At 48.8% G+C, this 71,813-nt stretch overlaps 3 protein-coding genes and 1 long non-coding RNA gene across 4 annotated transcripts; all 4 read right to left on the bottom strand.

Annotated features, from left to right (window-relative positions):
- Positions 1-30,275: 30,275 nt before the first annotated feature.
- On the bottom strand, positions 30,276-46,570 carry LOC142908262 (mucin-5AC-like). Its single transcript, XM_076058740.1, has 6 exons — positions 45,817-46,570; positions 42,746-43,771; positions 35,314-35,439; positions 33,449-33,575; positions 31,942-31,979; positions 30,276-31,476 (listed from the first exon to the last, which is right to left on the bottom strand). Exons 3-6 carry the CDS (start codon positions 35,399-35,401, stop codon positions 30,932-30,934), a joined length of 798 nt encoding a protein of 265 aa, XP_075914855.1. The 5' UTR covers positions 35,402-35,439; positions 42,746-43,771; positions 45,817-46,570; the 3' UTR covers positions 30,276-30,931.
- Positions 46,571-49,546: 2,976 nt separating this feature from the next.
- Positions 49,547-54,415, bottom strand: LOC142908264 (mucin-6-like). The gene is made up of 6 exons (XM_076058742.1): positions 54,087-54,415; positions 52,604-52,733; positions 52,146-52,195; positions 51,991-52,020; positions 51,068-51,171; positions 49,547-50,110 (listed from the first exon to the last, which is right to left on the bottom strand). Exons 2-6 carry the CDS (start codon positions 52,705-52,707, stop codon positions 49,961-49,963), a joined length of 438 nt encoding a protein of 145 aa, XP_075914857.1. The 5' UTR covers positions 52,708-52,733; positions 54,087-54,415; the 3' UTR covers positions 49,547-49,960.
- A 429-nt stretch (positions 54,416-54,844) lies between these two features.
- Positions 54,845-62,646, bottom strand: LOC142908253 (uncharacterized). The gene is made up of 8 exons (XM_076058692.1): positions 62,573-62,646; positions 59,092-62,340; positions 58,491-58,557; positions 57,839-57,994; positions 57,394-57,552; positions 56,355-56,792; positions 55,524-55,592; positions 54,845-55,406 (listed from the first exon to the last, which is right to left on the bottom strand). The coding sequence occupies exons 2-8, from the start codon at positions 60,871-60,873 to the stop codon at positions 55,036-55,038; spliced, it is 3,042 nt and encodes a 1,013-aa protein (XP_075914807.1). The 5' UTR covers positions 60,874-62,340; positions 62,573-62,646; the 3' UTR covers positions 54,845-55,035.
- A 1,811-nt stretch (positions 62,647-64,457) lies between these two features.
- On the bottom strand, positions 64,458-69,586 carry LOC142908272 (uncharacterized). Its single transcript, XR_012931667.1, has 3 exons — positions 68,278-69,586; positions 65,439-67,785; positions 64,458-64,926 (listed from the first exon to the last, which is right to left on the bottom strand). It is a non-coding gene; the product is annotated as an uncharacterized LOC142908272 (long non-coding RNA).
- Positions 69,587-71,813: the final 2,227 nt, after the last annotated feature.

Raw genomic sequence — 71,813 nt, 5'->3', positions numbered from 1 at the left:
ACCCTGTGGGAGTCTCACTGATTAACACTGAACCCTATGGGAGTCTCACTGATTAACACTGAACCCTGTTGGAGTCTCAGATTAACACTGAACCCTATGGGAGTCTCACTGATTAACACTGAACCCTGTGGGAGTCTCACTGATTAACAATGAACCCTTTGGGAGTCTCACTGATTAACAGCGAACCCTGTGGGAGTCTCACTGATTAACACTGAACCCTGTGGGAGTCTCACTGATTAACAATGAACCCTGTGGGAGTCTCAGTGATTAACAATGAACCCTATGGGAGTCTCAATGATTAACACTGAACCCTGTGGGAGTCTCACTGATTAACACTGAACCCTGTGGGAGTCAGACTGATTAACAATGAACCCTATGGGAGTCTCACTGATTAACATTGAACCCTGTGGGAGTCTCACTGATTAACACTGAACCTTATGAGAGTCTCACTGATTAACACTGAACCCTGTGGGAGTCTCACTGATTAACACTGAACCTTATGGGAGTCTCACTGATTAACACTGAACCCTATGGGAGTCTCAATGATTAACACTGAACCCTGTGGGAGTCTCACTGATTAACACTGAACCCTGTGGGTGTCTCACTGATTAACACTGAACCCTGTGGGAGTCTCACTGATTAACACTGAACCCTATGGGAGTCTCACTGATTAACACTGAACCCTGTTGGAGTCTCAGATTAACACTGAACCCTATGGGAGTCTCACTGATTAACACTGAACCCTGTGGGAGTCTCACTGATTAACAATGAACCCTTTGGGAGTCTCACTGATTAACAGCGAACCCTGTGGGAGTCTCACTGATTAACACTGAACCCTGTGGGAGTCTCACTGATTAACAATGAACCCTGTGGGAGTCTCAGTGATTAACAATGAACCCTATGGGAGTCTCAATGATTAACACTGAACCCTGTGGGAGTCTCACTGATTAACACTGAACCCTGTGGGAGTCAGACTGATTAACAATGAACCCTATGGGAGTCTCACTGATTAACACTGAACCCTATGGGAGTCTCACTGATTAACACTGAACCCTATGGGAGTCTCACTGATTAACACTGAACCCTGTGGGAGTCTCACTGATTAACAATGAACCCTTTGGGAGTCTCACTGATTAACAGCGAACCCTGTGGGAGTCTCACTGATTAACACTGAACCCTGTGGGAGTCTCACTGATTAACAATGAACCCTGTGGGAGTCTCAGTGATTAACAATGAACCCTATGGGAGTCTCAATGATTAACACTGAACCCTGTGGGAGTCTCACTGATTAACACTGAACCCTGTGGGAGTCAGACTGATTAACAATGAACCCTATGGGAGTCTCACTGATTAACACTGAACCCTATGGGAGTCTCACTGATTAACACTGAACCCTATGGGAGTCTCACTGATTAACACTGAACCCTATGGGAGTCTCACTGATTAACACTGAACCCTGTGGGAGTCTCACTGATTAACACTGAACCCTATGGGAGTCTCACTGATTAACACTGAACCCTGTGGGAGTCTCACTGATTAACACTGAACCCTGTGGGAGTCTCACTGATTAACACTGAACCCTATGGGAGTCTCACTGATTAACAATGAACCCTGTGGGAGTCTCACTGATTACCAATGAACCCTATGGGAGTCTCACTGATTAACACTGAACCCTGTGGGAGTCTCACTGATTAACAATGAACCCTATGGGAGTCTCACTGATTAACACTGAACCCTGTGGGAGTCTCACTGATTAGCACTGAACCCTGTGGGAGTCTCACTGATTAACACTGAACCCTATGGGAGTCTCACTGATTAACACTGAACCCTGTGGGAGTCTCACTGATTAACACTGAACCCTATGGGAGTCTCACTGATTAACACTGAACCCTGTGGGAGTCTCACTGATTAACACTGAACCCTGTGGGAGTCTCACTGATTAACAATGAACCCTTTGGGAGTCTCACTGATTAACAGCGAACCCTGTGGGAGTCTCACTGATTAACAATGAACCCTGTGGGAGTCTCACTGATTAACACTGAACCCTATGGGAGTCTCAGTGATTAACACTGAACCCTATGGGAGTCTCACTGATTAACACTGAACCCTATGGGAGTCTCACTGATTAACACTGAACCCTATGGGAGTCTCACTGATTAACACTGAACCCTATGGGAGTCTCACTGATTAACACTGAACCCTGTGGGAGTCTCACTGATTAACACTGAACCCTATGGGAGTCTCACTGATTAACACTGAACCCTGTGGGAGTCTCACTGATTAACACTGAACCCTGTGGGAGTCTCACTGATTAACACTGAACCCTATGGGAGTCTCACTGATTAACAATGAACCCTGTGGGAGTCTCACTGATTACCAATGAACCCTATGGGAGTCTCACTGATTAACACTGAACCCTGTGGGAGTCTCACTGATTAACAATGAACCCTATGGGAGTCTCACTGATTAACACTGAACCCTGTGGGAGTCTCACTGATTAGCACTGAACCCTGTGGGAGTCTCACTGATTAACACTGAACCCTATGGGAGTCTCACTGATTAACACTGAACCCTGTGGGAGTCTCACTGATTAACACTGAACCCTATGGGAGTCTCACTGATTAACACTGAACCCTGTGGGAGTCTCACTGATTAACACTGAACCCTGTGGGAGTCTCACTGATTAACACTGAACCCTGTGGGAGTCTCACTGATTAACACTGAACCCTATGGGAGTCTCACTGATTAACACTGAACCCTGTGGGAGTCTAACTGATTAACACTGAACCTTGAGCGAGTCTCACTGATTAACACTGAACCCTATGGGAGTCTCACTGATTAACACTGAACCCTGTGGGAGTCTAATTGATTAACACTGAACCCTATGGGAGTCTCACTTATTAACACTGAACCCTGTGGGAGTCTCACTGATTAACACTGAACCCTGTGGGAGTCTCACTGATTAACACTGAACCCTATGGGAGTCTCACTGATTAACACTAAACCTTATAGGAGTCTCACTTATTAACACTGAACCCTGTGGGAGTCTCACTGATTAACACTGCACCCTGTGGGAGTCTCACTGATTAACACTGAACCCTGTGGGAGTCTCACTGATTAACACTGAACCCTATGGGAGTCTCACTGATTAACAATGAACCCTGTGGGAGTCTCACTGATTACCAATGAACCCTATGGGAGTCTCACTGATTAACACTGAACCCTGTGGGAGTCTCACTGATTAACAATGAACCCTATGGGAGTCTCACTGATTAACACTGAACCCTATGGGAGTCTCACTGATTAGCACTGAACCCTGTGGGAGTCTCACTGATTAACAATGAACCCTATGGGAGTCTCACTGATTAACACTGAACCCTGTGGGAGTCTCACTGATTAGCACTGAACCCTGTGGGAGTCTCACTGATTAACACTGAACCCTATGGGAGTCTCACTGATTGACACTGAACCCTGTGGGAGTCTCACTGATTAACACTGAACCCTATGGGAGTCTCACTGATTAACACTGAACCCTATGGGAGTCTCACTGATTAACACTGAACCCTGTGGGAGTCTCACTGATTAACACTGAACCCTATGGGAGTCTCACTGATTAACACTGAACCCTATGGGAGTCTCACTGATTAACACTGAACCCTGTGGAAGTCTCACTGATTAACACTGAACCCTATGGGAGTCTCACTGATTAACACTGAACCCTGTGGGAGTCTCACTGATTAGCACTGAACCCTGTGGGAGTCTCACTGATTAACACTGAACCCTATGGGAGTCTCACTGATTAACAATGAACCCTATGGGAGTCTCACTGATTAACACTGAACCCTGTGGGAGTCTCACTGATTAGCACTGAACCCTGTGGGAGTCTCACTGATTAACACTGAACCCTATGGGAGTCTCACTGATTAACACTGAACCCTGTGGGAGACTCACTGATTAACACTGAACCCTATGGGAGTCTCACTGATTAACACTGAACCCTGTGGGAGTCTCACTGATTAACACTGAACCCTGTGGGAGTCTCACTGATTAACACTGAACCCTATGGGAGTCTCACTGATTAACACTGAACCCTATGGGAGTCTCACTGATTAACACTGAACCCTGTGGGAGTCTAACTGATTAACACTGAACCTTGAGGGAGTCTCACTGATTAACACTGAACCCTATGGGAGTCTCACTGATTAACACTGAACCCTGTGGGAGTCTAATTGATTAACACTGAACCCTATGGGAGTCTCACTTATTAACACTGAACCCTGTGGGAGTCTCACTGATTAACACTGAACCCTGTGGGAGTCTCACTGATTAACACTGAACCCTATGGGAGTCTCACTGATTAACACTGAACCCTATAGGAGTCTCACTTATTAACACTGAACCCTGTGGGAGTCTCACTGATTAACACTGCACCCTGTGGGAGTCTCACTGATTAACACTGAACCCTATGGGAGTCTCACTGATTAACACTGAACCCTGTGGGAGTCTCAATTATTAACACTGAACCCTATGGGAGTCTCAATGATTAACACTGAACCCTGTGGGAGTCTCACTGATTAACAATGAACCCTATGGGAGTCTCACTGATTAACATTGAACCCTGTGGGAGTCTCACTGATTAACAATGAACCCTATGGGAGTCTCACTGATTAACACTGAACCCTGTGGGAGTCTCACTGATTAACAATGAACCCTGTGGGAGTCTCACTGATTAACACTGAACCCTATGGGAGTCTCACTGATTAACACTCAACCCTGTGGGAGTCTCACTGATTAACACTGAACCCTATGGGAGTCTCACTGATTAACACTAAACCCTGTGGGAGTTTCACTGATTAACAATGAACCCTATGGGAGTCTCACTGATTAACACTGAACCCTGTGGGAGTCTCACTGATTAACAATGAACCCTGTGGGAGTCTCACTGATTAACACTGAACCCTATGGGAGTCTCAGTGATTAACACTGAACCCTGTGGGAGTCTCACTGATTAACACTGAACCCTGTGGGAGTCTCACTGATTAACACTGAACCCTATGGGAGTCTCACTGATTAACACTGAACCCTGTGGGAATCTCACTGATTAACACTGAACCTTATGGGAGTCTCACTGATTAACACTGAACCCTGTGGGAGTCTCACTGATTAACACTGAACCCTATGGGAGTCTCACTGATTAACACTGAACCCTATGGGAGTCTCACTGATTAACACTGAACCCTATAGGAGTCTCACTTATTAACACTGAACCCTGTGGGAGTCTCACTGATTAACACTGCACCCTGTGGGAGTCTCACTGATTAACACTGAACCCTATGGGAGTCTCACTGATTAACACTGAACCCTGTGGGAGTCTCAATTATTAACACTGAACCCTATGGGAGTCTCAATGATTAACACTGAACCCTGTGGGAGTCTCACTGATTAACACTGAACCCTGTGGGAGTCAGACTGATTAACAATGAACCCTATGGGAGTCTCACTGATTAACATTGAACCCTCTGGGAGTCTCACTGATTAACAATGAACCCTATGGGAGTCTCACTGATTAACACTGAACCCTGTGGGAGTCTCACTGATTAACAATGAACCCTGTGGGAGTCTCACTGATTAACACTGAACCCTATGGGAGTCTCACTGATTAACACTGAACCCTGTGGGAGTCTCACTGATTAACACTGAACCCTATGGGAGTCTCACTGATTAACACTGAACCCTGTGGGAGTTTCACTGATTAACAATGAACCCTATGGGAGTCTCACTGATTAACACTGAACCCTGTGGGAGTCTCACTGATTAACAATGAACCCTGTGGGAGTCTCACTGATTAACACTGAACCCTATGGGAGTCTCAGTGATTAACACTGAACCCTGTGGGAGTCTCACTGATTAACACTGAACCCTGTTGGAGTCTCACTGATTAACACTGAACCCTGTGGGAGTCTCACTGATTAACACTGAACCCTATGGGAGTCTCACTGATTAACACTGAACCCTGTGGGAGTCTCACTGATTAACACTGAACCTTATGGGAGTCTCACTGATTAACACTGAACCCTGTGGGAGTCTCACTGATTAACACTGAACCTTATGGGAGTCTCACTGATTAACACTGAACCCTATGGGAGTCTCAATGATTAACACTGAACCCTGTGGGAGTCTCACTGATTAACACTGAACCCTGTGGGTGTCTCACTGATTAACACTGAACCCTGTGGGAGTCTCACTGATTAACACTGAACCCTATGGGAGTCTCACTGATTAACACTGAACCCTGTTGGAGTCTCAGATTAACACTGAACCCTATGGGAGTCTCACTGATTAACACTGAACCCTGTGGGAGTCTCACTGATTAACAATGAACCCTTTGGGAGTCTCACTGATTAACAGCGAACCCTGTGGGAGTCTCACTGATTAACACTGAACCCTGTGGGAGTCTCACTGATTAACAATGAACCCTGTGGGAGTCTCAGTGATTAACAATGAACCCTATGGGAGTCTCAATGATTAACACTGAACCCTGTGGGAGTCTCACTGATTAACACTGAACCCTGTGGGAGTCAGACTGATTAACAATGAACCCTATGGGAGTCTCACTGATTAACATTGAACCCTGTGGGAGTCTCACTGATTAACAATGAACCCTATGGGAGTCTCACTGATTAACACTGAACCCTGTGGGAGTCTCACTGATTAACAATGAACCCTGTGGGAGTCTCACTGATTAACACTGAACCCTATGGGAGTCTCACTGATTAACACTGAACCCTGTGGGAGTCTCACTGATTAACACTGAACCCTATGGGAGTCTCACTGATTAACACTAAACCCTGTGGGAGTTTCACTGATTAACAATGAACCCTATGGGAGTCTCACTGATTAACACTGAACCCTGTGGGAGTCTCACTGATTAACAATGAACCCTGTGGGAGTCTCACTGATTAACACTGAACCCTATGGGAGTCTCACTGATTAACACTGAACCCTATGGGAGTCTCACTGATTAACACTGAACCCTGTGGGAGTCTCACTGATTAACACTGAACCCTGTGGGAGTCTCACTGATTAACACTGAACCTTATGGGAGTCTCACTGATTAACACTGAACCCTGTGGGAGTCTCACTGATTAACACTGAACCCTATGGGAGTCTCACTGATTAACACTGAACCCTATGGGAGTCTCACTGATTAACACTGAACCCTGTGGGAGTCTCACTGATTAACAATGAACCCTGTGGGAGTCTCACTGATTAACACTGAACCCTATGGGAGTCTCAGTGATTAACACTGAACCCTGTGGGAGTCTCACTGATTAACACTGAACCCTGTTGGAGTCTCACTGATTAACACTGAACCCTGTGGGAGTCTCACTGATTAACACTGAACCCTATGGGAGTCTCACTGATTAACACTGAACCCTGTGGGAGTCTCACTGATTAACACTGAACCTTATGGGAGTCTCACTGATTAACACTGAACCCTGTGGGAGTCTCACTGATTAACACTGAACCCTATGGGAGTCTCACTGATTAACACTGAACCCTATGGGAGTCTCACTGATTAACACTGAACCCTGTGGGAGTCTCACTGATTAACACTGAACCCTGTGGGTGTCTCACTGATTAACACTGAACCCTGTGGGAGTCTCACTGATTAACACTGAACCCTATGGGAGTCTCACTGATTAACACTGAACCCTGTTGGAGTCTCAGATTAACACTGAACCCTATGGGAGTCTCACTGATTAACACTGAACCCTGTGGGAGTCTCACTGATTAACAATGAACCCTTTGGGAGTCTCACTGATTAACAGCGAACCCTGTGGGAGTCTCACTGATTAACACTGAACCCTGTGGGAGTCTCACTGATTAACAATGAACCCTGTGGGAGTCTCAGTGATTAACAATGAACCCTATGGGAGTCTCACTGATTAACACTGAACCCTGTGGGAGGCTCACTGATTAACACTGAACCCTATGGGAGTCTCACTGATTAACACTGAACCCTATGGGAGTCTCACTGATTAACACTGAACCCTGTGGGAGTCTCACTGATTAACACTGAACCCTATGGGAGTCTCACTGATTAACACTGAACCCTGTGGGAGTCTCACTGATTAACACTGAACCCTGTGGGAGTCTCACTGATTAACACTGAACCCTGTGGGAGTCTCACTGATTAACAATGAACCCTGTGGGAGTCTCACTGATTACCAATGAACCCTATGGGAGTCTCACTGATTAACACTGAACCCTGTGGGAGTCTCACTGATTAACAATGAACCCTATGGGAGTCTCACTGATTAACACTGAACCCTGTGGGAGTCTCACTGATTAGCACTGAACCCTGTGGGAGTCTCACTGATTAACACTGAACCCTATGGGAGTCTCACTGATTAACACTGAACCCTGTGGGAGTCTCACTGATTAACACTGAACCCTATGGGAGTCTCACTGATTAACACTGAACCCTGTGGGAGTCTCACTGATTAACACTGAACCCTGTGGGAGTCTCACTGATTAACACTGAACCCTGTGGGAGTCTCACTGATTAACACTGAACCCTATGGGAGTCTCACTGATTAACACTGAACCCTGTGGGAGTCTCACTGATTAACACTGAACCTTGAGCGAGTCTCACTGATTAACACTGAACCCTATGGGAGTCTCACTGATTAACACTGAACCCTGTGGGAGTCTAATTGATTAACACTGAACCCTATGGGAGTCTCACTTATTAACAGTGAACCCTGTGGGAGTCTCACTGATTAACACTGAACCCTGTGGGAGTCTCACTGATTAACACTGAACCCTATGGGAGTCTCACTGATTAACACTAAACCCTATAGGAGTCTCACTTATTAACACTGAACCCTGTGGGAGTCTCACTGATTAACACTGCACCCTGTGGGAGTCTCACTGATTAACACTGAACCCTGTGGGAGTCTCACTGATTAACACTGAACCCTATGGGAGTCTCACTGATTAACAATGAACCCTGTGGGAGTCTCACTGATTACCAATGAACCCTATGGGAGTCTCACTGATTAACACTGAACCCTGTGGGAGTCTCACTGATTAACAATGAACCCTATGGGAGTCTCACTGATTAACACTGAACCCTATGGGAGTCTCACTGATTAGCACTGAACCCTGTGGGAGTCTCACTGATTAACAATGAACCCTATGGGAGTCTCACTGATTAACACTGAACCCTGTGGGAGTCTCACTGATTAGCACTGAACCCTGTGGGAGTCTCACTGATTAACACTGAACCCTATGGGAGTCTCACTGATTAACACTGAACCCTGTGGGAGTCTCACTGATTAACACTGAACCCTATGCGAGTCTCACTGATTAACACTGAACCCTATGGGAGTCTCACTGATTAACACTGAACCCTGTGGGAGTCTCACTGATTAACACTGAACCCTATGGGAGTCTCACTGATTAACACTGAACCCTATGGGAGTCTCACTGATTAACACTGAACCCTGTGGGAGTCTCACTGATTAACACTGAACCCTATGGGAGTCTCACTGATTAACACTGAACCCTGTGGGAGTCTCACTGATTAGCACTGAACCCTGTGGGAGTCTCACTGATTAACACTGAACCCTATGGGAGTCTCACTGATTAACAATGAACCCTATGGGAGTCTCACTGATTAACACTGAACCCTGTGGGAGTCTCACTGATTAGCACTGAACCCTGTGGGAGTCTCACTGATTAACACTGAACCCTATGGGAGTCTCACTGATTAACACTGAACCCTGTGGGAGTCTCACTGATTAACACTGAACCCTATGGGAGTCTCACTGATTAACACTGAACCCTGTGGGAGTCTCACTGATTAACACTGAACCCTGTGGGAGTCTCACTGATTAACACTGAACCCTATGGGAGTCTCACTGATTAACACTGAACCCTATGGGAGTCTCACTGATTAACACTGAACCCTGTGGGAGTCTAACTGATTAACACTGAACCTTGAGGGAGTCTCACTGATTAACACTGAACCCTATGGGAGTCTCACTGATTAACACTGAACCCTGTGGGAGTCTCACTGATTAACAATGAACCCTGTGGGAGTCTCACTGATTAACACTGAACCCTATGGGAGTCTCACTGATTAACACTGAACCCTGTGGGAGTCTCACTGATTAACACTGAACCCTATGGGAGTCTCACTGATTAACACTGAACCCTGTGGGAGTTTCACTGATTAACAATGAACCCTATGGGAGTCTCACTGATTAACACTGAACCCTGTGGGAGTCTCACTGATTAACAATGAACCCTGTGGGAGTCTCACTGATTAACACTGAACCCTATGGGAGTCTCAGTGATTAACACTGAACCCTGTGGGAGTCTCACTGATTAACACTGAACCCTGTTGGAGTCTCACTGATTAACACTGAACCCTGTGGGAGTCTCACTGATTAACACTGAACCCTATGGGAGTCTCACTGATTAACACTGAACCCTGTGGGAGTCTCACTGATTAACACTGAACCTTGAGCGAGTCTCACTGATTAACACTGAACCCTATGGGAGTCTCACTGATTAACACTGAACCCTGTGGGAGTCTAATTGATTAACACTGAACCCTATGGGAGTCTCACTTATTAACAGTGAACCCTGTGGGAGTCTCACTGATTAACACTGAACCCTGTGGGAGTCTCACTGATTAACACTGAACCCTATGGGAGTCTCACTGATTAACACTAAACCCTATAGGAGTCTCACTTATTAACACTGAACCCTGTGGGAGTCTCACTGATTAACACTGCACCCTGTGGGAGTCTCACTGATTAACACTGAACCCTGTGGGAGTCTCACTGATTAACACTGAACCCTATGGGAGTCTCACTGATTAACAATGAACCCTGTGGGAGTCTCACTGATTACCAATGAACCCTATGGGAGTCTCACTGATTAACACTGAACCCTGTGGGAGTCTCACTGATTAACAATGAACCCTATGGGAGTCTCACTGATTAACACTGAACCCTATGGGAGTCTCACTGATTAGCACTGAACCCTGTGGGAGTCTCACTGATTAACAATGAACCCTATGGGAGTCTCACTGATTAACACTGAACCCTGTGGGAGTCTCACTGATTAGCACTGAACCCTGTGGGAGTCTCACTGATTAACACTGAACCCTATGGGAGTCTCACTGATTAACACTGAACCCTGTGGGAGTCTCACTGATTAACACTGAACCCTATGCGAGTCTCACTGATTAACACTGAACCCTATGGGAGTCTCACTGATTAACACTGAACCCTGTGGGAGTCTCACTGATTAACACTGAACCCTATGGGAGTCTCACTGATTAACACTGAACCCTATGGGAGTCTCACTGATTAACACTGAACCCTGTGGGAGTCTCACTGATTAACACTGAACCCTATGGGAGTCTCACTGATTAACACTGAACCCTGTGGGAGTCTCACTGATTAGCACTGAACCCTGTGGGAGTCTCACTGATTAACACTGAACCCTATGGGAGTCTCACTGATTAACAATGAACCCTATGGGAGTCTCACTGATTAACATTGAACCCTGTGGGAGTCTCACTGATTAGCACTGAACCCTGTGGGAGTCTCACTGATTAACACTGAACCCTATGGGAGTCTCACTGATTAACACTGAACCCTGTGGGAGTCTCACTGATTAACACTGAACCCTATGGGAGTCTCACTGATTAACACTGAACCCTGTGGGAGTCTCACTGATTAACACTGAACCCTGTGGGAGTCTCACTGATTAACACTGAACCCTATGGGAGTCTCACTGATTAACACTGAACCCTATGGGAGTCTCACTGATTAACACTGAACCCTGTGGGAGTCTAACTGATTAACACTGAACCTTGAGGGAGTCTCACTGATTAACACTGAACCCTATGGGAGTCTCACTGATTAACACTGAACCCTGTGGGAGTCTCACTGATTAACAATGAACCCTGTGGGAGTCTCACTGATTAACACTGAACCCTATGGGAGTCTCACTGATTAACACTGAACCCTGTGGGAGTCTCACTGATTAACACTGAACCCTATGGGAGTCTCACTGATTAACACTGAACCCTGTGGGAGTTTCACTGATTAACAATGAACCCTATGGGAGTCTCACTGATTAACACTGAACCCTGTGGGAGTCTCACTGATTAACAATGAACCCTGTGGGAGTCTCACTGATTAACACTGAACCCTATGGGAGTCTCAGTGATTAACACTGAACCCTGTGGGAGTCTCACTGATTAACACTGAACCCTGTTGGAGTCTCACTGATTAACACTGAACCCTGTGGGAGTCTCACTGATTAACACTGAACCCTATGGGAGTCTCACTGATTAACACTGAACCCTGTGGGAGTCTCACTGATTAACACTGAACCTTATGGGAGTCTCACTGATTAACACTGAACCCTGTGGGAGTCTCACTGATTAACACTGAACCTTATGGGAGTCTCACTGATTAACACTGAACCCTATGGGAGTCTCACTGATTAACACTGAACCCTGTGGGAGTCTCACTGATTAACACTGAACCCTGTGGGTGTCTCACTGATTAACACTGAACCCTGTGGGAGTCTCACTGATTAACACTGAACCCTATGGGAGTCTCACTGATTAACACTGAACCCTGTTGGAGTCTCAGATTAACACTGAACCCTATGGGAGTCTCACTGATTAACACTGAACCCTGTGGGAGTCTCACTGATTAACAATGAACCCTTTGGGAGTCTCACTGATTAACAGCGAACCCTGTGGGAGTCTCACTGATTAACACTGAACCCTGTGGGAGTCTCACTGATTAACAATGAACCCTGTGGGAGTCTCAGTGATTAACAATGAACCCTATGGGAGTCTCAATGATTAACACTGAACCCTGTGGGAGTCTCACTGATTAACACTGAACCCTGTGGGAGTCAGACTGATTAACAATGAACCCTATGGGAGTCTCACTGATTAACATTGAACCCTGTGGGAGTCTCACTGATTAACAATGAACCCTATGGGAGTCTCACTGATTAACACTGAACCCTGTGGGAGTCTCACTGATTAACAATGAACCCTGTGGGAGTCTCACTGATTAACACTGAACCCTATGGGAGTCTCACTGATTAACACTGAACCCTGTGGGAGTCTCACTGATTAACACTGAACCCTATGGGAGTCTCACTGATTAACACTAAACCCTGTGGGAGTTTCACTGATTAACAATGAACCCTATGGGAGTCTCACTGATTAACACTGAACCCTGTGGGAGTCTCACTGATTAACAATGAACCCTGTGGGAGTCTCACTGATTAACACTGAACCCTATGGGAGTCTCAGTGATTAACACTGAACCCTGTGGGAGTCTCACTGATTAACACTGAACCCTGTTGGAGTCTCACTGATTAACACTGAACCCTGTGGGAGTCTCACTGATTAACACTGAACCCTATGGGAGTCTCACTGATTAACACTGAACCCTGTGGGAGTCTCACTGATTAACACTGAACCTTATGGGAGTCTCACTGATTAACACTGAACCCTGTGGGAGTCTCACTGATTAACACTGAACCCTATGGGAGTCTCACTGATTAACACTGAACCCTATGGGAGTCTCACTGATTAACACTGAACCCTGTGGGAGTCTCACTGATTAACACTGAACCCTGTGGGTGTCTCACTGATTAACACTGAACCCTGTGGGAGTCTCACTGATTAACACTGAACCCTATGGGAGTCTCACTGATTAACACTGAACCCTGTTGGAGTCTCAGATTAACACTGAACCCTATGGGAGTCTCACTGATTAACACTGAACCCTGTGGGAGTCTCACTGATTAACAATGAACCCTTTGGGAGTCTCACTGATTAACAGCGAACCCTGTGGGAGTCTCACTGATTAACACTGAACCCTGTGGGAGTCTCACTGATTAACAATGAACCCTGTGGGAGTCTCAGTGATTAACAATGAACCCTATGGGAGTCTCACTGATTAACACTGAACCCTGTGGGAGGCTCACTGATTAACACTGAACCCTATGGGAGTCTCACTGATTAACACTGAACCCTATGGGAGTCTCAATGATTAACACTGAACCCTGTGGGAGTCTCACTGATTAACACTGAACCCTATGGGAGTCTCACTGATTAACACTGAACCCTGTGGGAGTCTCACTGATTAACACTGAACCCTGTGGGAGTCTCACTGATTAACACTGAACCCTGTGGGAGTCTCACTGATTAACAATGAACCCTGTGGGAGTCTCACTGATTACCAATGAACCCTATGGGAGTCTCACTGATTAACACTGAACCCTGTGGGAGTCTCACTGATTAACAATGAACCCTATGGGAGTCTCACTGATTAACACTGAACCCTGTGGGAGTCTCACTGATTAGCACTGAACCCTGTGGGAGTCTCACTGATTAACACTGAACCCTATGGGAGTCTCACTGATTAACACTGAACCCTGTGGGAGTCTCACTGATTAACACTGAACCCTATGGGAGTCTCACTGATTAACACTGAACCCTGTGGGAGTCTCACTGATTAACACTGAACCCTGTGGGAGTCTCACTGATTAACACTGAACCCTGTGGGAGTCTCACTGATTAACACTGAACCCTATGGGAGTCTCACTGATTAACACTGAACCCTGTGGGAGTCTCACTGATTAACACTGAACCTTGAGCGAGTCTCACTGATTAACACTGAACCCTATGGGAGTCTCACTGATTAACACTGAACCCTGTGGGAGTCTAATTGATTAACACTGAACCCTATGGGAGTCTCACTTATTAACAGTGAACCCTGTGGGAGTCTCACTGATTAACACTGAACCCTGTGGGAGTCTCACTGATTAACACTGAACCCTATGGGAGTCTCACTGATTAACACTAAACCCTATAGGAGTCTCACTTATTAACACTGAACCCTGTGGGAGTCTCACTGATTAACACTGCACCCTGTGGGAGTCTCACTGATTAACACTGAACCCTGTGGGAGTCTCACTGATTAACACTGAACCCTATGGGAGTCTCACTGATTAACAATGAACCCTGTGGGAGTCTCACTGATTACCAATGAACCCTATGGGAGTCTCACTGATTAACACTGAACCCTGTGGGAGTCTCACTGATTAACAATGAACCCTATGGGAGTCTCACTGATTAACACTGAACCCTATGGGAGTCTCACTGATTAGCACTGAACCCTGTGGGAGTCTCACTGATTAACAATGAACCCTATGGGAGTCTCACTGATTAACACTGAACCCTGTGGGAGTCTCACTGATTAGCACTGAACCCTGTGGGAGTCTCACTGATTAACACTGAACCCTATGGGAGTCTCACTGATTAACACTGAACCCTGTGGGAGTCTCACTGATTAACACTGAACCCTATGCGAGTCTCACTGATTAACACTGAACCCTATGGGAGTCTCACTGATTAACACTGAACCCTGTGGGAGTCTCACTGATTAACACTGAACCCTATGGGAGTCTCACTGATTAACACTGAACCCTATGGGAGTCTCACTGATTAACACTGAACCCTGTGGGAGTCTCACTGATTAACACTGAACCCTATGGGAGTCTCACTGATTAACACTGAACCCTGTGGGAGTCTCACTGATTAGCACTGAACCCTGTGGGAGTCTCACTGATTAACACTGAACCCTATGGGAGTCTCACTGATTAACAATGAACCCTATGGGAGTCTCACTGATTAACACTGAACCCTGTGGGAGTCTCACTGATTAGCACTGAACCCTGTGGGAGTCTCACTGATTAACACTGAACCCTATGGGAGTCTCACTGATTAACACTGAACCCTGTGGGAGTCTCACTGATTAACACTGAACCCTATGGGAGTCTCACTGATTAACACTGAACCCTGTGGGAGTCTCACTGATTAACACTGAACCCTGTGGGAGTCTCACTGATTAACACTGAACCCTATGGGAGTCTCACTGATTAACACTGAACCCTATGGGAGTCTCACTGATTAACACTGAACCCTGTGGGAGTCTAACTGATTAACACTGAACCTTGAGGGAGTCTCACTGATTAACACTGAACCCTATGGGAGTCTCACTGATTAACACTGAACCCTGTGGGAGTCTAATTGATTAAAACTGAACCCTATGGGAGTCTCACTTATTAACACTGAACCCTGTGGGAGTCTCACTGATTAACACTGAACCCTGTGGGAGTCTCACTGATTAACATTGAACCCTATGGGAGTCTCACTGATTAACACTGAACCCTATAGGAGTCTCACTTATTAACACTGAACCCTGTGGGAGTCTCACTGATTAACACTGCACCCTGTGGGAGTCTCACTGATTAACACTGAACCCTATGGGAGTCTCACTGATTAACACTGAACCCTGTGGGAGTCTCACTGATTAACACTGAACCCTATGGGAGTCTCAATGATTAACACTGAACCCTGTGGGAGTCTCACTGATTAACACTGAACCCTGTGGGAGTCAGACTGATTAACAATGAACCCTATGGGAGTCTCACTGATTAACACTGAACCCTATGGGAGTCTCACTGATTAACACTGAACCCTGTGGGAGTCTCACTGATTAACACTGAACCTTATGGGAGTCTCACTGATTAACACTGAACCCTGTGGGAGTCTCACTGGGAGTCTCACTGATTAACAATGAACCCTATGGGAGTCTCACTGATTAACACTGAACCCTGTGGGAGTCTCACTGATTAACAATGAACCCTGTGGGAGTCTCACTGATTAACACTGAACCCTATGGGAGTCTCACTGATTAACACTGAACCCTGTGGGAGTCTCACTGATTAACACTGAACCCTATGGGAGTCTCACTGATTAACACTGAACCCTGTGGGAGTTTCACTGATTAACAATGAACCCTGTGGGAGTCTCACTGATTAACACTGAACCCTTTGGGAGTCTCACTGATTAACAGCGAACCCTGTGGGAGTCTCACTGATTAACACTGAACCCTATGGGAGTCTCACTGATTAACACTAAACCCTGTGGGAGTTTCACTGATTAACAATGAACCCTATGGGAGTCTCACTGATTAACACTGAACCCTGTGGGAGTCTCACTGATTAACAATGAACCCTGTGGGAGTCTCACTGATTAACACTGAACCCTATGGGAGTCTCAGTGATTAACACTGAACCCTGTGGGAGTCTCACTGATTAACACTGAACCCTGTTGGAGTCTCACTGATTAACACTGAACCCTGTGGGAGTCTCACTGATTAACACTGAACCCTATGGGAGTCTCACTGATTAACACTGAACCCTGTGGGAGTCTCACTGATTAACACTGAACCTTATGGGAGTCTCACTGATTAACACTGAACCCTATGGGAGTCTCACTGATTAACACTAAACCCTATAGGAGTCTCACTTATTAACACTGAACCCTGTGGGAGTCTCACTGATTAACACTGCACCCTGTGGGAGTCTCACTGATTAACACTGAACCATGTGGGAGTCTCACTGATTAACACTGAACCCTATGGGAGTCTCACTGATTAACAATGAACCCTGTGGGAGTCTCACTGATTACCAATGAACCCTATGGGAGTCTCACTGATTAACACTGAACCCTGTGGGAGTCTCACTGATTAACAATGAACCCTATGGGAGTCTCACTGATTAACACTGAACCCTATGGGAGTCTCACTGATTAGCACTGAACCCTGTGGGAGTCTCACTGATTAACAATGAACCCTATGGGAGACTCACTGATTAACACTGAACCCTGTGGGAGTCTCACTGATTAGCACTGAACCCTGTGGGAGTCTCACTGATTAACACTGAACCCTATGGGAGTCTCACTGATTAACACTGAACCCTGTGGGAGTCTCACTGATTAACACTAAACCCTATGGGAGTCTCACTGATTAACACTGAACCCTATGGGAGTCTCACTGATTAACACTGAACCCTGTGGGAGTCTCACTGATTAACACTGAACCCTATGGGAGTCTCACTGATTAACACTGAACCCTATGGGAGTCTCACTGATTAACACTGAACCCTGTGGGAGTCTCACTGATTAACACTGAACCCTATGGGAGTCTCACTGATTAACACTGAACCCTGTGGGAGTCTCACTGATTAGCACTGAACCCTGTGGGAGTCTCACTGATTAACACTGAACCCTATGGGAGTCTCACTGATTAACAATGAACCCTATGGGAGTCTCACTGATTAACACTGAACCCTGTGGGAGTCTCACTGATTAGCACTGAACCCTGTGGGAGTCTCACTGATTAACACTGAACCCTATGGGAGTCTCACTGATTAACACTGAACCCTGTGGGAGTCTCACTGATTAACACTGAACCCTATGGGAGTCTCACTGATTAACACTGAACCCTGTGGGAGTCTCACTGATTAACACTGAACCCTGTGGGAGTCTCACTGATTAACACTGAACCCTATGGGAGTCTCACTGATTAACACTGAACCCTATGGGAGTCTCACTGATTAACACTGAACCCTGTGGGAGTCTAACTGATTAACACTGAACCTTGAGGGAGTCTCACTGATTAACACTGAACCCTATGGGAGTCTCACTGATTAACACTGAACCCTGTGGGAGTCTAATTGATTAAAACTGAACCCTATGGGAGTCTCACTTATTAACACTGAACCCTGTGGGAGTCTCACTGATTAACACTGAACCCTGTGGGAGTCTCACTGATTAACATTGAACCCTATGGGAGTCTCACTGATTAACACTGAACCCTATAGGAGTCTCACTTATTAACACTGAACCCTGTGGGAGTCTCACTGATTAACACTGCACCCTGTGGGAGTCTCACTGATTAACACTGAACCCTATGGGAGTCTCACTGATTAACACTGAACCCTGTGGGAGTCTCAATTATTAACACTGAACCCTATGGGAGTCTCAATGATTAACACTGAACCCTGTGGGAGTCTCACTGATTAACACTGAACCCTGTGGGAGTCAGACTGATTAACAATGAACCCTATGGGAGTCTCACTGATTAACATTGAACCCTGTGGGAGTCTCACTGATTAACAATGAACCCTATGGGAGTCTCACTGATTAACACTGAACCCTGTGGGAGTCTCACTGATTAACAATGAACCCTGTGGGAGTCTCACTGATTAACACTGAACCCTATGGGAGTCTCACTGATTAACACTGAACCCTGTGGGAGTCTCACTGATTAACACTGAACCCTATGGGAGTCTCACTGATTAACACTGAACCCTGTGGGAGTTTCACTGATTAACAATGAACCCTATGGGAGTCTCACTGATTAACACTGAACCCTGTGGGAGTCTCACTGATTAACAATGAACCCTGTGGGAGTCTCACTGATTAACACTGAACCCTATGGGAGCCTCAGTGATTAACACTGAACCCTGTGGGAGTCTCACTGATTAACACTGAACCCTGTTGGAGTCTCACTGATTAACACTGAACCCTGTGGGAGTCTCACTGATTAACACTGAACCCTATGGGAGTCTCACTGATTAACACTGAACCCTGTGGGAGTCTCACTGATTAACACTGAACCTTATGGGAGTCTCACTGATTAACACTGAACCCTGTGGGAGTCTCACTGATTAACACTGAACCCTATGGGAGTCTCACTGATTAACACTGAACCCTATGGGAGTCTCACTGATTAACACTGAACCCTGTGGGAGTCTCACTGATTAACACTGAACCCTGTGGGTGTCTCACTGATTAACACTGAACCCTGTGGGAGTCTCACTGATTAACACTGAACCCTATGGGAGTCTCACTGATTAACACTGAACCCTATGGGAGTCTCACTGATTAACACTGAACCCTGTGGGAGTCTCACTGATTAACACTGAACCCTGTGGGTGTCTCACTGATTAACACTGAACCCTATGGGAGTCTCACTGATTAACACTGAACCCTGTGGGAGTCTCACTGATTAACACTGAACCCTGTGGGAGTCTCACTGATTAACAATGAACCCTGTGGGAGTCTCACTGATTAACAATGAACCCTATGGGAGTCTCACTGATTAACACTGAACCCTGTGGGAGGCTCACTGATTAACAATGAACCCTGTGAAAGTCTCACTGATTAACACTGACCCTATGGGAGTCTCAGTGATTAACACTGAACCCTATGGGAGTCTCACTGATTAACACTGAACCCTGTTGGAGTCTCACTGATTAACACTGAACCCTGTGGGAGTCTCACTGATTAACACTGCACCCTGTGGGAGTCTCACTGATTAACACTGAACCCTATGGGAGTCTCACTGATTAACACTGAACCCTGTGGGAGTCTCACTGATTAACACTGAACCCTATGGGAGTGTCACTGATTAACACTGAACCCTATGGGAGTCTCACTGATTAACACTGAACCCTGTGGGAGTCTCACTGATTAACACTGAACCCTGTGGGTGTCTCACTGATTAACACTGAACCCTGTGGGAGTCTCACTGATTAACACTGAACCCTATGGGAGTCTCACTGATTAACACTGAACCCTATGGGAGTCTCACTGATTAACACTGAACCCTGTGGGAGTCTCACTGATTAACACTGAACCCTGTGGGAGTCTCACTGATTAACACTGAACCCTTTGGGAGTCTCACTGATTAACACTGATCCCTGTGGGAGTCTCACTGATTAACAATGAACCCTGTGGGAGTCTCACTGATTAACACTGAACCCTATGGGAGTCTCAGTGATTAACACTGAACCCTATGGGAGTCTCACTGATTAACACTGAACCCTATGGGAGTCTCACTGATTAACACTGAACCCTGTGGGAGTCTCACTGATTAACACTGAACCCTGTGGGAGTCTCTTTGTCTGGCTCTGTGAGCCATCTCACCGCTCAGTGCTGAGGTAGGCTGTGACGTCATGGGGCGGGGCACGTGACACCAGGCAGGGAGGCGTCTGATTGGTCACCTGGCGGCTCACGCTGGGACCCAGGCGCGTGGTGAAGCCGTCGAAATACCTGGGGGGGGGGGGGGTAGAGTCACGCCCATCGTGAACCCAAACCACTAACTCACTAACTCACTCACCAACTCACTCACCTACTCACTCACTCACCTACTCTCTCAGCCACTCACTCACTCATCTACTCACCCACCCACCCACTCACCCACCCACTCACTCACCAACTCACTCACTCACTCACCCACTCACTCACCCATCCACTCACTCACTCATTCACCCACTCACTTACCCACCCACCTACCTACCCACTCACCCACTCACCCACCCGCTCACTCACTCACCCACTCACTCACTCACCCACCCACTCACCCACTCACTCACCCACTCACCCACCCACTCACCCACTGACTCACCCACTAACTCACCCACCTACCCACCCACTCACCCACTCACCCACTCACTCACTCACCCACTAACCCACCCACCCACTCACTCACCCACCCAATCACCATCGTTTCAGGCCGGTCCCGAGAGAGAGTTTCACGGCAGAACAATAGACCAAGCTCCCCTCCCTTTCTTCCCGGTTCAGTTTATTATCCCCATATTATTTTTCCTTTACTCACGGGGCGTCCGAGCAAGATTACGCCTCGAGCAAGCCGTGAGTTCACGCCGGGTAACAACGACGTCGGCAGCAGCAGGAGTGCCGACGGGAACAACGAAACCACGCGCGCAGGTGTGTTGTAGCCGGCTACCATCATGGCTACACACACGAAACTGGAGAACCTCACACGGCAGCACGCGATCGTCGCGTTCCCTCCATTGGAGGTGTCCGTGGAGGCCGTCGCAACCGCAGTGGCGGGGCATGTGGGATGCTCCGCCGTCCTCGCAGCCCAGAGAGAAAACCGTGGCGTCACCGTCTACGTGGCGGAGGAGGGGATGGTGGCGCGCCTGGTGGAAGCGGGGCTGACCATTGGGGACGGTTTGTTCCTGACGTGTTCCCCGCTCGCGACGCCCGCAGTCCGGGTGGTGATTTCGGGCGCACCACCTTTCCTTCCAACCGCGGACATACAGAGGGATTTGCGGAGGTTCGGCACGATGGTGTCGAGGATTACAATGCTACCTTTACGCACGACGAACCCGAGGATGGCGCACGTGATGACACTGCAGCGCCATGCTTTTATGATTCTAAAGGGCGGTGACACTGAGCTGAATGTGACTCTTAAGTATAATATAAAAGGGCACATTTACACGGTGTATGCATCCTCAGCTTTGCCGCTATGCTTCGGGTGTGGTGGAGTCGGACACACCCGGAGACATTGCCAAAACAAGAAAAGCGGGAGCGACGCTCCTGCCGTACCACCCACACCGGCGCGTGAGGAGCAGAGGCAGCAAGAGAAGCTGGAGCAGCAGCAACAGCCGCAGCGGCAGAAGCAGCAGCAGCAACCGCAGCAGCAGCAGCTGCAGTAGCAAGAGGGGCAGCAGCAGCAACTGCAGCAGCAGCAAGAGGGGCAGCAGCAGCAGCAGTCCACCCGAGGCGAACCGCAGGAGCCGGCGCCCAGCTGCGGCGCGCCGGCCCCTGGGGACGACGCCGCGGGCTTTACCCTGGTCCAGAGGAAGAAGCGAAAGGCCAAGGAGGGCTCTGCAGTGGGGGATCGCGCCGGCGCTCCCTAGAAGCGGACGGCGGGAGCCGGGAGAGCTGCGTCGAAGGAGACCGTCGACGCCGAGGCGGTGCCGCAGGAGGAGGAGATGGACCTCGACGGCGGCTGCCTCGACTTGTCGGACGAGGACGAGAGCGCAGAACATGCGAAGGATCCGGCGGAGGGAGGGGACCGGCCACCTGCTGCGGAGGCGCCTGACGCCGCCGCGGCTCCTCAGGTTGGACCGCCGGCCCCCCCCCCCCCCCCCCCCCGTGACGTGGCATCGGCGACGACGATGGCAGTGACAGCGGCCGCGGCGCCGGTGGAGGAGAGCCGCCCTGGACCTAGCGGAGTCTCGGCCCCAGGTGGCTCAGCGGAGGCGGTGGTGGCCGAAGCCAGTGCCGCATGCGGAGACGGCGACAACGACGACGAGCTGGAGGAGGAGGAGTTCGGGGAGTTCGACGGCATCGACGGAAGGGAATGCGCCAGGAGCTATGTGTCGGTCCCGGAGGAGAGGGAGATCCCCCTCGGGGAGATCCTCCGCTACCTCCGGGTCAATTACAGGAGGAAGAAGAAACCCTTGGAGACCTTCCCAGATTACATGGCCCTCCTGCAGGGTGCGCAGAAGATTGTTCGGAAGCCGGCAGAGTTCAGTTGCACTGAGCAAGAGCGCTACCATCTGAAGGCGCTGGTTACAATGCTGAGGACGCATTCCCGAGTCCGGCCTCAGAAAAAACCGGGCATCAATCTCCCCTAATACGTCATGGCCTCACACATTAGAGTGGTGAGCCTCAACTGCAATGGTGCTCGCAGTGATAAGAGGTGGCACCGTATCTGCCTGTTTCTCAAGGAGCAGAGAGCGGACGTGGCTCTCCTCCAGGAGACACATTTTGATGATGCGCTGCAAACCGCTCGACAGCCCCTGATGGGCAGCCAAACTTTCTTCAGCAACGGAGACGGCGGGCTTGCAGGGGTCGCGGCTGTGTTCGGCTCGAGCTTCTCCCCCAATTGCGTAGCCTTTAGGGAAGTTGTGAAGGGCCGCCTGATGACGGCGGAACTCAAGGTCAATGGCGTGTGACTGAAGTGCATCAATCTGTATGCACCAAGTAAGAGCCGAGAGAGGGGGGAGTTCTTCGCCGGCGCCCTGCGGTCCACTCTGGAGGCTGGCGTCGATGAGGACGTCGTCACCTTGGTCGCCGGCGATTATAACTGCACCCTTGCCCCGGCCCTGGATCGGAACGGCGATGAACCGCACCCGGAGACTGCGCGGCCGCTGGCCGACGTGGTGCAGTGCCTGGGTCTGGTGGACACGTGGCGGCTGCACCACCCGGGGCAGCGGCAGTACTCGTGGTGTCGCGTGACTCCCCAGGGGAGGGTAAGCCTTGCCAGGCTCGATCGGATTTACGTTAGCGCCGGCGCGGCCAGCCTGCTGGGCGACAGCACCATCACCCCGTCCGGTTTTTCAGACCATCACCTCGTGAGTGTGCGGCTGCGGTTCCCCGGGATAGAGCGCCGCAGCCCCTACTGGAAGCTGGACGTGCGGCTGTTGGACAATGAAGGGTTCAAGGCGACATTCAGGGCCTGTTGGGCTCGTTGGGAGGCCGGTAAAAGTGCCTTCGTCTCGGCACGGCAGTGGTGGGAGGACACAAAGGCCCAGGTCAGGGCCCTCTGCCTGCAGCTGCGGGGCCACTACGCGACCGTCGGGGCGGAGACAGAGCGACGGCTGGGGCGTGAGTTGCTGCTGCTCGAGGGAGAGTTGGGCTTGGTCCAAAGCGCGAGCGGCAGCGGCGGCGACCCTGATGACAAGGGGAGGGTACTGCTGGGGAAGCAGCGGCTTTTCCGAGCAGTCACGGACCAGCAACCCCACGACTTTTTTATGCGGGAATAGATTGCATCATTTAATGCACATGGACGCGCCCTCTAAATATTTTTTTGGGCTGGCAAAAAAACCCCCGGTCGGGAGGAGCATTTCGGGACTAAGGACCGCGACAGGGGAGGAGGCCACGGAGGAGGGTGAGATTGCCAGGGTGGCGAGGGATTACTATGCTGGGCTTTTTAGCGAGGGCGTGGTAGATAACGAGGCTGTGCGGGATCTACTGGAAGGAGGCCCCGCTCTGGAGGTCTCGGATAGCGAGCGTCTCGACAGCCCCATCGCTCTGACCGAGCTCACCAACGCAGCGAATGGCCTCGCGACTGGCAGGGCCCCGGGGTTAGATGGTTTGCCGGTAGAGTTTTATAAAGTCTTCTGGAATGAGATTGCTCCCCACCTGCTCGAGGTGCTGGAAGAGAGCCTGCGAGAGGGAGAATTCCCGCTGAGCTGTAGAAGGGCCGTGATCACGCTGCTGCCCAAGAAGGGGGACTTGAGGCGCATTGAGAACTGGCGGCCCGTCTCCCTCTTGTGCGTAGACTACAAGATCTTCGCCAAGGTCGCGGCGAATCGGCTCAAAGCGGTTGTGGGGAAACTGGTTGGCCCTGAACAGACTTATTGCATCCCTGGCCGGTGCATTTACGACAACATCAGCACGGTCAGGGATGCAATATCTCTCTCTGATTTTCATGGCAAGGAATCAGGCCTCCTCTTCATGGACTTAGAAAAGGCCTTTGATAGAATTGACCGCACGTACCTGGGGAAGCTGCTCACCTCTCTGGGTTTCGGACAGTTTTTTTTGCATATGTGAAGCTCCTGTATGAGGGCACGTATAGTCTGGTAAAGACAAATCAGTGGCTCGGTCCCCCCTTCCCTGTGACGAGAGGGATCAGGCAGGGGTGCCCGCTCTCAGGGCTCCTCTACGCCCTGAGCGTTGAGCCGCTGGTGCGCAGGCTGAAGGAAGTTTTACCTGGGCTCGCGGTTCCAGGCCCGGGGAACGTCGCTATAAAGGTGTCGGCCTATGCAGATGACGTGTGCGTGGTGGTCAGCGACGCACGAGACCTCTCAACGCTCTGCAGGGCTGTGGCGACATTCGAACGAGCGTCCGGCGCCAAGGTCAACTGGGAGAAAAGCGAGGCCCTCTGCCTGGGAGCGCTTGGCGTCGTGCGCTCTGTGCTCCTCCCCGGGGCAGTCACGTGGCAGGACGAGGGTGTGCGGTACCTGGGGGTTCACCTGGGCAGACCGCGGGCGGTTGAACGAAACTGGACTGAGCTGAAAGAAGCATTTGAGGCCAAGCTGTCGGCATGGACAAGCTGGCCCCACTACTGTCCTTCAGGGGGCGGGTACTGGTGGGAAACAACCTGGCGGTGTCTGTTTTATGGCACCGGGCTAAAGTCCTTCAGCCCCCTGACTGGTTGCTCCGGGGGACGGGCCATTCGCTCGTCCACTTCGTCTGGTGCGGTAAGCACTGGATGAAGCCGGGCGTGCTCCACCTGCCGGTGCGAGAGGGCGGTCAGGGCCTGGTGGATGTCACCGCCAAAGTTATGTTTTTCAGGCTGCAGGCCGTGCGGCGCCTGTTGTACCAACGAGAGGGACCCCAGTGGACAGCGCTGGCCCTCAGCCTGTTGAGGGGTGCGGGCGGGCGCCTGGGGTACGACAGGGAGCTGGTCCTATTGGACTTGGACCTTGTTGACTATATGGGGCTGCCTGAGTACCATCGGAGCTTACTGGACGCGTGCCGGAGTCTTGCGTGGGACAGGGCGAAGCCGCGGGATGGCCTCGCACAGTTCCTGCGGGAGCCTCTGTTCTTTAATCGACTTTTTGCAGGGATTAGGGAGGAGAGGACGCTCGCCCTCCGCTTCACCGGGGCGGGGGTGCGGAGGGTGGGCGACCTCGTGAAGTGCCGCGACTGCCGCCTGGCGTGGAAAACCGCGGCGGAGGTGAGCGGCACTGCGGGACTCCGCACCGTGCTCGCGGGGGAGAAGTTGCTGCGGGAGGCGCTCAAAGTAATGCGGGGGCTGTGCTTAGTGGTGTATGTGCCGGAGGACCGTGGCACCGAGGGACCCCCCACCCCGACCCCCCCCACCCACCCCCCCCCACCCACCTCTACCCCCCCCACCACCCCCCCCCCACCCTTCCCGGGGCTCCTCCTCTCCTGCGCGCAGCCCCCCGGGCGCTACGATGCCGGAAAGCTGCTGCGGCTCGATCAATGCAAAGACGTGGCCCTCGAGGGCGCTCCGAAGAAGGCGCACTACGAATGCTGCGTGAAAGCGCTCCACTGCACAGAGCTGGCGGACACGCCGGACATCAAATGGAGGGCTCATTTCCCCCCCATGACTGAGGCCCACCCCCAGTGGGAGTGTTTTTACAAGCCCCCCGTAACGAAGCGCTGCGGAGACCTCCAATGGAGGCTCGCGCACTGGACGCTGCCCTCTGCCGTGTGGCTCAGCAAGATCACCCCCGGGGCGTCGGACCTGTGCGAGTTCTGCGGCGCGGTCGAGGACCTGGCTCACCAATATCTGGAATGCCCACGGCTCGGCCCGCTGTTTCAGCTCCTGGGAACGTTTTTTTGTGAAACTGGGGGTCCCCTTCTACAGGAGCCGTTTTGTCTGCGGGGTGCCTTACCTGACAAGCAGGCGGCACCACTTGGCGAACTTTGCCATCGCGCAGGCGAAAATGGCTATATACAAGACCCGCAAAAAGAAATTGCAGGGTGTCGCCGACAGCAGCTGCTCCGCGGTGGCGGTGCTGCGTGGACATCTTAAAGCGCGCATTCGGTTGGAATATGAATATCACGCCTCCGCCGAGGGCGCGCTGGCCGGCTTCCTTGAGCGGTGGGGGGCTGGCCAGGCCCTGTGTACCGTCACGGACGGCACGCTGACTTTTACTTTTTGAACGCTCCTGGTGCCCGCCCACACGTCATGCGAGCCGAGGCTCCTTCTGGCGGCGTGGGGCGAGCATGGACTTGTGTGGCGTTTTTTTTTTGAGGATTGTGTTTTTTCTATTGTCTGTGCGCACGCAGGGATGAGCGGAGGTTGCGGTGTAACTCTCGCTTCATCCGCGCTATGAAGCCCGTGCTTGTATGCACCAGTTGTGCCGTCGGTCGTGCGGGCGTTGACGCGCTTTACCGGTGTCGTCATTTTTTGCTGTTTTTAGCTGGGACTACCCCCCCCCCCCCCCCATAAGCCTGGCGCGGATGACGCCCGGTCGCGCGCGTCGTTTGAGAAGGGGTTTTTTTTTCCGTGTACGGGATGCTGTAGGTGACCGCGTGTGTGCAGCCCCCCAGTGTCGTTTTTTTTCCCCCCATCACCGTTGCTGCCTGGACTATGATCCAATGCACTGTGGCTCCACTGCAATAGCAGGTGGAAGCCTGAATAAAGGCAGTCAAAAGTCAAAGTCTCTCTCCCCGTGTCTCTCTCCCTCCCCGTGTCTCTCTCTCTCTCACCGTGTATCTCTCTCCCCGTGTCTCTCTCTCCCCGTGTCTGTCTCTCCGTGTCTCTCTCTCCCCGTGTCTCTCTCTCTCCCCGTGTCTCTCTCTCCCCGTGTCTCTCTCTCTCTCCCCGTGTCTCTCTCTCCCCGTGTCTCTCTCTCTCCCCGTGTCTCTCTCTCTCCCCGTGTCTCGCTCTCCCGTGTCTCTCTCTCCCCGTGTCTCTCTCTCCCCGTGTCTCTCTCCCCCCGTGTCTCTCTCTCCCCGTGTCTCTCTCTCCCCGTGTCTCTCCCCGTGTCTCTCCCCGTGTCTCTCTCTCCCCCCGTGTCTCTCTCTCCCCGTGTCTCTCTCTCTCCCCGTGTCTCTCTCTCCCCGTGTCTCTCTCTCCCCGTGTCTCTCTCTCCCCGTGTCTCTCTCTCCCCGTGTCTCTCTCTCCCCGTGTCTCTCTCTCCCCGTGTCTCTCTTTTTTTTTACGATCAGAAGAAACAAGAAGATGCTCGGTGTAGTCGGCACTTTGCTCCGTTCATGATTTCGGTTTTTTTTTTAATGCTTTGCTTTATGGAACACCCCCCCCCCCCCCCCTTTTAAATGAAAGACCCAACATTTTTTCTTTTTTCTTTCCCCTTTCCCTCTCACTCTACCCCCCTCTCTGCCCCCCTCTCTCTCTACCCCCCTCTCTGCCTCTCCTCTCTCTCTACCCCCTCTCCGCCCCCCCTCTCTCTCTGCCCCCTCTCTTCCTACTCCATTTGGCTCTCTCTCGCTCTCTTTTTTCTTTGTAACTACGACAAGTGCTGCATCTGCACGCAGCCCTTCCCACAGTCAAACGGCCTCCGACGGGTAGCTTAGATCTGCATGCAGAGCTCTCCGTCATCTGCCACCGAGCACACGGCCTCCTCCAGCGCCCACTGCTCCTTGAAGGCCGGCACGGCGTGGGTCAGCCGCGCGTGGCGGAACTCCAGCCACACCCTGGCTCCGACCAGAGCGCGGAAGGTGCCCAGGCTGCTGGCTGGACGTTGTCCCTCCAGGGCCACCTTCCTCGCCCTGTATATGGCGAGCTTGGCGTAGCCGAACAGCACGTTGACCAGCCCCTGAAGATGTTGGGGTCCGTCGCCCTTCGGGTATCCAAAGATGAGGACCGTCGGGGAGAAGTGGAGGCTGAACCTTAGGAGGATGTTTCTCAGGACCTTGAACAGCGAGTCCAGGCTCTTGCACTCCACGTATTGCTGCGCCACCGTCTCCGCTTTACCGCAGAACCGGCACTCCGGGGACGTGTCGGTGAAGCGCGCCAGGGAGAAGTTGGTGGTGACGGTGCCGTGGGCGATGCTCCAGCTGAGGTCGCCGATGCGGTTGTACGTCGGTCTGCAGTGGAGTTGCCTCCAGCGAGGCCTCTCCGGAGAGACGCAGGGCAGGGCTTTCCTCCAGGCATGGTCCTTGTGGCTCCTCAGGGTGTCGTGTTGGTGGAACCGGACCATGTAGGAGTAGAGCACCTTCCCCTCTCCCCGTGTCTCTCTCTCTCCCCGTGTCTCTCTCTCTCCCCGTGTCTCTCTCTCTCCCCGTGTCTCTCTCTCCCCGTGTCTATCTCTCCCCGTGTCTCTCTCTCCCCGTGTCTCTCCCCGTGTCTCTCTCTCTCCCCGTGTCTCTCTCTCTCCCCGTGTCTCTCTCTCCCCGTCTCTCTCTCTCCCCGTCTCTCTCTCTCTCTCCCCGTGTCTCTCTCTCCCCGTGTCTCTCTCTCCCCGTGTCTCTCTCTCCCCGTGTCTATCTCTCCCAGAGTCTCTCTCTCCCCGTGTCTCTCTCTCCCCGTGTCTCTCTCTCCCCGTGTCTCTCTCTCCCCGTGTCTCTCTATCCCCGTGTCTCTCTCTCCCCGTGTCTCTCTCTCCCCGTGTCTCTCTCTCCCCGTGTCTCTCTCTCCCCGTGTCTCTCTCTCCCCGTGTCTCTCCCCGTGTCTCTCTCTCCCCGTGTCTCTCCCCGTGTCTCTCTCCCCCCGTGTCTCTCTCTCCCCATGTCAATTACACACAGATACATACACAGATACATACAGATACACACAGACACACACACAGACACACACAGATACACAGACACACACATATACATACAGATACACACAGATACACACAGACACACACAGATACACACAGACACATATAGATACACATAGATACACACACAGCCACACACAGACACACACAGATACACACAGATACAGACAGATACACACAGATACAGACAGATACACACAGACACATACAGATAAACGTCTTCATTAACATAGTAGATTAAAACCAGCGTTCAGGGTTTGTGACTTGGTGCTCACATAATCGCAAACATTTAAGCAAGCAAACCAATTACTTTAAGAAACAAGAATAGACAATTTTGCATTCTCCATGTTTTTTCTTTATACGACTTAATCCCTCCGCCCCAGGAGTGATGGCACAGAGGTCACAGCGTTGAGTTGGTACCACTGTTCACCTGGGTTCGATTCCAGTCAGCTGCCTGTGGATATGTATATGGTCCTCAAGTGCAATTCATTTATTGACTGGTCACCAATGATTTATGCACTTGATTTAGCTCAATTCCAGCTGTGAGATAAAAAATGTCAGGTTGACTACCATGCAAATTACCTCACTCTCATTAGCAGAGCGAGTCGGAGGTTAAGGTGTGTAATGTGTGTGGACCTTAGAAATAGCTTCAAGGGATTTGTGAGGTCGCTTTATAATATCCGTTTTTGTGGGCTGTTTTCAAACAAGGACTGAACTTCTCTGCCAGAGTTCCATTCGTCTTCTGACGTGTCACCAATAGTAAAATCAGGATAAACTGGGGGGGGGGGGGAATTACACCAATAAATTTCCATCCTGAAACCCACCATCAAAGCATAAGTTACCTTCATCTGGCACTGGGGATGTCGGTGCTGTTGACAGAGGAGCAGTGGTTGCTGGCGAAATCAGCGAGCAGCAAAACCTGCCCTTGTAGTTGTAGCAGAATGGCATGGTCTGATCCGTGTGTGAGCATTTCAACCCCACGTCCTTGTTACAAGTGATTGCCTGGCCCAACTCCTCCCAATGGTGTGTTCGGGTATTTGTCCGCAAGGCAGTCGATGTTTTCCACCAAGAATCCCGGTGCGCAGACAACTTTCCCCGAGGCTGTGACCTTCTGGTACGACTCCTCGTCGCCATCGTTGTCGGCGTCCGGAGAATGTTCGCTGTACCACTCAGACCAGCTTCCTGAGCAGGGCACTTGACTCACGCTCGTCGTCGCTGTTGGCTGCTGCACGGTGGCACCTTCAACCGGAGCGCCCACCGTGGTCGAACGTCCCTTGGGCGGTTGCATCGAAGCCACGTCGGGCACAGCTGTGCTCGAGCCGACGATGGGTGGCTCGGTTGGGAGCGGCGGTACGGCGGTAGTGGTGGTGGTGGCGTTGTTCACGTCGATGGGAGTTATCCCGCACTCCACGGAGTCTTCCACCTCCCCGAGTTGCAAGCAAGTTTTGGTGGTCGCGCAGTACTGATCGGGGTCTAATTCTCTTGATATGAAGGCGCCCAGCTCGTACAGTTGTTCGTGGTAACAGCATCCATCTGGATATAAAATATTAGTGAGCGTTATGGGGTCGGGGGGGGGGGGGTGTAATAACTGGCTTTTGAGCAATTGATTGCTCATTCCACTGCTAACACACTGCTGGGTGGACAGAGGCGAGGGGGGGTTTGAGAAACCTTCACCATATTTTCAACTTCTGCGCTGGGAGATTGAATCAAACTGGCAGCCTCTGGATTGCAAGCCCAGTATGCCAAGCATTACGCCGCAGCAGTACACCAATGTTGGTTTAATCGCACTGGTTATGCAATTCATTCGAGGGTGGCTACGTATTATGAAAGAGATCGCAATAATATCAGCTAATGACACGTATGCAAAAAGGTGATTTTGAGACAACAAAAGGTGACCATAGCCTCGGTCTTCCCATCGTGCCTGGGCATGTCACAGGCCATCTTAAAGAAAAGGTTCCCCCCTGTCCCTGACATGAAGGAATGGCTGTCCTTGGGTACCTGGTATTTCGCAAAGCAGCTCAGCATTGTCGCATGTGCTGCAGTCACACAGAGAAGACACACAACAAGGGCAATTATACAGGCACATGCCGTTGTATTTATAAAATAATGTTCAAAGTGAATGTGATACTGGAGAGAACGAGCACTCAAGCAGAGCACATGGATGGCCGTCGGTGTCCAGTGGAAGAGGTTCAGTAATTCCGCACAAACCGATGGCTTTTCAATCACCAGTGCGCATACTCATGCCGTCTGCTGCTGCATGCAGCTTAAATTATCACGCAAGCAATGTTCCGACCGAATGTTTTCAGTTTATCTTTTGTGTTGCAATTGCCGCGATTGGGGATTTACCTTGTGACCTACGTTGTAACAGGACTGTAAATTATCATAATATAAACTATCTACATAAATAAAGATATTTAACCTGTATGTATCAAAAACCTCTAGTGTACTTTCCGACAAGGTAGGAAGCTGAAATGTGCTACCCAGTAAACTTTTATGACACAAATAGCAGGAGAAACAATCTGAATATTCGAGATTTTTTTTATTTTAAGGCCCCCAAATCTCTATTTTAAGCACTCAATAAACATGTTTGTTCGTGTCATTCAGCAGAAACCATTCAAAATATAACATTGCGGGTTTTTTTCTTTTGATAGAACGTTAAACAGCAATAAAATTCTATCTTTTATTGTTTTTGAGACATTTCGGATTCAAGTGGTTTTGAATGAAAAAATAACACATGTTATGATGTTCAAATCTGAATAATTCCAAAACGGTAAAAGATAGGAGCTTCCCCTCATAGAATATAAAGTTCATTTTTTTGTGTTCTTTCTAATAAAAAAAAGAGCGTAATCTTTAAATTGAGCGATTTCTGATGGGTACGTCTTTAAATATAAGAAGTTGAATCAAGTTGTCAACACATTTGTGTTTTTTTGCGGAAAATACCTAATTTTTTTAGTAGGTGTTAGTGTCTGATCGTAGATAAAAATTGTAAAACAAAAACATCAGGTTCATTTTTATATTTATTGAAAACTTGTGTCTGGCGAAGACAGGCTTAATGAAATAATTCTAATATAAACAATGATAATTATTTTTTCTTATTTTACCAGGTAAGGCTCACTGTACCTATTCAGCTCTTTTTCTTAGAAGCCACCTTGCCCACAAGTGAGAACCCAACAAAGTGGCTTATCACGTGTCAATATATATCAGCCAAATCCTCTAAATGCGTGTTCCTTAATGTGGAGGGAAAAACCGGAGGACCCCGGGGAAAAATCAACGTGACCACGAGGAGAGAGACACGCAAACTCCAAATATAAAAGCGTCAGGGTCGGGATCGAACCCACGACCTCCTGCATAACAGGCGAGGCAGTCAACATCTCCTAGCCACCGTGCTAACCCATCGCACCACGGCAGCATCCGTGCATTCGGGACAGACGAAACATGTCAAATGGACGCGATGTTGATCCTTCAGCACGCGGTGTCAATGTGGGTGAAAGCAGAGGGATCTCACCAGATTTGGCAAGTCTTGACGATGTGGATCTGCTGCCTGGCCAGGATGACGTCATCCTCAACAAAGCAGCTGCAGTTGGTTTTTGGCACGCAGTATTGCGCGTCTGGCGGGCAGTGCGGGTAGCAGCCTGCAGCAAGAATAGCGGTGAATCGTTATCCCTACGGCTCGCACCAACACCAGGACTACCGTCACTACTAAGACCAAGGGGCCATCCATAAATGACATCACGCGATTTTGGACGATTTTTGACCCCCCTACCCCCTTGTCACACGGCGTCACAAAAAGTCAGACCCCCCCCCCCTCAAATATGACGTTACAAAGTTCTGCATTCTGATGTTGTAGGAGTGTTGTTATAACAATTCTATATTTATTTCAAGTTGCGCATTTTTATGTGACGTCACATTTCTCAAACCCCCCCCCCCCCGTCACACATCGTGACGTCATTTATGGACGGCCCCATAGCTCGCACCAACACCAGGACTACCGTCACTACTAAGACTAACACCAACCGCCATTCACCACTAGTGGCGGTTACATCACCACGGCACTTGTGCCATGCTAAGGGGCCATCCATAAATGACGTCACGCACCTGGGGGGGGGGTCAGACATTTGTGACGATGTGTGACGGGGGGGGGGTTAGAAATATGACGTCACGTCAAAATGCCCAACTTAATTAAATAGACTTTTTAAGCAATGTTTTCTCCTACAACATCAGAGTGCAGCATCACATTAAATACGCACTACAATGACAATAGTTTAAAGCGATTTGAAGCATGTTTTATTTTTGTGGGGGGTGGGGGGGCAGAGCTTTGTGACGTCATATTTGAGGGGGGGTCTGACTTTTTGTGACGCCGTGTGACTAAGGTGGGGGGGGGGGGGGGTGTTAAAAAAAATCGTCCAAAATCGCGCGACGTCATTTATGGATGGCCCCAAAGTGCACTTTGAGGTCACGTGAAGTGGCGAAGGCCCACTGGCAGGAGGTCACGGAACAGACCCAGGTGCCACGGGTTGAATGACTGGGATGAGTGGCAGATGCACCAACTGTGCTTCCCACTGCGCCACTGTTCTGCGTTTTAGCTGCTTGTTGTTGTGAGCGTCGCTCCTCTGCCCTCCTTTATTGCTGGAGGACGACTGCCGCCAACTCCCAAGGAGCGTCCTTCTCGCGCCTCCCACAGGGGCCGATCTTGACACTGCTGCTGCTGTTGTTGTTTTCCTCGCACTTTCTGTTTATAGGTGGCGTCGTGTCGCCACTTTCGAAGGGTTTAGCCAGAGATCAATCTATTTAATTTTTGGTCCGTGTTTTAGGCAACTGAGAAAATGGGAGACGTCTTCTGGCGTTGCTTGGCACAAAGGGCAGCAGTTTGGGTCGTTTGGGTCGATTCGATTTTGGTAATCGGCGAGCATGGAGCAGTGACCTGCCGCTGCTCGTACCAGTTGTCGGTAAGTCCAATCAGCTCCACATCCTTCGGCTCCACATGAGTCCATCTTTTCTCTAGCCTGTGCCATGCCCGTTTAGTCCCATATATCTGGCCAAACAGATGCTCCTTGGGCATGTGGTGGCTTAGCATGCAGGCTACATAACCCAGCTAACGCAGCCAACCACTAACACCACCACTACCGCTATTAACATTGGCAACCAATGCCATCAGTACTGGCACCACCACTGCCACCACAACTATCACAATAATGGAGCGTTTTGTAAGGTTGCACTCAGGGTCAGCAGATCAGAGGAGGTGGACAAACGTATGCATTCAGAGGATGTTGATACTGACGATGACGATGATGACGACGATGACAATGATGACGACAAGAACGATTATTATGATGCTAATGAGTTGATAGTGATGATGCAGTCAAAACAAACCTTCGATGGGAGGCAGGGAACCTTGGTTCAGTTTCTGGAGGTGGCTGCAGGTGCTGGGAAGGGAACTGCATGGATTGCAGTGCCACATGCATTCCGATTCCTCGTTGTAGAAGTCGCAGAAGACGGCTGAAGGTGGGGGGGGGGGGGGGTGCGTCGCGCGGAGGGGAGAGGGATTAACAGAGGTAACATCATAAGAAACTCATCATTGGCATCGATCTCCGCGATGCCTGAAGGGTTGCACCACTAGCTCGGCACGACATCCAACGTTTCTCACTGCGCGCTAGGGGTTTCTTCAGGAATTTCATCTGCTAGAGAAGCTCGTAGCGCGCGAAGCAAAATGTCGGGAAAATCGTCCGGAGCAAAACGTGGAACGACCCGAAAAACACACCGTCAGGCTATGTGTGTGTGTGTGTTTGTTGAACTTCTTTCCCACCGTACGTAGCCAATCGTGCTAATCGGTGGTGTGGACTATACGGTAGACACCCTCTTAACGACGGCATTTGGTTCAACAAAACCGGTCATTAAGTGATTTGGTCGTTAAGCGAGTATAGTAAATACAGGCAAGTCCCCGGGTTACGGAAGGGTTAGGTTCCTGAGCAATATCCACAATCCGAATTTTCCGTATGTCGGAAACTGAACCATTTTCCCCGAAAATCACGATGAAATCCCACATCTGGAAATAGTTGTGCCTCCCCTACGGTTTGCACTCAGTGCTGTATCGTGCTGTTGTCCGTTTTCTATCACTACCCATGTCGTATCGCAGTACATACGCTCTGCACTTCTTATGATTCTTTCATTTGATCGAATATCTACCCTAACACTGCCCATAATTAAACTAATGGAACATAAACTGTATCCAATTGTTGATTTTAATATTCATTGTTAACAGAAAGCAGTCACTTCCGAATGTTTACCGTGCATTTGGCTAGACCTAGACTTCACGTACAAAAAGACAAAGATCCCCCAGTATCGCCTTAACAGACTTCTAGGGCAAGTGCTGAGTCGCTGAGAGCAGAGTTGCTGTGTGCAGAGTGTCTGAGTGCGGAGTCTCTGTGTGCGAAGTCTCTGTGTGTGGAGTCGCTGTGTGCAGAGTCTCTGAGTGTGGAGTCGCTGTGTGCAGAGTCGCTGTGTGTGGAGTCGGTGAGTGCGGAGTCGCTGAATGTAGAGTCTCTGTGTGTGAAGTCGCTGAGTGCAGAGTCGCTGTGTGCAGAGTCGCTGAGTGTGAAGACGCTGTTTGCGGAGTCTCTGAGTGTGGAGTCGCTGTGTGCAGAGTCGCTGTGTGCAGAGTCGCTGTGTGCAGAGTTTCTGAGTGCGGAGTCGGTGTGTGCAGAGTCGCTGAGTGTGAAGACACTGAGTGTGGAGTCACTGTGTGCGGAGTCGCTGAGTGCGGAGTCGCTGAATGCGAAGTCTCTGAGTGCAGAGTCGCTGAGTGCGGAGTCGCTGAGTGCGGAGTCGCTGTGTGCGGAGTCGCTGTGTGCGGAGTCGCTGTGTGCAGAGTTGCTGTGTGTGGAGTCGCTGAGTGTGGAGTCGCTGTGTGCAGAGTCGCTGAGTGTGAAGACGCTGTTTGCGGAGTCTCTGAGTGTGGAGTCGCTGTGTGCAGAGTCGCTGTGTGCAGAGTCTCTGAGTGCGGAGTCGCTGTGTGCAGAGTCGCTGAGTGTGAAGACGCTGAGTGTGGAGTCGCTGTGTGCAGAGTCGCTGAGTGTGAAGACGCTGAGTGTGGAGTCGCTGTGTGCAGAGTCGCTGAGTGCGGAGTCGCTGAGTGCGGAGTCTCTGAGTGTGGAGTCTCTGAGTGCAGAGTCTCTGAGTGTGGAATCTCTGAGTGCGGAGTCTCTGAATGCGAAGTCTCTGAGTGCAGAGTCGCTGAGTGCGGAGTCGCTGAGTGTGGAGTCGCTGTGTGCAGAGTGTCTGAGTGCGGAGTCGCTGTGTGTGGAGTCTCTGAGTGCAGAGTCGCTGAGTGCGGAATCGCTGAGTGTGGAGTCGCTGTGTGCGGAGTCGCTGTGTGCAGAGTCTCTGAGTGTGGAGTCGCTGTGTGCAGAGTCGCTGTGTGCAGAGTCTCTGAGTGCGGAGTCTCTGAGTGCGGAGTCGCTGAGTGTGAAGAAGCTGAGTGCAGAGTCTCTGAGTGCGGAGTCTCTGAGTACGGAGTCTCTGAATGCGAAGTCTCTGAGTGCAGAGTCGCTGAGTGCGGAGTCGCTGAGTGTGGAGTCGCTGTGTGCAGAGTCGCTGTGTGTGAAGACGCTGAGTGTGGAGTCGCTGTGTGCGGAGTCGCTGAGTGCGGAGTCTCTGAGTGCGGAGTCTCTGAATGCGAAGTCTCTGAGTGCAGAGTCGCTGAGTGCGGAGTCGCTGAGTGTGGAGTCGCCTGGTGCAGAGTCGCTGTGTGTGGAGTCGCTGAGTGTGGAGTCGCTGTGTGCAGAGTCGCTGAGTGTGAAGACGCTGTTTGCGGAGTCTCTGAGTGTGGAGTCGCTGTGTGCAGAGTCGCTGTGTGCAGAGTCGCTGAGTGTGAAGACGCTGAGTGTGAAGACGCTGTTTGCGGAGTCTCTGAGTGTGGAGTCGCTGTGTGCAGAGTCGCTGTGTGCAGAGTCGCTGAGTGTGAAGACGCTGAGTGTGGAGTCGCTGTGTGCGGAGTCGCTGAGTGCGGAGTCTCTGAGTGCGGAGTCGCTGAATGCGAAGTCTCTGAGTGCAGAGTCGCTGAGTGCGGAGTCGCTGAGTGCGGAGTCGCTGTGTGCGGAGTCGCTGTGTGCGGAGTCGCTGTGTGCAGAGTCGCTGTGTGTGGAGTCGCTGAGTGTGGAGTCGCTGTGTGCAGAGTCGCTGAGTGTGAAGACGCTGAGTGTGGAGTCGCTGTGTGCGGAGTCGCTGAGTGCGGAGTCGCTGAGTGCGGAGTCTCTGAGTGCGGAGTCTCTGAATGCGAAGTCTCTGAGTGCAGAGTCGCTGAGTGCGGAGTCGCTGAGTGTGGAGTCGCTGTGTGCAGAGTGTCTGAGTGCGGAGTCGCTGTGTGTGGAGTCTCTGAGTGCAGAGTCGCTGAGTGCGGAATCGCTGAGTGTGGAGTCGCTGTGTGCGGAATCGCTGTGTGCAGAGTCTCTGAGTGTGGAGTCGCTGTGTGCAGAGTCGCTGAGTGTGAAGAAGCTGAGTGTGGAGTCTCTGAGTGTGGAGTCTTTGAGTGCGGAGTCTCTGAATGCGAAGTCTCTGAGTGCCGAGTCGCTGAGTGCGGAGTCGCTGAGTGTGGAGTCGCTGTGTGCAGAGTCGCTGTGTGTGAAGACGCTGAGTGTGGAGTCGCTGTGTGCGGAGTCGCTGAGTGCGGAGTCTCTGAGTGCGGAGTCTCTGAATGCGAAGTCTTTGAGTGCAGAGTCGCTGAGTGCGGAGTCGCTGAGTGTGGAGTCGCTGTGTGCTGAGTGTCTGAGTGTGGAGTCGCTGTGTGCAGAGTCGCTGTGTGCGGAGTCGCTGTGTGTGGAGTCGCTGTGTGCAGAGTCTCTGAGTGCGGAGTCTCTGAGTGCGGAGTCTCTGAGTGCGGAGTCTCTGAATGCGAAGTCTCTGAGTGCAGAGTCGCTGAGTGTGGATTCGCTGTGTGCTGAGTGTCTGAGTGTGGAGTCGCTGTGTGCAGAGTCGCTGTGTGCGGAGTCGCTGTGTGTGGAGTAGCTGTGTGCAGAGTCTCTGAGTGCGGAGTCTCTGAGTGCGGAGTCTCTGAGTGCGGAGTCTCTGAATGCGAAGTCTCTGAGTGCAGAGTCGCTGAGTGCGGAGTCGCTGAGTGTGGAGTCGCTGTGTGCTGAGTGTCTGAGTGTGGAGTCGCTGTGTGCAGAGTCGCTGTGTGCGGAGTCGCTGTGTGCGGAGTCGCTGTGTGTGGAGTCGCTGTGTGCAGAGTCGCTGTGTGTGGAGTCGCTGTGTGCAGAGTCGCCGTGTGCGGAGTCTCTGAGTGCGGAGTCCCTGTGTGCAGAGTCGCTGTGTGTGGAGTCGCTGTGTGCAGAGTCGCTGTGTGTGGAGTCGCTGTGTGTGGAGTCGCTGTGTGCAGAGTCACTGAGTGTGAAGACGCTGAGTGTGGAGTCGCTGTGTGCAGAGTCGCTGAGTGCAGAGTCTCTGTGTGTAGAGTCGCTGAGTGCAAAGTCGCTGAGTGCAGAGTCGCTGAGTGCGGAGACGCTGAGTGCGGAGTCGCTGAGTGCGGAGTCTCTGAATGCGAAGTCTCTGAGTGCAGAGTCGCTGAGTGCGGAGTCGCTGAGTGTGGATTCGCTGTGTGCTGAGTGTCTGAGTGTGGAGTCGCTGTGTGCAGAGTCGCTGAGTGCGGAGTCGCTGAGTGCGGAGTCGCTGTGTGCGGAGTCGCTGTGTGCGGAGTCGCTGTGTGCAGAGTCGCTGTGTGTGGAGTCGCTGAGTGTGGAGTCGCTGTGTGCAGAGTCGCTGAGTGTGAAGACGCTGAGTGTGGAGTCGCTGTGTGCGGAGTCGCTGAGTGCGGAGTCGCTGAGTGCGGAGTCTCTGAGTGCGGAGTCTCTGAATGCGAAGTCTCTGAGTGCAGAGTCGCTGAGTGCGGAGTCGCTGAGTGTGGAGTCGCTGTGTGCAGAGTGTCTGAGTGCGGAGTCGCTGTGTGTGGAGTCTCTGAATGCAGAGTCGCTGAGTGCGGAATCGCTGAGTGTGGAGTCGCTGTGTGCGGAATCGCTGTGTGCAGAGTCTCTGAGTGTGGAGTCGCTGTGTGCAGAGTCGCTGAGTGTGAAGAAGCTGAGTGTGGAGTCTCTGAGTGTGGAGTCTTTGAGTGCGGAGTCTCTGAATGCGAAGTCTCTGAGTGCCGAGTCGCTGAGTGCGGAGTCGCTGAGTGTGGAGTCGCTGTGTGCAGAGTCGCTGTGTGTGAAGACGCTGAGTGTGGAGTCGCTGTGTGCGGAGTCGCTGAGTGCGGAGTCTCTGAGTGCGGAGTCTCTGAATGCGAAGTCTTTGAGTGCAGAGTCGCTGAGTGCGGAGTCGCTGAGTGTGGAGTCGCTGTGTGCTGAGTGTCTGAGTGTGGAGTCGCTGTGTGCAGAGTCGCTGTGTGCGGAGTCGCTGTGTGTGGAGTCGCTGTGTGCAGAGTCTCTGAGTGCGGAGTCTCTGAGTGCGGAGTCTCTGAGTGCGGAGTCTCTGAATGCGAAGTCTCTGAGTGCAGAGTCGCTGAGTGTGGATTCGCTGTGTGCTGAGTGTCTGAGTGTGGAGTCGCTGTGTGCAGAGTCGCTGTGTGCGGAGTCGCTGTGTGTGGAGTAGCTGTGTGCAGAGTCTCTGAGTGCGGAGTCTCTGAGTGCAGAGTCTCTGAGTGCGGAGTCTCTGAATGCGAAGTCTCTGAGTGCAGAGTCGCTGAGTGCGGAGTCGCTGAGTGTGGATTCGCTGTGTGCTGAGTGTCTGAGTGTGGAGTCGCTGTGTGCAGAGTCGCTGTGTGCGGAGTCGCTGTGTGTGGAGTAGCTGTGTGCAGAGTCTCTGAGTGCGGAGTCTCTGAGTGCGGAGTCTCTGAGTGCGGAGTCTCTGAATGCGAAGTCTCTGAGTGCAGAGTCGCTGAGTGCGGAGTCGCTGAGTGTGGAGTCGCTGTGTGCTGAGTGTCTGAGTGTGGAGTCGCTGTGTGCAGAGTCGCTGTGTGCGGAGTCGCTGTGTGCGGAGTCGCTGTGTGTGGAGTCGCTGTGTGCAGAGTCGCTGTGTGTGGAGTCGCTGTGTGCAGAGTCGCCGTGTGCGGAGTCTCTGAGTGCGGAGTCCCTGTGTGCAGAGTCGCTGTGTGTGGAGTCGCTGTGTGCAGAGTCGCTGTGTGTGGAGTCGCTGTGTGTGGAGTCGCTGTGTGCAGAGTCACTGAGTGTGAAGACGCTGAGTGTGGAGTCGCTGTGTGCAGAGTCGCTGAGTGCAGAGTCTCTGTGTGTAGAGTCGCTGAGTGCAAAGTCGCTGAGTGCAGAGTCGCTGAGTGCGGAGACGCTGAGTGCGGAGTCGCTGAGTGCGGAGTCTCTGAATGCGAAGTCTCTGAGTGCAGAGTCGCTGAGTGCGGAGTCGCTGAGTGTGGATTCGCTGTGTGCTGAGTGTCTGAGTGTGGAGTCGCTGTGTGCAGAGTCGCTGTGTGTGGAGTCGCTGTGTGTGGAGTAGCTGTGTGCAGAGTCTCTGAGTGCGGAGTCTCTGAGTGCGGAGTCTCTGAGTGCGGAGTCTCTGAATGCGAAGTCTCTGAGTGCAGAGTCGCTGAGTGCGGAGTCGCTGAGTGCGGAGTCTCTGAATGCGAAGTCTCTGAGTGCAGAGTCGCTGAGTGCGGAGTCGCTGAGTGTGGAGTCGCTGTGTGCTGAGTGTCTGAGTGTGGAGTCGCTGTGTGCAGAGTCGCTGTGTGCGGAGTCGCTGTGTGCGGAGTCGCTGTGTGTGGAGTCGCTGTGTGCAGAGTCGCTGTGTGTGGAGTCGCTGTGTGCAGAGTCGCCGTGTGCGGAGTCTCTGAGTGCGGAGTCCCTGTGTGCAGAGTCGCTGTGTGTGGAGTCGCTGTGTGCAGAGTCGCTGTGTGTGGAGTCGCTGTGTGTGGAGTCGCTGTGTGCAGAGTCGCTGAGTGTGAAGACGCTGAGTGTGGAGTCGCTGTGTGCAGAGTCGCTGAGTGCAGAGTCTCTGTGTGTAGAGTCGCTGAGTGCAAAGTCGCTGAGTGCAGAGTTGCTGAGTGCGGAGACGCTGAGTGCGGAGTCGCTGTGTGCAGAGTCGCTGAGTGCGGAGACGCTGAGTGCGGAGACGCTGAGTGCAGAGTCGCTGAGTGTGGAACCGCTGATAGCAGAGCTGCTGAGTGCAAGATAGGTGGGGTGCAGAATAGACAAGAGTGGGGAGAAGTCAAGTGTATGTGACCGTAAAGAAAAGAGATATAGGAGTGCCTACAACTGGCGCGAGACAGCAGAAATAAAGTGTAAGCAGGTGACTTATTACTCCGTGTCGGTGTGAGGATTTTTTAAAGACACTAGACTATATAGCAGTGTACACTACACTACTATACACTACACTACTATATACTACACTGTTATCCACTAAACTACTATATACTACACTATACACAACACTACTATATACTACACTATACACAACACTACTATATGCTACACATTTGGCTCTATGGAGGCCCGTGGTTAAGTGATTAGTCGTGAACAGGGGTGCTCGTTAAGTGGGGTTCTAATCTCCTGTGAAAACACATGCGGTGATTTTTTTAAATGGTCGCTGTCATCGTGGCCATCATCATCATTATCATCCTCGCTTCGGCAACCCAAAGCCCCCGGTCGGTCAGTCCGCATTTGCTGGGAAGTCGCTCCCTCTCACACGAACCGTCGTGTCGGGACAACGGCGCCGTGGGAGATGCGCTGAGCGGCTGAGCAAACCGTTCATTGCCCGAGGCCGAGCGGCCGGGTTTGAGGAGCAAAGAGGACAAACGAGCAGGCCGGTGAGTGGAGCGACCGTGACCACCTACCGCCCCCCCCCCTCCCCCTGTCACATGCATTCCACTCACGGCAGCGGTCGGGAGTCCTCCACTTGATGCACACGCCGGCCTCGTTGCAGACCTGGGCGTACGCAGCCACCGCAGTGCAGAAGCACTCGCAGTCGCCGCCATCGCATGCGCACAAGTCGCGAATGCACGCCTCCAGGAACGGCGCATGGTCCACCTGGGTCAGGACAAGGGGAGCGAGGTGATATTGGAAATCCGCGATCAGTCGCCGACAGAAAGACAAGGGAGAGGCGCAGCCACGTCGGGTGTCGAGGACGTCCACAAAACAACAACAACCGCCGTTCACCACTAAGTGGCGGTGACGTCACCACGTCAGGTGAAGAAACGGGACTCTCCGGAAGACAGCGCTGTCTTCCGGACAGTCCTGTTTCTTCACCTGAGGAAGGCTACTTGTGTTGTGGCCGAAACGTCGTGAGAATTTATTCTGTTATTATTTTTTCATTATTATTTTATCTCCATTCTACGTGACTTTACCGAAAGAACCCAGAAGATGAATCCCTGCAGTCACGAAAGCTTTAAATCGAAATATAATTGTGGCTGTGTCGGGTGGTGGCGGATTTAACGACACATTTATATTCACACGATCTAGCCCAAAAAAAACCATATAGTTGTATGGTGCACACTACCATGGCCACGGGGAAACCACAGACAAGCAGGAAGGCAGCCAGAACCAGTGTCAACAATTGCCTAAGCTCTGTGGTCATATATTTGGGTGTCTATTTATATCATTGACCCCTCCACTTGCTCCTCATGCCTTCTCATCGTGGACCATCGACGACCCACGGGTAGTGGGTCGTGGCATGAGCTGAAGACGTCACTGGCGAGGACGTAACACTGGCGCAGCGCCCACGCTTGGCGGTGCGGATTCTGCTGGCAAGGCTCCGCCGCCTCTGTCATGGCGGCGCAGCTCTCCTTTATCCTCCAACTGTTGCCGAACGCCAGCACGGACGCGGCCGTGGAGCCGTCAGCCGCTGTCAAGTCGTCGCTGTCGCGCCCATTGTAGTTGCCGCAGAGGCCGCACAGGGTGCTCTGGGGTGGGGTGTGGGGGGGGTCGGGAGCGGGGTGGCACCGAGCCGTGAGCGAAACGAAGCCGAGAGTTTACGACTCCCGGGCAGCCCAAAGGGGGTGACCCCCTCGGATTCGCGAGAGAAACTGTATCAACTTGAACTCGTTTGATCCTAATCTAATGATTATAATTATCCGGTGGCTTCCGGTGGGGAGGGAGGGTGCAGATTTTCATAAATGTCGGAAAATCACCAAACATCATAATTTAAAATAACTTCATTTTGGGCATTCTTGTATGACATAACTTTTTTTAGGTGTTGCCATATGTTTTCAGCATTTACTATCGTAGTGTAGTAGTATAGTAGTTTAGCATAATAGTGTAGTAGTAGTATAGCAGCATACTAAAGTAGTATAGTAGTGTAGTAGTAATGTAGTAGTATAATAGTGTAGCAGTATACTATAGTAGTGTGATGGGACTTTGTAGGATGAACGTTGAGAGATTTATAAGGGGCACGGGATGACCAATAAGGTCTGAATTGGTCTGTAATAAGGTAGGGCACTAATAAGGTGTTGACAGGTATGAATCTAAGATCGGCAGTTCATGCGCATGTGGAAGAGTAAAGTACGCAGCTCCGATCTCTTCCGGGACATCTCGCCGGTGTAGGACTTTCTAGAACTCCCCTCTAAGAGGCCGTTCCGTCGGCATGGTTATAAGCAACCATTTGCAGTGCTCCACAATTCTCTTTGTCCCTAACACCTCTCTTTGTCCGGGCAGTTGGCTCGGCAGTTGAGCGAGTGGCTCGCAATCGAAAGATTGCAAATCTCTGGTTGGGAGGTGACAACTCGGCCTCCATAATCCATCTGGGATCTATATGCTGATTAAGACTCTTTGGAGAAGTCTGAATAATCATTTGAGTAGGATAAAAGTGTGGGTTTTTTTATTAAAAAAATACAGTGAGGGAAAATAGTATATGATCCCCTGCTGATGTTGTACGTTTGCCCACTGACAAAGAAATGATCAGTCTATAATTTAAAAGTTAGGTTTATTTGAACAGTGAGAGACAGAATAACAACACCAAAATCCAGAAAAACGCATGTCAAAAATGTTATAAATTGATTTGCATTTTAATGAGGGAAATAAGTATTTGACCCCTCTGCAAAACATGACTTAGTACTTGGTGGCAAAACCCTTGTTGGCAATCACAGAGGTCAGACGTTTCTTGTAGTTGGCCAACAGGTTTGCACACATCTCCGGAGGGATTATGTCCCACTCCTCCTTGCAGATCTTCTCCAAGTCATTAAGGTTTCGAGGCTGACGTTTGGCAACTCGAACCTTCAGCTCCCTCCACAGATTTTCTATGGGATTAAGGTCTGGAGACTGGCTTATAATCTCTCGCTCACCTCCATCTAACAATAATAAGCGGAATAATTAGTATTATTCTACACGCACAGGTTTCGCTCTCCCCGTTGAAAAGACAGAACAACTCGGACACGCGATTAATAGTAGACGAGTGGGAAAGGAAGTAGGAAAATGATCCCGGTGCCAACAGCTGCCCAAGCCCTACGGACCTCGATGTGTTAATGTTTTTCAGCTAATTATTAAGTGCTTATACACATATACACAAAGACAACCCATGTGCCCGAGAGGGCAACAACAACAACACCACTACCCCATGCAGATCGAAACAGATGGCTATTAATCCACGTGCTCCACTGCCAACTCTTGGCGAGCCAGGGTGTGGATCCTCCTCAACGCCGCATCCTAGGGGAAGGGATATTCGCAACATCTGTGTGGTGATCCGCCGAACCCTCGCTGCTGCCTCCACGGAGCTTGATCACACCGCGGGGGAGGCAGCCACGTCCAGCAGCAGCATAGCAACCACCGTCCATTTCTATCTCCTGTACATTGCACCACCTTGGCTTTGGCCCTGACCGTGTACTTGGAGTCGACCTGTGACGAAGAAGCTTGTGCGCTGGTCCCACGTGACCATGACGCCACCACCACCTCCAGCACCATCACCACCAACCACCACCAAAATCACCACCAACACCACCACCGCGACGCTGACCTTGTACTTGGAGTCGACCTTGACGAAGATGCTCGTGCGCCGGTCCCACATGACCATGATGCCGATGCCGGTCTGCACGATGCGGTAGAGCCCCACCGAGTGGATGGTCAGGTCATCCACCATCGCCGGGATCTCTCCGGCCACGGGCACCACCATCACCTCCCCGGCCACCATGTGAACCTCCACGTTGTAATCCTGTAGTGGACGAGGAAGGGAGAGAGGGAGGGAGAAGACGGAGGGAGGTGAGGGGGGGGTTACAGAGGGAGGTGAGGGGAGGGAAAGTTTGAAGAGGGAGGGAGACGACAGAAAGACCCCAGTGGCCAAGCACATTCGGCATGGACCCTGATGCCAGGGAATAAACTAAACTGGCGATGGGGGTGAGGGAACCTGTCGTCTAAACTTCCTGGACCTCCCCTGGCCCGTGGATACCGCGAACTTTTGCACTCCCTCGTTTGCACACTCAATTGCTATGCCAAGAACAAAGAGCCAGCAAAGACTTACTCTTTGGTTCTATTCGGTAAAGTCACGTAGGTAAAAAATAAAACAACAAAAATCACGACGTTTCGCCACAACACAAGCAGCCTTCATCACAAGCGGCCTTCATCAGGTGATGAAGGCCGCTTGTTTTGTGGCCGAAACGTCGTGATTTTTGTTGTTTTATTTTTTACCTACGTGACTTTACCGAATAGAACCAAAGAGTATGGATCCTTGCAGTCACGAAAGCTTCAAATCTAGAACAGCATAGACTTATCGAAGAAACCAATCGACTCGCGCGTACACCGAGACGCGCAAGCTCATCAACTCACAGCGCTTGGAAAGCTCGCGCTTAACCCAGCCCGCGTCGCAGCGCGGTCAGCCAGCCATTGGAGTGGCTCTTGACTTCACCTTGATGTAGAAGCGGATCGCCTTGAAGCAGCTCGAGTCCACAGCGCTGCAGTCCTTGCCGGTGATGATCTGAAAGTTGCCCTCGGCTGTGGAGCAGTAGTCCTGGTCGGCACAAAGCGAGCGCAATTAGGTGATCCATCCATCCAATCGTCGTGCATCCCTCCGTTCGTCCATAGGTAAATCCGTCCATTATGTGCGATCATTCTCCCCCACCCAGTTGTGGCGCTGCCTGCTGTAAAGTGTATAGTGTACTATACACTATACAGTAAACATTACTATACACCACTATACGCTACACTACACACTATACTATACACTACACTATACACCACTATACACTACACTACACACTATACTAGACACTACACTATACACTACACTATACACTACACTATACATTACTATACACCACTATACACTACACTATACACTACATACTATACTATACAGTAAACATTACTCTACACTACTATACACTACACTACACACTACACTATACACTACTATACACTACTATACACTACACTACTATACACTACTATACACCACTACACTATACACTACCTTATACTACCACTACACACTGCCTTATACTATTATACACTACACTAGTATACTACACTACATACTACACTATATACTACACTATCCACTACTGTACTACACTGCTATACACTACACTACTATACTACACTTTACACTATACACTACACTACATACTACACTTTACACTATGTACTACACTACACTATATACTACACTACATACTACACTTTACACTATGTACTACACTACACTATATACTACACTACATACTACACTTTACACTACATACTACACTACACTATATACTACACTACTATACACTACACTATACACTCCACTACTAAACACTACACTACTATACACTACACTTAACACTGCTATACACTGCACCACTGTACTACATATTCTTGGTTCTTTCGGTAAAGTCACGTAGAAGGGAAATAATAAAATAATAAAAGTATAAAATAATAAAATTCTCACGACGTTTCGACTGCAACACAAGCAATCATCATTAGGTGTCAAAACCACAGCAAGAAAATTTGAAAGAAAAAACGCCACTTTTTTCAAATTTTCTTGCTGTGGGTTTCACACCTGTTGATGATTGCTTGTGTTGCAGTCGAAACGTCGTGAGAATTGTACTATTTTATAGTTTTATTGTTGTATTGTTTCCCTTCTATGTGACTTTACCGAAAGAACCAAGAATATGAATCCCTGCAGTCACGAAAGCTTTAAATAAATTTTTTACTATACTACACTTTAGACTATGTACTACACTACACTATATACTACACTACATACTACACTTTAGACTGTGTACTACACTACACTATATACTACACTACATACTACACTTTACACTGTGTACTACACTACACTATATACTACACTACTATACACTACACTATATACTACACTTTACACTATGTACTACACTACACTATATACTACACTAAATACTACACTACACTATATACTACACTACTATACACTACACTACTATACACTACACTACTAAACACTACACTATACACTCACTACTATACACTACTAAACACTAGACTACTATTCACTACACTTAACACTGCTATACAATACACTACTATACTACACTTTACACTATGTACTACACTATATACTACACTACTATAGACTACATGATACACTACACTACTATACACTACACTACTAAACACTACATTACTATACACTACACTAAACACTACTATACACTACACCACCATACTACACTTTACGCTATGTACTACACTACACTATATACTACACTACTATACACTACACTATATACTACACTACTATACACTACACTACTATACACTACACCACTATACACGACACTACTATACACTACACTATACACTACTAAACACTACACTACTATACACTACACTACAATACACTACACTAAACACTACTATACACTACACTATACACTACTATACACTACACCACTATACTACACTTTACACTATGTAATACACTACACTATACACTACACTACTATACACTACACTACTAAACACTACTATACACTACACCACTATACGCTACACTATACACTACTATACGCTACACCACTATATTACATTTCTTTTGAACTGCTTGTTGTGTTTAGTTTGTTGTCCTTACCCCGCACCTCCGATTAGCACGGTTGGCTAAGTACGGTGCGAAAGAAGTTCAACACACATGTAGAAATGTCGATGTTTGTAAGTCCAGACCAAAAACCAGTTTCCTCTCATGCACTTTGATCCTCTGGCTCTTCTTCTGCCCTTCACACCCCCCCCCCCCCCCCGGTTCATGCTTATTCTTCTTTGTGCGTGGCGCCTTGAGATTTTATCGTGAAAGGCGCCTGATAGTCACAAATTATTGTTACGGATTCATTATGAATTAATGAATTCACTCGCCCGACGTCAGTCCGTGGCGTGCGTGAGCAAGGCGCGTCCGTTCTGGTGCCCACCTGCACGATGCTGGAGTCGCAGTTTCCGTCGAAGACGAACCTCTTGCCGTCGAAGGTGACGTAGTGGCCATCCCCGTACATGCGGCACGTGCCAGGGCGCTCGGCCGAGTTGCAGCTCCACGCGCCGCTGCCGCACGTGCTGCACCCACGCACGCGCGCGACGTCTCAAAGGGAGGGGGCGGCGAGCCCTTCAAACCCCTTAGCCCAATATTTTCTCTCGGAATAACAACATTTTTTATATCCCAACAGGTATTTGGTCAAGTCTAAGGAGACTCAAAAGTAGGTGGCTTCCGCGCCACTCGGATATGACGTGACAGGCCGGTCCCGGCTGCTTTCACAATGTCACGGATGCGCTCCTGGAAAACCCCATCCTCGCAAATCGGATACCTTTAATTCTCCCATAAATGGCAGAAACAGTAGACGCGTCGCTTGCCCGTGTGTATTTTTCCTCCTTATCAGCCACATTCAACGGGGTTTAAACGGTACAAAATTCACCAACGCACTTAATAATTATACAAAAGCTCGCTGCGCCAAAATGACACTGGAAACTGGACCATGTCCAAACGTGCTCGGAGTCTTGTCGGAAGACGCGCCGTAATTCAAGTTTCTGCGTCCTAAACCTATGCAGGTGAAGAAATGCTGTTGTCTTTCCCCCCCCCCCCCCACACAAAGCGGTAGCCATCTTAACGCGCAGCCACCAGGCTCGGGACAGCCGCGCCGCGCTAAGCCCCCACTTGCTCACCACACGTTGCAGTCCACCTTGATTGTATCCCCCTTGCCATAGACAATGCCGTGGTGCCGGCACGGGCAATCCTCCGGCGGGATACAGTTGCCGTTGTCGTCTGGGATGAATCCATCCCCGCATGGGCAGTCCGATTCGCACGGCGGCTAAGACGGAGGCCGAGAAGTGGGGCAAACAACAGAGGAAGAGTAAGAAGCCGGGGATTCGCCTTTCGCTCCGAGCCATCCATCGCGCAATGCCTGTGCTACTAGTCTGGCCATGAGGGCATCGAAGAAGGTCGCTTTTTCCTCTCCATGTCAAAGTCCGTCTTTAACGCCGAGCAATTATCACTGTCGCACGAAGGACACTTTTCGGCTAAGGTTTTCCCCTGCTGATGTCGTGGCTGTAGTGGAGTGCCCAGTGACTGCCTCACTGCTGCAGCAGAGAGAATTCGGAGTGAATCAGTTGTCACGGGGGGCGATCGATGCTCCGGCACTCGCCGATTCACTCCAGTCAGCTCCTGATTGCTCACCGGCAGTCAGTCGCCTGCTGGTCGCTCTTCTATCGCTACTACTACCGTGGTTACTCGTTCCCGTGAGCTTCACTCGCCCGTGTTGAAGACTCTATCTCTACTGGACACTAACCGTTTCGTCCCGTCCATACTGTGTTCAACCACCACCATCACACAGGTCAAAAAGCTTGTGCCCTGAAGCATACGATTATCACTGTTGCTAAGCACAGACCAAATAGCTTAAAAGCCAGTAAAGGACATTTGCTAAAGTCTGAATTCATATCCCACGGTTTAATACTTTATGTCCCCATGCTCAATGCATGACATGGGCAAAGGACAAAGCTACCCGAGTGGCATGGAACAGGTAGTAAGCCACTTTGGTCTGCGCTATTTCTAAAGAAGAGTAGCAAAGCGACGCTAACTTTATCCTCTTAAGCCCTCTTGTCGTGGCCAGCAGCCCTCAGACATTGGCTATTTAACTGCTGAATCATATTGCTGATGCTGCTACTGCTGCTGCTGCGATCATACAAGAGAGCATAGAACAGAACCCTCTGAGTGGTGGGTGAAAGCCAACCCCGTGGGCTGTGTCTAAGGGGGGGTCGAGTGTACTCACGCAGGGCAAGTTGATGGTCTGGCAGGTCCTCTCGCAGGCCTTCGCGTGGCTCCTGCCTCTCAGGGCGCTGCCATCGACCAGGAGTTGGAGGGCATTTTCGACCTCTGCCCAATGACATTTCACCATGGAGGACGTCAAATACAAAATATCCCGTGCCGCCATTCGCGAAAAGAGTAGCAGGCCAATGCGCACGCTGGGCACGTCAAAAACACAAATTTGCCAATTTTGAACACAAAAAAATTGACCGCAAATTACTCGATTAGCATCACAACGACAACAGCCGCTATTTGCCACTAAGTGGCGGTGACATCACCATGGCGCTTGTGCCAGGCTATGTGCACGTTAAGGCCATCATGTGAGGTGTGTTGAACGCTACCCGCCGGCAGGAGGCCATGGGACAGACCCTCCTGGCACCATGAGAAACGGTGCGATTGCCAAAGGTGTTCGTGATTTAATTCTGTTCGTTGAGATGGGCCGAGGTTGCCCGGGAGGGAGGTAATTCTACTGTTGAGCGGTGCGAGGGAAGAAGCGGACAGAGAAGTGGACGTGACCTGCAGTGTGGTGAGTGGGTGGGTGGCTGAGTTGGGTGGTGAGTGCGGGGAGAGCGGCAGTGTGGCGGTTAGCGTGCTGCGCTATGGACCCGGCGACCCGAGTTTGATTCCCGCTCACGACCAATAACGCTGGTGAATATCTGAATCGGTCCTGGGCCTCTCCTAGGTCGACTCAGCTGTGCTGGCCTTGCTGACAGTACTTACCCAACAACAGCACATTAAGGCTATGTGGGGGGTCTTTTTTGTCTTTGAATTAGTAAGCGAGCGAACGAGTTGGTTGAGTGAGTGAGTGAGAAAGTTAACAAGTGAGCGAGTGAGTTGTGAGCCGTGGTGGTGGTGGTTGATGCGGTCTGTGAGGGCAGGCAAACTTACGGAGGGGGCTTTCACGTCGCATTCTTCCGCCTGCGGTCACGCGGGGATACAGAGAGCGCCAGACATCGGTGAGAACCTCGCGTGGTGGCAGTGTGGTCAATGGTATCGTTTGTGGTGTTGGTGGTGGGGGGGGGGATTGGCGCTGCAGGACTCACCGAGCATGGTGATGGGGTTTTCGCACCTGAGAACTCCGTACTCGCAAGCACTGCCAAGGAGACACATCAACATTGGCGTGGTTAAAGCTCTCATGTGTACTAATTCACCCCCCCCCTCCCCTCCCTGGGAAAGTGACATGGCCCGGCTAGAAAAAAAAGCCAGAAATCGATTATTTAAATTGTTGGTAAGGACAATCCTTAGAGCAAGCCAAGGCACATGCAAATGGCGCGGCGATGTCGCGTCATTTGCACGTGTTATTTATTGAATGTCACGCCGCCACAAAGGCATCATTTGCCCAGGCCCCTGGCCCTGCTTGGCAGATGTTTCAGCTATAGCTCGGCACTTGCTAACGGCCAGTGGGGGGAAAAAAATCCCACCTATACCGCGAAGGGTCACTCTGCTCTGGCTCGGCTCAGATGCGGCAGTGGAAAAGGCCCATGAAGGCGACCATTCATACCAGGCTAGATCGCCGACCCAGTAGAATTTCCCAGGCGGGACAATGTCGTGACCTGTGTAGCATGGGCACTCGATGCCCGGAACACACTCTCCCTCGTGGTCCATGAAAGTCCCCTCTGCACACACGCAGCCTGTGGGTTACAGAGAGAGGGAGAAGGTCAGAGGAGGAGGGCCAAAGAGCGGTGCCAATGTAGAGGCTCAGTTTCAGTTTCTTTATTTTGGTATAGCCCTGTGAGCCATTCGGCTCTTGAATCGGGTGCAACCACAACGAACAATAAAAACATCTTAAAGTGACTATGTGTGACTGTGCAAACAGAAAATCCATGAAAAAAAACAGCAAAAATATTCCTGAGAAAAGCACCGTACACCAACGCTGTGTGCAAAAAATCCCAGTGGGATGCAAGTCAAACAACAACAACAACCACAAGACAACTTAGATTAAGGCCATCAGTCTAACTCCGTACTACAACAAAAACAAACATGTCCAAACCCAAAAACTTTTCGAAATCACGAAAAATAAAGCCATAATTGCAACGTAACAGTGATCATAGGGACTGTGACCGGATTTTTACAATAAACTACATAAATAACATGTAACACCAAATCCTAGAGCCATAGCTGGCTGCATGAGTTACTCCACAACAACAGAAGCATCAGTTGGAGTATCAAATTTTTCAATGCACCTTTAAGATCAGCACGCTAAATCAAAATACAGATAATACTTTACTGCGTCATTGGGAGCAAAAACATTTTATTTCATTTTACGCCAATGAATAGCAGTGGCAGCTAGGGGTGTACAACTCCTCTAGAGCAGTTTTGAGAGAAGATCTCATTGGTAGCGATTCAAGTTGCAGTTTATTGGCAATAGCATTCCAGACCCTGGGGACATCAATAGCAAAGGCCCTTCCTCCAGTTTTTGTACGGCAATAGGGAATTTGAAGCTGGTATATGAGCGAAGACCTGAGGTCAAATTTGTTCTTTGAAACAGAGAGGAGATCCAGAAGGTAGTCTGCGGATTTTTTTGTAAGTACATCGTGAATAATTAAGATCTGGTGCACAAGCCGTCGAACATTAAGAGATGTTATGTTTGACCCAATGTAGATATCACAGTGGTGAGACTAATATGGGCAGTTCAATGTAAATCTTAAGGCCGTGTGACAAATTGAGTCAAGCTTCTTCAGTACAGTACTTGGGGCTGATTTATACACGATGTCACAGTAGTCAAGTAGAGGCAGTATGGTAGCGTTTATCAATTCCAAACGGAACATTGGGGGGAAGCAGTGCTTGTGTCGATACAGAAAATCTAATTTTAAACAATGGAGCGAGTTTGTGAAATCCGACCCACGGCAACCACCCCCCCCTCTGGCCCACCCAACTACCTAGCAGTGTCAATGAGTTAAGTCTGTCGGGCAGGTTACAAAGCAGTGGGTAAACGAGCATAATATGAATGTGATGATAATATAGGACCCTGCCTAATATAGGACCTTGGTTCTGGCTCCTTGTTGCTGGAGGTTGGAGGTGGGGGTGTCTTGTCCTTCGATCCAGTTGGTTCTTGAGGAGGAGGGCCACTCTCTTCAGGAGCTGGCTTTGTTGGCTTTTCCTCAACCGGGGGTTTCGGTGTCACTATGAAAGAAAAGCAAGGGATGGATGTTGACAGAATGAAGATTGCTCATGCATTCTCAATAACTCCTTGTAAAATGTTGTAAACAACCTTCAGACGATACTTTTAATCTGCATCTCAAATGAGTTACTGGGAAGTGTTCCAAAATAATGTACAGCTTTGCCAATCCACTGTTCAATTAAAGCCTCCCCACGTTGTCTGGGTTTGTGGGATTGTTTGACCGCGCTTCATCATTTTTTTTAGTGTGAGTGTGGGAATCATGGACGGGGAAGCATGGAAGTACAGCACAATAAAAAGTTCTGGCATTCTGCCCTCTGTATTCCACATTGTAAATATTCAGCATTATGACATCGATTATGCAGGTAGTCACCCAGAATGTACATTTAAAAGACGTGGGAGCATGGACGTACAGCACGAAAAATGAGTTTAGCATTCAGACCTCTGCAGCCTAAAACTTTCAGTTTATAAATCATGTTAACTGCCGTGGTCACTCATTCATTCCATCCAGTTACAATCATACTTCATCTCTGAGATCTAAAAATGTAGTCGCATTTTGCGTGATTTGATTATGAGTATTATACATCCTGTGTATATATTCTTAGAGCATGGACACACCTGACCCTTCTGGGTTTGAGGGTCCTGGCTCCTTGATGCCAGAGGTTGGAGGTGCGGGTATCTTGTCCATCGATGCAGTTGGTTCTGGGGGAATAGTGCAAACCTCACTGATTGGCTGTGCCAGGTGGTGGTGCATTTAAATACACATTTACCTGATCTAAAAAAAACCTTAATTATGAATGATGGCATTTAATATATTATCCATGTGATTTTCCAACTAATTCCAGAATGGTATCTGGGCTTGCTTTAGATGGAGTTGGTGCAGGGGGTCCACCTGCTCTGGAGCAGCAGAATCTGACCTTGTAGTTGTAACATGGCAAATAGTCCTGATTGTTATTAGAGCATTTCAAGCCTGTGCTCTGGTCACAAGTGATCGTCTGGCCTAATTCCTCCCATGGGGTATTCGGGAATCTTTCTGCTTTGCAGTCAAATTTTTCCACTGATGAGTCAGGCAGACAGACCTCTTTCCCCGAGTCTATAATCTTTTGGTAGGATTCCTCATCTCCGCCATTTTCTTCATCAGGATATTGATCATCGTACCAGTCAGACCAGCCTAAAGCACAATCTTCTGTAAACATAGAACATTAATCAGTGATGAAATTCAAACAGATTATGGAAAATATTTAAACCATATGTATGCATTAAAACAGGCCTCAAGACTATCTTACCACACTCCAATCCTTACCTTGTTTGGTGGGTGTTTCATTTGGTTTTGTAGCCTCAATTGGTTGCTGTGTTGCAGGAACAATCAATTCTGCAAAAAATATAAGTGAATTATGGTGTGTATCACGTAAAATAATACACATAATCATCATCACTGAATGTTACATCTCCCAAAATAATGTTTGTTAGGACAGGTAAGCAGTTATGAGTTTCTATTGATTGCATTGAAGTGGACCCATCCAAATGTTGGGTTTACAAATTGAAATGGATGCTGCATCATTTGACCAAATGGCTGCCTTTTTACAACATTCGATTTTGTTAAAAACGTTCTAAACATTGACTCATAGAGACGCATGGAATGGGGGAATAATAACTTCAGAAAATTAGTATCTGGAGCACTGTTAACATCAGCAATTGGGAAATTAGCCAGGTGTAGTGTGTGTATTAAATACGTGTATACCTGTAGCATGATGTTTATCTATGTAGCTTGCATACACGGGCAATGTATTTTACTTGAATTTGTTTACTTTTCAAACGTCTATTATTTTAACGTGGATTATAACCTATCATGTGAAGTCACAAAACGTGTTTAATCTAATTTAAAGTGTTTTTGATCTCACGTGTTTTGAATATATTCATAAGTCAAATATTAGAAAAACTGCCCAAGCATTATGCTTATTTCCCAAAGTATCAGTTTTCAATGTTGAGTAAAAGCTGTCTTTGATCTCAATAAAAGGTACAATACTTCTGATTGGTGGAATGTTTACAAGGTGAAGGACGGTCATGTTACTGACGTGATTTATTTTAACTAGAAGATAATTGATGTTGTTCATGTTCCCATTGTCATAGTTACCTTCACCGATAGTGATGATCTCTTTAGGCACTGGTGGGGACTTTGGTTTCCTTTTCGTTGTTTCCGGAGCAGCTGCTGTTGGTGGTTTCTCAGGGGCCCCTTTGGTTGGGGCCTGAGTAATGGGTGGTGGAGGTGGGCCACCTGATTTGGGGCAGCAGAATCTGACCTTGTAGTTGTAACATATAAACATGCCTTGATCGTCATGAGAGCATTTCAGGCCTGTGCTCTTGTCACATGTGATCGTCTGGCCCAATTCCTGCCATGGGGTATTAGGGAATCTCTCTGCTTTGCAGTCATTTTTTTCCACTGATGAGCCAGGCAGACAAACCACTTTCCCTGAGGCTATGACCTTCTCGTATGATTCATCATCTCCACCATTTTCTTCATCAGGATATTGATCATCGTACCACTCAGACCAGCCTGTAGCACAGTCTTCTTCTGCAAAGATACATTCTCAATCAGTCTTCAAATGGTTACAATGTATATATGAACTCCATTTCTCTAAGATAATGTTCTGACAGCTATAAAATGCATCATACCTATGAATGCGCCGTTGGTAGGAGTGTACAGCGAAATATGTATTTACGTACAGCAAGGATACAGTGAGCCTCTTAATCATGAAAGGACTGTACATAGAGCTGCCGAATTTTCGTTGAGTATCAACCCGAAAGACTGATGAGCTGCAATACCCCTTCTGTTAGCACCACCTTCTTTTACGAAGATACGGTCGATCAATAACTCTGACACAGAGTGACCTACTGCTTCGTAAGTTCCTCCTATTCTGCTACCAACCTAGCCTAGAGTCTGTGAGTCATACCCTCTTCCAGTAAATGAGCCAAGGTTGGGACCAGAACACTGTAAAGTAGTACAAAAGCCCAAATTAAAATGCTTCAGGACACTAGCATAGTCTTTTTGCAACCGGGAATGTCCCGGCACAACCAGAACAACTGGTTGCTTTGACTGAACATGTGTTAAACTGATATGATTGTATGTTATATATTATCCACATGTGATCTTGCAACTAATTCCACCATGGTACCTGGGCCTGGAGTTGGGGTTGATGGTTCTGGCTCCTTGCTGCTGGAGGTTGGAGGTGGGGGTGTCTTGTCCTTCGATCCAGTTGGCTCTGGAGGAGGAGCGCCACTCTCTTCAGGAGCTGGCTTTGTTGGCTTTTCCTCAACCGGGGGTTTGGGTGTCACTTTGAAAGAAAAGCAAGGGATGGATGATGACAGAATGTAGATTGTTTAGACGTGGGAGCATGGATATACAGAACAATAAAGGTGCGTGGCATTCTGCCCTCTGCAGCCACATTGTTAAACATTAGCCTATGATATCTGTTACACAAGTAGTCACCCATCCCAACCTCATCCAGGTGCAAGTCTAATTCGATTACAAGATCTAACATATTAAGTCGCATTGTGTAATCTGATCCTAAGTATTATACAGCCATTATATTTATATATAATCTTGCAAAATGAACACACCTGGCCCTTCTGGGGGTGATGGTTCTGGCTCCTTGTTGCTGGAGGTTGGAGGTGGGGGTGGCTTGTCCTTCGATGCAGTTGGTTCTTGAGGAGGAGGGCCACTCTTATCAGGAGCTGGCTTTGTTGGCTTTTCTTCAACCGGGGGTTTCGGTGTCACTTGGAAAGAAAAGCAAGGGATGGATGTTGATAGAATGAAGATTGCGCATGCATTCCCAATTACCCCTTGCAAAAAGTTGTAAACAACCTTCAGATGATACTTTTAATCTGCATTTCAAATGAACTACTTGAAAGTGTTCCAAAATAATGTACAGTTTTTTCCAATCCGCTGTTCAATTAAAGCCTTCCACGCTGTCTGGGTTCGTGGGGTTATTTAACCGTGCTTCATCATTCTCGTTAGTGCGAGTGTGGGAATTATCGATAGCGAAGCATGGAAGTACAGCACAATAAAGGGTTCTGGCATTCTGCCATCTGTAGTCCACATTGTAAATATTCAGCCTTATGACATCAATTATGCAGGTAGTCACCCATCTAAAATAATTCATGCGTCACCATGTTTAGTTTCTAGCATATACCGAATTCAGTCACAATCTGTGCGATTTGATCCTAAGCAGTATTCATCCTGTATATATATACTCTTACAAAATGAACACACCTGGACCATCTGAGGGCGATGGTTCTGGCTCCTTGTTGCTAGAGGTTGGAGGTGGGGGTAACTTCTCCTTCGATCAGAATCAGAATCAGAAAGGGTTTTATTCGCCATGAAAGTTCACACCGACACGGAATTTACTTTGGCAGGATGGTGCATACATTCAACATATAGGAATCTAAAATCTTAAATAAGTTTTAAACAAGTCTTACTGTAATAATAAGGGTTAAAAGTCTAAATAACACCAAGGGGCTGAAGTATATCAAATTGAATAAATATCGAATATAAAATAGCTTTAAGATATAATTTAAAAATAAAAAATACAAATAGGTTAACATAGTTAATATCGGCAAGGTGTCATTATGTAGATAAAATGTTAAAATCAGTGTAAGCCCTTGGCCTTGTTTAACAGGCCAGCAGCAGATGGGAAGAAACTGTTTTTATGGCGTGAGGTTTTGGTCCTGATGGACCGAAGCCTTCTGCCGGAGGGGAGTAGCTGAAACAGAGAGTGTCCAGGGTGGGAGGAATCGGCCATAATCTTCCTCGCTCGCCTCATGGTCCTTGTCGTGTGCAGGTCCTCGAGGGTTGGTAGATTGCAGGCAATTACCTTCTCAGCAGTGTGGATGATACGCTGCAGTCTGCTCTTGTCCTTGGCAGTGGCAGCAGCGTACCAGACGGTTATGGAGGAGGTGAGGATGGATTCAATGATCGCTGTATAGAATTGCACCATCATTGTCTTTGGTAGGTTGAATTTCTTCAGCTGCCGTAGAAAGTACATCCTCTGTTGAGCTCTCTTGGTGAGGGAGCTGATGTTCAGTTCCCACTTGAGGTCCCGGGAGAAAATAGTGCCCAGGAAGTGGAAGGACTCTACAATTTTGACTGGGGAGTCTAACAGGGTGATGGGGGTGAGTGGGGCTGTATTCTTCCTGAAGTCCACAACCATCTCAACTGTCTTTAGAGCATTTAGCTCTAAGTTGTTCTGGCTACACCAGGTCACCAGGTTGTCAGCTTCCCACCTATAGTCAGACTCATCCCCACCAGAGATCAGCCCAATGAGGGTGGTGTTGTCCGCAAACTTCAAGAGTTTGACGGACAGATGATTGGAGGTGCAGCTGTTGGTATACAGGGAGAAGAGCAGTGGGGAAAGGACGCAGCCCTGAGGAGTTCCGGTGCTGATGGACCTGGAGTCAGAGACTTGTGTTCCCAGCTTAACGCACTGCTTCCTGTCAGACAGGAAGTCTGTGATCCATTTACAGGTGGTGTAGGGCACGTTCAGCTGGAAGAGCTTGTCCTGAAGCAGGGCAGGGATGATGGAGTTGAAGGCAGAGCTGAAGTCCACAAACAGGATCCTGGCGTAGGATGCTGGGGCATCCAGATGCTGTAGGGTGAAGTGGAGGGCCATGTTAACTGCGTCGTCCACAGACCTGTTGGCTCTGTAGGCAAACTGAAGGGGGTCCAGGAGAGGGTCTGTGATGGCTTTGAGGTGTGCCAGGACCAGGCGCTCAAAAGACTTCATTACCACAGATGTAAGGGCGACCGGTCTGTAATCATTTAGTCCTGTTGGCCTTAGCTTTTTGGGCACAGGGATGATGGTGGAGGACTTGAGACAGGCTGGTACATGGCATGTCTCCAGGGAGGTGTTAAAGATGTTGGTGAACACCGGAGACAGCTGGTCAGCGCAGTGCCTGAGGGTGGCTGGAGAGACAGAGTCTGGCCCGGCTGCTTTGAGTGGATTCTGCCTCTTGAAAAGTCTATTAACTTCTCCCTCCTGAAAGGAGAGAGTCGTCTCTGTAGTATGGGTGGGGGATGGGGCCTCTTGGGTGGGAAGGGGTGGTTCAGGACAGTTCAATTGTCTTTCAAATCTACAGCAGAACTCGTTCAGGTCGTTGGCTAGGCGGGAGTCGTTAGTGGTGTGGGGGGCTCTGGGTTTGTAGTTGGTGATCTGCCTGAGCCCTCTCCAGACAGAAGCAGCGTCGTTAGTAGAGAACCGGTGTTTTAGTCTCTCTGAGTACAGTCGTCTAGCCTCTCTCACCGCTTTGCTAAACCTGTTCTTCGACTCCTTGAATCTGTCTCTATCTCCACTCCTAAACGCTTCCTCCTTCTCCAACCTCAACCTTCTGAGCTTTGCTGAGAACCAGGGCTTATTGTTGTTAAAGTTCACCCTGGTACGTGTTGGGATACAGCAGTCCTCACAGAAGCTGATGTAGGACGTCACAGCCTCTGTGAGTTCATCCAGACTATTGGTAGCAGTCGTGAACATATCCCAGTCAGTACAGTCTAAGCACGCCCGCAAATCTTCCACAGCCTCACTGGTCCACTGTTTAGATGTCCTCACAGCAGGTTTACAGAGTTTTAGTTTCTGCCTGTATGCAGGAATCAGGTGGACCATGGCATGGTCAGAGTGTCCTAGTGCTGCTCAGGGGACGGCGTGGTAGGCTCTACTGACTGTAGTGTAGCAGTGATCCAGAGTGTTCCCTTCTCTGGTTCGGCATTTAATGAATTGTATGTATTTGGGGAGTTCGTGGCTGAGATTACCTTTGTTAAAGTCGCCAAGTACAATAACCAACGCATCTGGATTTGCTCGCTCCACACTCAGAATCTGATCGGCGAGCATGCGTTGGGCCTCTTTAACCTGAGGACAAGGCGGCAAATAAACTCCGACCAAAATGAGCGACGCGAACTCGCGAGGCGAGTAAAACGGTTTACAAGTTATAAAAATTGATTCAAGGAGTGGAGAACAATGTTGCAGAATCACTGTGACATCTACACACCAGCCACTGTTAATGTAAAAACAAATACCACCGCCTTTCGTCTTGCCGGAGAGTGCTATGTCACGATACAATCTTACAAGATAGAATCCTGCTAGTTGTAGCGAGGTGTCCGGAATCAAATCACACAGCCATGTCTCCGTGAAGCACAACACAGAAGATGAAAGAAAGTCTTTGTTTTTTACCATCAGTAGCTGAAGTTCATCCATTTTGTTGTACAGTGAACGTACGTTGGAGAGGAAAAAGCTCAGGAGCACTGTTCGGATCCCGCGTCTGCGTAGCCGTACTAGAGCCCCCGACCGTTTACCCTTTGGGCGGCGTTTCGCTGCTTGAGCAAAGCCTAGTGCGGCATTTACTAAAAAGCCTACTAATTCTGTCGCTGGAAGCAGAAAAGTAGGAATTAAATCCACAGGAGTTGTTTCCCTGATATTTAAAAGTTCGTCTCTTGTTAGAGAACTCCGAAAATCTTGGCAAAACACTGAATTGACAGACAAAACAAGACAAAACAGGGCGCACCGACCGGCTGAGGCTACCATCATCCGCGCCATCTTCGCACCAGCACGGGTGTGCTGAACAGCAGGCCCCTCTCACCAGCACAGCTATGATGAACAGCAGGCCCTTCTCACCAGCACGGGTGTGATGAACAGTAGGCCTCTCTCACCAGCACGGGTGTGTTGAACAGCAGGCCCCTCTCACCAACACGGGTGTGCTGAACAGCAGGCCGCTCAACAGCAGGCCCCTCTCACCAGCACCGGTGTGATGAACAGCAGGCCTCTCTCACCAGCACGGTTGTGTTGAACAGCAGGCCCCTCTCACTAGCACGGGTGTGATGAACAGCAAGCCTCTCTCACCAGCACGGGTGTGTTGAACAGCAGGCCCCTCTCACCAGCACGGGTGTGATGAACAGCAGGCCTCTCTCACCAGCATGGGTGTGTTGAACAGCAGGCCCCTCTCAAGACAAAACTGGACAAAACAGGGCGCACCATCCGGCGGAAGCTGCCATCATCGGCGCCATCTATGGGATGGAGTTGGTTGTGGAGGAGGAGGGCCACATTCTTCTGGTTGTGGAGGAGGAGGGCCACTTTCTTCTGAGACGTGGGAGCATGGACGTACAGCACAATAAATGAGTTCAGCATTCAGACCTCTGCAGCCTAAAACTTTCAGTTTATGAATCATGTTAGCGGAAGTGGTCACCCATTCATACCATTCCGTTACAATCATGCTTCGTCTCTGAGATCTAAAAATGTAGTTGCATTTTGCGTGAATTGATTCTGAGCAATTTACATCTTGTGTATATATATTCTTAGAACATGTACACACCTGGCCCTTCTGGGTTTGAGGGTCCTGGCTCCTTGATGCCAGAGGTTGGAGGTGCGGGTGTCTTGTCCTTCGATGCAGTTGGTTCTGAGGGAAGAGTGCAAACCTCAATGATTGGCTGTGCCAGGTGGTGGTGCATTTAAATACACATTTACCTGACCTAACCCAAAAAAACTAAATTATGAATGATGGCATTTAATATATTATCCATGTGATTTTGCAACTAATTCTAGAAAGGTACCTGGGCTTGCTTTAGATGGAGTTGGTTCAGGGGGTCCACCTGCTCTGGAGCAGCAGAATCTGACCTTGTAGTTGTAACATGGCAGTCCTCCTTGATCCTCATTAACACATTTCAGTCCTTACTTTCTTGTCACAAGTGATTGTCTGGCCCAATTCCTGGCATGGGGTATAAGGGAATCTCTCTGCTTTGCATTCAGTGTTTTGCACCGGTGAGTCAGGCAGACAAACCACTTTCCCTGAGGCTATGACCTTCTGATAAGATTCCTCATCTCCGCCATTTTCTTCATCAGGATATTGCTCATCGTACCAGTCAGACCAGCCTGGAGTACAGTCTTCTGCAAAGATACATTCTTAATCAGTCTTCAAACGGTTACTATGCATATATCTACTACATTTAAATAAGGTAATGTTCTGACAGCTATAAAATGCATCAAACCTATGAATGCGCCATTGGTAAGAGTGTATAGCGAAATATGTATTTACATACAGCAAGTATACAGTGGGCCTCTTCATCATGAATGGACTGTACATAGAGCTGCCGAATTTTCATTGAGTATCAACCCGAAAAACTGGTGAGCTGCCATACCCCTTCTGTTAGCACCACCTACGTTTACGAAGATACGGTCGCTCAATTACTCTGACACAGGCTGACCTACTGCTCCGTAAGATCCTCCTATTCTGCTACCAACCCAGCCTAGAATCTGTTAGTCATACCCTGTTCCAGTAAATCAGCCAAGTTTGGGACCAGAACACTGTAAAGTAGGACAAAAGCCCAAATTTAAAATGCTTCAGGACACTAGCATAGCCTTTTTGAAACCGGGAATGTCCCGGCACAACCAGAACAACTGGTTGCTTTGACTGAACATATGATGTATTCATAATAAAGGTTTTTGGGTTATATCACGTTATTTATAAATGTGTGGTAACCCTCCACCACCCGACACGGCCAATCAGCAAAAAAGTGTCACGTTGAGAAAAGACAAATAGTTCACTACTTTAGCCCACCGGTGTGTTGAAGAGTGAATCCACAACATTTACAGTTTGAGTACAACGTTTCGCTGGTAATTACATCCAGCATCATCAGGGAATTCGCCAGAATGGTAAAGCCCTCACTTGATCCCGGTCTTAAATAGAGCAGCAGGGTGACGTCATCTTTTAACTCATTCAGGTGCAGTGATTTGAGGCAGAGGGGGGGGTATTGTAATTATATAATCGATTGGTAATCAGTCAATGGTTATGATTAGTAATGAGTTGTAGATTAGTATTAGTTATGTGTGTTATTGTGATTATATGCTATGTTAGTAATACGTTCATTAGTATGTGTTTCCCCTATAAGGAATTGTAATATGTATTATTTAATAATACGTTTCCAAGCCGCACTAATCCTGTAGCTGATCCTAAGTAGTGTACCTTTATTATGAATCATAGTGGACGCGAAAGCCTACGTGTTAAACTGATATGATTGTATGTAATATATTATCCACATGTGATCTTGCAACTAATTCCACCATGGTACCTGGGCCTTGAGTTGGGGGTGATGGTTCTGGCTCGTTGCTGCTGGAGGTTGGAGGTGCGGGTGTCTTGTCCTTCGATCCAGTTGGCTCTGGAGGAGGAGCGCCACTCTTTTCAGGAGCTGGCTTTTTTGGATTTTCCTCTACCGGGAGTTTCGGTGTCACTTTGAAAGAAAAGCAAGGGATGGATGATGACAGAATGTAGATTGTTTAGACGTGGGAGCATGGATATACAGAACAATAAAGGTGCGTGGCATTCTGCCCTCTGCAGCCACATTGTTAAACATTAGCCTATGATATCTGTTACACAAGTAGTCACCCATCCCAACCTCATCCAGGTGCAAGTCTAATTCGATTATGAGATCTAACATATTAAGTCGCATTGTGTAATCTGATCGTAAGTAGTATACAGCTGTTATATTTATAAATAATCTTGCAAAATGAACACACCTGGCCCTTCTGGGGGTGATGGTTCTGGCTCCTTGTTGCTGGAGGTTGGAGGTGGGGGTGGCTTCTCCTTCGATGCAGTTGGTTCTAGAGGAGGAGGGCCACTCTTATCAGGAGCTGGCTTTGTTGGCTTTTCTTCAACTGGGGGTTTCGGTGTCACTTTGAAAGAAAAGCAAGGGATGGATGTTGATAGAATGAAGATTGTGCATGCATTCCCAATTACCCCTTGCAAATAGTTGTAAACAACCTTCAGACGATACTTTTAATCTGCATTTCAAATGAGTTACTGGAAAGTGTTCCAAAATAATGTACAGGTTTGCCAATCCACTGTTCAATTAAAGCCTCCCCACGCTGTCTGGTTTTGTGAGGTTATTTGACCGTGCTTCATCATTCTCTTTAGTGCGAGTGTGGGAATTATAGACAGGGAAGCATGGAAGTACAGCACAATAAAGGGTTCTGGCATTCTGCCCTCTGTAGTCCACATTGTAAATATTCAGCCTTATGACATCAATTATGCAGATAAATCATCTTGCAGGTAGTCGCCCATCTAAAATCATTCATGCGTCACCATGTTTAGTTTCTAGCATCTACCGAATTCAGTCACAATCTGTGTGATTTGATCCTAAGCAGTATACATCCTGTATATATATATTCTTACAAAATGAACACACCTGGACCTTCTGCGGGCGATGGTTCTGGCTCCTTGTTGCTAGAGGTTGGAGGTGGGGGTGACTTCTCCTTCGATGGAGTTGGTTTTGCAGGAGGAGGGCCACTTTCTTCTGATGCTGCCTTTGGTGGCTTTTCCTCAACCGGGGGTTTCGGTGTTACTTTGAAAGAAGAGAAAGGGATAGATCTTGAAAAAATTTACATTTAAAAGACGTGGGAGCATGGCCGTACAGCACAATAAATGAGTTTAGCATTCAGACCTCTGCAGCCTAAAACTTTCAGATTATGAATCATGTTAGCGGAATTGGTCACCAATTCATACCATTCAGTTACAATCATACTTCGTCTCTGAGATCTAAAAATGTAGTCGCATTTTGCGTGATTTGATTATGAGTATTATACATCCTGTGTATATATATTCTTAGAGCATGGACACACCTGACCCTTCTGGGTTTGAGTGTCCTGGCTCCTTGATGCCAGAGGTTGGAGGTGCGGGTGTCTTGTCCTTCGATGCAGTTGGTTCTGTAGGAAGAGTGCAAACCTCACTGATTGGCTGTGCCTGGTGGTGGTGCATTTAAATACACATTTACCTGATATAACCCAAAAAAACTCAATTACGAATGATGGCATTTAATATATTATCCATGTGATTTTGCAACTAATTCCAGAATGGTACCTGGGCTTGCTTTAGATGGAGTTGGTGCAGGGGGTCCAGCTGCTCTGGAGCAGCAGAATCTGACCTTGTAGTTGTAACATGGCAGTCCTCCTTGATCCTCATTGACACAATTCAGTCCTTTATTCTTGTCACAAGTTATTGTCTGGCCCAATTCCTGCCATGGGGTATTAGGGAATCTCTCTGCTTTGCATTCAATGTTTTGCACTGGTGAGTCAGGCAGACAAACCACTTTCCCTGAGGCTATGACCTTCTGATAAGATTCCTCATCTCCGCCATTTTCTTCATCAGGATATTGCTCATCGTACCAGTCAGACCAGCCTGGAGTACAGTCTTCTGCAAAGATACATTCTTAATCAGTCGTCAAACGGTTACTATATATATCAACTACATTTAAATAAGGTAATGTTCTGACAGCTATAAAATGTATCATACCTGTGAATGCGCCGTTGTTAGGAGTGTATAGCAAAATATGTATTTACATACAGCCAGTATACAGCGGGCCTCTTCATCATGAATGGACTGTACATAGAGCTGCCGAATTTTCGTTGAGTATCAACCCGAAAGACTGGTGAGCTGCAATACCCCTTCTGTTAGCACCACCTTCTTTTGCGAAGATACGGTCGCTCAATAACTCGGACACAGACTGACCTACTGCTCCGTAAGTTCCTCCTATTCTGCTACCAACCCAGCCTAGAATCTGTTAGTCATACCCTGTTCCAGTAAATCAGCCAAGTTTGGGACCAGAACACTATAAAGTAGGACAAAAGCCCAAATTTAAAATGCTTCAGGACACTAGCATAGCCTTTTTGAAACCGGGAATGTCCCGGCACAACCAGAACAACTGGTTGCTTTGACTGAACATATGATGTATTCATAATAAAGGTTTTTGGGTTAGATTGCGTTATTTATAAATGTGTGGTAACCCTCCACCACCCGACACGGCCAATCAGCAAAAAAGTGTCACGTTGACAAAAGACACATAGTTCACTACTTTAGCCCACCGGTGTGTTGAAGAGTGAATCCACAACATTTACAGTTTGAGTACGACTTTTTGCTGGTAACTACATCCAGCATCATCAGGGAATTCGCCAGAATGGTAAAGCCCTCACTTGATCCCGGTCTTAAATAGAGCAGCAGGGTGACGTCATCATTTAACTCATTCAGGTGCAGTGATTTGAGGCAGAGGGGGAGGGTATTGTAATTATATAATCGATTGGTAATCAGTCAATGGTTATGATTAGTAATGAGTTGTAGATTAGTATTAGTTATAATATGTGTTATTGTGATTATATGCTATGTTAGTAATACGTTAATTAGTATGTGTTTCCCCTATAAAGAATTGCAATATGTATTATTTAATAATACGCTTCCAAGCCGCACTAAGCCTGTAGCTGATCCTAAGTAGTGTACCTTTATTATGAATAATATTGGACGCGAAAGCCTACGTGTTAAACTGATATGATTGTATGTAATATATTATCCACATGTGATCTTGCAACTAATTCCACCATGGTACCTGGGCCTGGAGTTGGGCTTGATGGTTCTGCCTCCTTGTTGCTGGAGGTTGGAGGTGGGGGTGGCTTGTCCTTCGATGCAGTTGGTTCTTGAGGAGGAGGGAAACTCTTATCAGGAGCTGGCTTTGTTGGCTTTTCTTCAACTGGGGGTTTCGGTGTCACCTTGAAAGAAAAGCAAGGGATGGATGTTGATAGAATGAAGATTGTGCATGCATTCCCAATTACCCCTTGCAAAAAGTTGTAAACAACCTTCAGACGATACTTTTAGTCTGCATTTCAAATGAGTTACTGGAAAGTGTTCCAAAATAATGTACAGTTTTTCCAATCCGCTGTTCAATTAAAGCCTCCCACGCTGTCTGGGTTTGTGGGGTTATTTCACCGTGCTTCATCATTCTCGTTAGTGCGAGTGTGGGAATTATAGACAGCGAAGCATGGAAGTACAGCACAATAAAGGGTTCTGGCATTCTGCCCTCTGTAGTCCACATTGTAAATATTCAGCCATATGACATAGATAATGCAGGTAGTCGCACATCTAAAATCATTCATGCGTCAACATGTTTAGTTTCTAGCATCTACCGAATTCAGTCACAATCTGTGATTTGATCCTAAGCAGTATACATCCTGTATATATATACTCTTTCAAAATGAACACACCTGGACCTTCTGAGGGCGATGGTTCTGGCTCCTTGTAGCTAGATGTTGGAGGTGGGGGTGACTTCTCCTTCGATGGAGTTGGTTCTGGAGGAGGAGGGCCACTTTCTTCTGGAGCTGCCTTTGTTGGCTTTTCCTCAACCGGGAGTTTCGGTGTTACTTTGAAAGCAGAGAAAGGGATAGATCTTGAAAGAATGTACATTTAAAAGACGTGGGAGCATGGATGTACAGCAAAATAAATGAGTTTAGCATTCAGACCTCTGCAGCCTAAAACTTTCAGTTTATGAATCATGTTAGCGGAAGTGGTCACCCATTCATACAATTCAGTTACAATCATACTTTGTCTCTGAGATTTAAAAATGTAGTCGCATTTTGCGTGATTTCATTCTGAGCAATATACATCCTTTGCGCTGTTTTTGAGTTGTACGCCTTTTGGCGTCTTCTGGTCCAACACCAATGGAGACTAGGCTCTAAGAAAAGCTGTCTCGGGTGTGGACCAATCAAATTCAAGCACAGTGCATATTATTATCAGAGTTGTCTTTTTAGTTTGCATTTTGACTGCTTGTGTTGTGGTTATTGCAAACATGATGCCTTGAATAAAGGTGTCAGTTTTTGTGCCAGTTAAAAGGGTAAAACCTATTCCTATATCTTGTTTCTGGCAAAGGAGGTCTCATAATGTAAATGCTCACCCCGAGCGCTCAATATTCTGATAGTGCGCTGTTTTTGAGTTGTACGCCTTTTGGCGTCTTCTGGTCTAACACCAATGGAGACTAGGCTCTAAGAAAAGCTGTCTCGGGTGTGGACCAATCAAATTCAAGGACAGTGCATATTATTATCAGAGTTGTCTTTTTAGTTTGCATTTTGACTGCTTGTGTTGTGGTTATTGCAAACATGATGCCTTGAATAAAGGTGTCAGTTTTTGTGCCAGTTAAAAGGGTAAAACCTATTCCTATATCTTGTTTCTGGCAAAGGAGGTCTCATAATGTAAATGCTCACCCCGAGCCCTCAATATTCTGATAGTGCGCTGTTTTTGAGTTGTACGCCTTTTGGCGTCTTCTGGTCTAACACCAATGGAGACTAGGCTCTAAGAAAAGCTGTCTCGGGTGTGGACCAATCAAATTCAAGGACAGTGCATATTATTATCAGAGTTGTCTTTTTTGTTTGCATTTTGACTGCTTGTGTTGTGGTTATTGCAAACATGATGCCTTGAATAAAGGTGTCAGTTTTTGTGCCAGTTAAAAGGGTTAAACCTATTCCAATATACATCCTGTGTATATATTTGAGGGTCCTGGCTCCTTGATGCCAGAGGTTGGAGGTGCGGGTGTCTTGTCCTTTGATGCAGTTAGTTCTGTAGGAAGAGTGCAAATCTCATTGATTGGCTGTGCCTGGTGGTGGTGCATTTAAATACACATTTACATGATATAACCCAAAAAAACTCAATTACGAATGATGGCATTTAATATATTATCCTTGTGATTTTGCAACTAATTTCAGAATGGTAGCTGGGCTTGCTTTAGATGGAGTTGGTGCAGGGGGTCCAGCTGCTCTGGAACAGCAGAATATGACCTTGTAGTTGTAACATGGCAGTCCTCCTTGATCCTCATTGACACATTTCAGTCCTTTATTCTTGTCACAAGTTATTGTGTGGCCCAATTCCTGCAATGGGGTATTAGGGAATCTCTCTGCTTTGCATTCAATGTTTTGCACCGGTGAATCAGGCAGACAAACCACTTTCCCTGAGGCTATGACCTTCTGGTAAGATTCCTCATCTCCGCCATTTTCTTCATCATGATATTGCTAATTATACCAGTCAGACCAGCCTGGAGTACAGTCTTCTGCAAAGATACATTCTTAATCAGTCTTCAAACGGTTACTATGTATATATCAACTACATTTAAATAAGGTAATGTTTTGACAGCTATAAAATGCATCATACCTATGAATGCGCCGTTGGTAGGAGTGTACAGCGAAAAATGTATTTTCTTACAGCAAGCATATAGTGAGTCTTCATCATGAATGGACTGTACACAGAGCTGCCGAATTTTCATTGAGTATCAACCCGAAAGACTGGTGAGCTGCCATACCCCTTCTGTTAGCACCACCTACTTTTACGAATATGCGGTCGCTCAATTACTCTGACACAGGCTGACCTACAGCTCCGTAAGTTCCTCCTATTCTGCTACCAACCCAGCCTAGAATCTGTTAGTCATAACCTGTTCCAGTAAATCAGCCTAGTTTGGGTCTAGAACACTGTAAAGTCGGAGAAAAGCCCAAATTAAAATGCTTCAGGACACTAGCATAGCCTTTTTGAAACTGGGAATATCCCGGCACAACCAGAACATATGGTTGCTTTGACTGAACATATGATTGTATGTAATATATTATCCACATGTGATCTTGCAACTAGATTTAAAGCTTTCGTGACTGCTAGGATCCATACTCTTTGGTTCTATTGGGTAAAGTCACGTAGGTGAAAATAAAATAACAAAAAAAATTAACAAAAATTCACGACGTTTCGGCCACAACACAAGCGGCCTTCATCAGGTGAAGAGACGAGACTGTCTGGAGGACAGCGCTGGAGTGGAAGAAGCCACGCTCAGATCACGACCTTTAAGCTGTGTGAGAAGAAAAACACCAAGCGCCTTGACAAAGGAATTAGCATATAATTTAGCATTGAAATGGCTCATTGAAATAGCTAAGTTAAAGTATACACATCTGCAGAGGTACCCCTTGACAAAGGAATTAGCATAGAATTTAGCATTGAAATAGCTGAGTGATTAGCTTGTAACTGGTCACAGAAATAGCTATGTTAAAGTTAGAGCATATACATTCACCGAGGCACCTAGTACTCATCAAACAGGAGAATTTAGCGAAACACAACCACGCTCAGACAGCGGACCTTTAAACTGTGTGCGAGCAAACAAGGTGTTCTGACAAAGAAATTAGCATTAAAAATTAGCATTTGATTGGCGGATTTTTGGAAAGAGGTGGTGTACGTGCCGGTGGACTTGCCATTTGGCGCGGGGCGGGGGGAAGGGGGGGAGGGGGAGTTTACCTATTGATGGTGTGAAAAGGGAATTTATAAGAGCTGCGAAAGTTTGGGGTACCACTACTTGAAAAATATACTGTACCATTGAAATTAGTTTAATGTTTAGTTCGATTTAGAACATCTTTCCAATGGTTGCTTAATTTGAAACCATCCTCTCGGTTGAAATTGTGTCTGTGTTTGTAGATCTGAATTGCTTCATGAACAAATCTCTGATAAAAGCCCGTGGGTTTGCAAAGAACCTTGGTATCGGAGAAAATTATATCATGATCCCCCACAGCGTTGTAACAGTGATCAGCCACGGCAGAAGAATTCGTTTTGCCATGTTTCAAATCTGATTTGTGCTCGCGAATTCGGTCAGAGACATGTCGCTTTGTCTCACCGATATAGCAATCACCGCAGGTACAACTCAATTTGTAAACCCCGGGGTACTGTCAATTAGGAATGACATCCTTCACGGATGGGATCAGATCACGAATTTTGTGTATTGCAT

Source organism: Petromyzon marinus, assembly GCF_048934315.1.
Source record: "Petromyzon marinus isolate PM22_M1 ecotype Great Lakes invasive population chromosome 78 unlocalized genomic scaffold, UKy_Petmar_22M1.pri1.0 chr78_unloc.1, whole genome shotgun sequence".
In the NCBI taxonomy this organism is placed as follows: domain Eukaryota; kingdom Metazoa; phylum Chordata; class Hyperoartia; order Petromyzontiformes; family Petromyzontidae; genus Petromyzon; species Petromyzon marinus.
Note: the sequence above shows the minus strand (reverse complement) of the source record. Positions and strands in the feature narration are given on the sequence as shown.

Coding starts and splice junctions, on each gene's coding strand:
- LOC142908262 (XM_076058740.1), bottom strand. CDS start 35,401: ATGTGGCACTGCAATCCATGCAGTTCCCTTCCCAGCACCTGCAGCCAC. Junction 31,980..33,448: donor GTCAAGACTTGCCAAATCTG/GTGAGATCCCTC, acceptor GTGTGACTGCAG/CACATGCGACAATGCTGAGC. Junction 31,477..31,941: donor GCTGCTTTGCGAAATACCAG/GTACCCAAGGAC, acceptor TTTTATATCCAG/ATGGATGCTGTTACCACGAA.
- LOC142908264 (XM_076058742.1), bottom strand. CDS start 52,707: ATGGACCACGAGGGAGAGTGTGTTCCGGGCATCGAGTGCCCATGCTAC. Junction 52,196..52,603: donor TGGGTCGGCGATCTAGCCTG/GTATGAATGGTC, acceptor TCTCCTTGGCAG/TGCTTGCGAGTACGGAGTTC. Junction 52,021..52,145: donor AAACCCCATCACCATGCTCG/GTGAGTCCTGCA, acceptor GCGTGACCGCAG/GCGGAAGAATGCGACGTGAA.
- LOC142908253 (XM_076058692.1), bottom strand. CDS start 60,873: ATGGTCCACCTGATTCCTGCATACAGGCAGAAACTAAAACTCTGTAAA. Junction 58,558..59,091: donor TCATCCACACTGCTGAGAAG/GTAATTGCCTGC, acceptor TTCTGATCGAAG/GAGAAGTTACCCCCACCTCC. Junction 57,553..57,838: donor ATCACCCCCAGAAGGGCCAG/GTGTGTTCATTT, acceptor TTTCTTTCAAAG/TGACACCCAAACCCCCGGTT.